General features: G+C 34.4%; 4 protein-coding genes across 6 annotated transcripts; 2 read left to right on the top strand and 2 right to left on the bottom strand.

Annotated features, from left to right (window-relative positions):
* Positions 1–20508: 20508 nt before the first annotated feature.
* CYP724A1 (cytochrome P450, family 724, subfamily A, polypeptide 1) lies at positions 20509–29139 on the top strand. Of its 2 annotated transcripts, XM_006857578.4 has the most exons (9): positions 20509–20789; positions 21836–22160; positions 22910–23062; positions 27444–27692; positions 27778–27864; positions 28081–28159; positions 28340–28446; positions 28539–28660; positions 28880–29139. In XM_006857578.4, the coding sequence occupies exons 1-9, from the start codon at positions 20575–20577 to the stop codon at positions 28983–28985; spliced, it is 1443 nt and encodes a 480-aa protein (XP_006857640.1). In that variant the 5' UTR covers positions 20509–20574; the 3' UTR covers positions 28986–29139. The 2 variants fall into 2 exon arrangements, with proteins under 2 accessions (XP_006857640.1, XP_088705368.1); XM_088849242.1 differs by lacking the exons at positions 20509–20789; positions 21836–22160 and adding an exon at positions 26279–26380 and having other exon boundaries at positions 22947–23062.
* A 163-nt stretch (positions 29140–29302) lies between these two features.
* Positions 29303–36502, bottom strand: LOC18447482 (putative galactinol--sucrose galactosyltransferase 2). Of its 2 annotated transcripts, none has more exons than XR_016042283.1 (14): positions 35775–36502; positions 34101–34360; positions 33581–33671; positions 33424–33472; positions 33196–33287; positions 32598–32705; positions 32377–32487; positions 31871–32281; positions 31560–31701; positions 31356–31423; positions 30847–31144; positions 30482–30702; positions 30027–30115; positions 29303–29848 (listed from the first exon to the last, which is right to left on the bottom strand). XR_016042283.1 is itself a non-coding variant. In XM_006857579.4 (14 exons), exons 1-14 carry the CDS (start codon positions 36077–36079, stop codon positions 29555–29557), a joined length of 2376 nt encoding a protein of 791 aa, XP_006857641.4. In that variant the 5' UTR covers positions 36080–36502; the 3' UTR covers positions 29303–29554. The 2 variants fall into 2 exon arrangements, 1 of the variants encoding a protein (XP_006857641.4); XM_006857579.4 differs by having other exon boundaries at positions 30847–30981.
* A 9882-nt stretch (positions 36503–46384) lies between these two features.
* DDI1 (ubiquitin family protein) lies at positions 46385–57277 on the top strand. The gene is made up of 16 exons (XM_088849241.1): positions 46385–46518; positions 48342–48374; positions 48570–48691; positions 49806–49920; positions 52864–52980; positions 53518–53583; positions 54161–54223; positions 54322–54366; positions 54636–54697; positions 54776–54869; positions 55409–55501; positions 55584–55653; positions 56311–56387; positions 56505–56547; positions 56703–56734; positions 57010–57277. The coding sequence occupies exons 1-16, from the start codon at positions 46453–46455 to the stop codon at positions 57136–57138; spliced, it is 1227 nt and encodes a 408-aa protein (XP_088705367.1). The 5' UTR covers positions 46385–46452; the 3' UTR covers positions 57139–57277.
* Positions 57278–59324: 2047 nt separating this feature from the next.
* Positions 59325–69362, bottom strand: LOC18447485 (subtilisin-like protease SBT5.4). Its single transcript, XM_088849239.1, has 12 exons — positions 69057–69362; positions 68713–68819; positions 68390–68487; positions 68111–68275; positions 66119–66233; positions 65485–65710; positions 63852–64178; positions 62806–62906; positions 62354–62599; positions 61829–61943; positions 60378–60591; positions 59325–60055 (listed from the first exon to the last, which is right to left on the bottom strand). Exons 1-12 carry the CDS (start codon positions 69132–69134, stop codon positions 59520–59522), a joined length of 2328 nt encoding a protein of 775 aa, XP_088705365.1. The 5' UTR covers positions 69135–69362; the 3' UTR covers positions 59325–59519.
* Between the last annotated feature and the right edge of the window lie 2727 nt (positions 69363–72089).

Below are 72089 nucleotides of genomic sequence, written 5' to 3'. Positions count from 1 at the left end.
GTGGAACTAACAAGTCCGACCACTTATTAGTACCTTATTTGGTGTGGTCCAAACAAAAATTAGATTCAACAAAAAACTAGTCAAAACTAATGTTTGATTAGTTTTAGTCAATTGAACTGATCAGTTTTGATATATTAAACAAAATTTTAACATATTGTATATTCGAACATACAACTAATTTTTTATTCTTTTTAAATCTAGTCTGGTTGACCAACTAATAAAACCAAATTTGAGTGGGATAGACCTTCACCCGCTTAATAGACAATCCCATATTGATTGATTTTGGAAAGGACAAAGATGGGCATCATGGGGCTCTGCAAGGGATTAGAGTGGATGAATGGCCTTTATATATAAAATATAGAATGGTGCCCTTTTCTTTCTAATTATTCCTGAAAGGGTGGGTTTCTATAGAGCCAGGGCTCTAAACAATCAAATTAGAGCCCACCTTCAAATGGTATTGAGAATAGTGGTTTCAATACTGAAAATCTTTGTGATAGCTTTAAAATATATTATTAACTATAATTATAAGATTTAAAGGTTCGAAAATAGTGTATATTGAGTAAATCTATAAAAATTTGAAAAACTTGAAAATTAACGGTCCAAAAATGCGTTACAAGATGTACTGTTTTCAAAACTTGAAATCCATTTGTTTTCTTATGTCCATGGATCTCGAAATCGAGATTATCAATTTGAGGATATTTGAGTATCAAAACAACCTCTTCTAATGAGATTGGGCTCTAATTTGATTGTTTAGAGCCTCGGCTCTATATAAATTTTTCCTTTGCTTTAATGCCCGTCCCATCTTAATCCGTTTCCTAAAATTTTTCCTTTCTAATATTCTTTTTCTAATTCTAATAGACTAACTCATATATCGGAAGAAAACATCCCAATTAAGTGTGGTAGGTTTGGGTAGCGAGTTTATTTTTCAAAAAAATAACGATAAAAATAATTTTGTTGAGTAACGAACACTTGTTTTGTTGGGCTGTAGAGCCTAAAAAAACAAGTGTAGTGCAACTAGATTCTAACTCCTAAAGCTAAAAGGTTGTACGTTCCTACGGGGACCAGACTGTCCATTTACTTCTTTGGATGAAATCCAAAGTAATTTTAGCCCCTCAAACTTTAGGATATAACCTTATCAACCCATATGCTAAACTCAAAAAAAAGAAAAGAAAAAAAGAGTAAGTTAGCATGTGGGTTTGAATCCAAATCCCATTTTTTATGGGCTTGAGTAAAATATTGTCTCAAAATTAAATAGAAACTATCCAATTTTTTAAGTATAATTATTAAAAAATTCAAATTTTAATTTTTTTTTCTTTTAAACATAATACTTAATAAGTGTTAGCATGTGGGTTTGAATCCAAATCCCATTCTTTATGAGCTTGAGTAAAATAATGCCTCAAGATTGAATAGAAACCGTCCAATTTTTTAATAGAAACTGTCCAATTTTGGAAGTATAATTATTTAAAAATTCAAAATTTAAGTTTTTTCTTCTTTTGAACATAATATTTAATAATTTTCAAATCTTGCTCAAAATTTTGGAAAAAAAAAAAATTTATTTCGAAACAATTCTCCTTCCCGAGGGAGTAAGTGTACACTTTGCTCTTGCATGAGCATAGTACACGTGCTCACTCCTAAATCGTGAAAGGTTAGCAAGGACATGTTTAGTTGGAAAGGACAGAGTAGACTCACACAACACTATTATAAAGTGGGTGACAAGATAGGGACCCAAACCCTCGTAAGCCATGAAGCTTCATGCGAGTGTTAGGAGGTTGGATCTTTGGATCTGATTATTTGATATTTCAATGTGCCAACCCTTGTTCTATTCTTTACCCTTGTTCTATTCTTTCTTCCAAACTCTCTTTAGGGGCTGCCTAGTCAGACCCATCGACCCAAATAGGCATCTAGAATATACTATTGAACTTAACGGGTTGGGTTTGGGTCCATCTTCAACTTTATCCGGTTTGGTCGGGGCAGACCTAACACATATATATATTACAATATTTTTTGTGTAGGTTCGCACCCATGGATAGGGTTGGGGTAAATCAACTTGGACATAGGCGGATAGGCACATAGTCTGGATGCAGGTCCAACTAGGATCTAGTCGGTTCGTGGTCAACCTGATCTGCTGAAACCCTTGTTGAGCGCATACAGTATGCTGCCATAGGAGTATATGGTACATACGCTATCTCTGGAAGAATAGTCACTTAGAAGGATAGTTTTTATTTGAAAATTTGGGACCTGCTTTAGAATTACTAGATTAGTATTTTAAAAAAGAAAAAAATTTAAATTTCTCAATATGTAGATCGGACCATCCCAAAGTTGACACAAAATCAGGGTCCTAAATATAGTCATAGCTTGGGTTTTACCAAATTGGGAAGAATAGCCACTTAGAAGGATAGTTTTTATTTAAAATTTTAGGACCTACTTCAGAATTACTAGACGAGTATCTTTTCTTAAAAAAAACAAAAAAGAAATCTTGAATTTTTCAACATATAGATCTGACCGTCCCAAAGTTTGACACAAAATTGGGGTCCCAAGAATACTGTTAATTACAAATAATACTCTTAGTTGTATAAGCTCGAGTTTTTCTAGATAATGTTTCTCTTCACATTTAAACCATGAATTTATCTAATTTTCCCCTTACTTTCCATATTACAAATTCTCAAATAACATGGTTATTTACAAGTCTATATAATCAATATCTTATAGATGGGATGCATAATAACTCCAAATGAAGGGATATGCTCTTCCAATGAAAAACCTATATAAGCATCTGCCTTAATCACACATTAAATATCATAAGCATTGTTAAGTTGTATAATTTGTTTTAGAGCTGCATAAACTTGATTAAGCTGTATGAAGTTTGTTTGATAAAAGGTGATCACTTATTCATTATGGCCATGGATCTGAAGAGTAATAAAACCCTTTTTTTTTTATTTGGTGATACGGAAATGCATCTTAATCACAAAGTTAATTTACACGGATGATCTTCTCATTTGGCTCTCTTCCTATAAAAAAACGGAAAAAAAGACAAAAAGGAGAACGGAATGAGAGAAACATAACAGTCAGGAGGTAGATCCACACCTAGGGCCTGTAGTTGAGTATTAAGGAAATGAAGTCGAAGCATGAACAGTGCTCAAATGTCCATGGCTGGTAACATATAGATTGAGGGTAATGGTGGAAGGAGATCCACACAATGTTATCTAGTGGATTGGAGTGGAGCACGAAGTCCGTAGAATCTCTTGCTGTTATAAAGAGAAAATAGCCATTGCAAAGGACTTAGCTAAGGAAGTTCTAAAGCCTATCTTGAAGATACAGGGTTCTGAATTCTTGACATCTAATACACTTGTAGATCAATTGGGGTTAGTCAGTTGTGAGCTAAAGTTTGCAAAAAAAATAAAAATAAAAAAAAGAAAGAAAGAAAAAAAAGGAGAGATTCGTATCAACTCTTGGAAGTGTTCCTCCTTTGGGTCATTTAAACACTAATAATGCATGGAGCTGTAAAATTACATTTCCACATGCAACGCATCCACTATACATTCAAAAATTGGATGATTGAGATTAACTGTAGCGTATATTTGCATATTGTTCGCCGTATTCGTAAAATGGTTCATCTTCGCATCCCCATCCAGGAACAGAACGTGGATGTGTTTATTTACATTATAGCATATCCATAGTTGATGTGGTTTCATATTTTACAAGACATGATGCAGAAATCTCCCTATAATCCAGATTTTGAGAAATCGGCTGTATACTTTCCAAGATATGGTACTGCTTTTTCTTAAGACGCATCTAATTTGTATAGCGGTGTGAATAACCCCGCGTTGTTGGGTGCTGCTCTTCCGTGAAACAAACATAAAAAAGCAGCTTGATCAACAAAAATCTCTATCTATGATACAGAAATCCCGCAAACCAAACATGTCGTTAGTGATTATAGGCATCGGTCAAGGAAAGCTGAATATATAAAACCCTTCTCTCTCTCTCTCTCTGATCTCTCATCGTGATTTTTCTCTCCTCCCAGCATGAGTGAACAGTATGAAATGTGAACGAAATCAATTCTCAAGTACAGGAAGGGGATTCTCCTCAGTACACAAGTTTTGTACAATAATATTTAAGGCTTTGACAGACTATTAGAGCCGGGTTTGGGTGGAGCACTTCACATGACTAAAAGTATTATTTTAAGCCTTTTTTGGGGACCAAATGTAAGTAATGGGCCTTCATTCCTCTGCACAATTTAGGAGTGAAGCGTTGCCTGCCTTGGTTAGCTCGGGTAATAAATTTTTAGAATTCCCCTTAAGAAAAAAAACAAAAGGAAAGACAGATACAATATTGCCACATAGAAAATGTGTTTATCTCAGTGTAATTAGGATCGGACCAATCATCATATCGTCGAGAAATCTGATCTAGTCGAAACCAACACAACTGTCGATTGAACCGGTTTGATTGGATTTAAGCAAATAAAAAACTATAAATAATAGTTTCAAAATATGTAATATATCTCAAAAGAAATTGACCAACTTTGTGTGGCTGGTCGAAAAAGTCAAACCGGCCAAAACCAATCAAATGGTGGCTTTTATTGGTTTTTGACCAAATCCGACAACCAAAACACTGTTCGGGAGTCCAAAAGCTCAAACCCTCAGTATAGTCTGGTCTTGATAACTATAGTTTATCCTTCATTAACAAGCCCTCGGTATAGTCTAGTCTTGATAACTATAGTTTATCCTTCATTAACAAGTAACTATATCCTCTTAGTGGACTTGTTGGGTTGTCCATACGGGACACTAATATTTGGAACATTTCCACGCTTGTGTTTTTCCAGTCCTCAAACCCTTTCTATTTAATAACACTGCAAAATTCAAACGAAGTTTAAAAACAGTCTTTGATATGCTTTTATGAATTAATGTAAACAAGACAACGCCTACACGGTCAACCCAAATTAAGAAAACTCTCCTATGTAAAATAATTTATTTTGTTAGTGGAAAGCACATCTTCTCTTCTTGAGGAGTTGTGAAAATTAAGCTAGCATACTGAGATTACAAAAAGGGCTTGCCTGAAGTGGACCAATGTGGGTCATTTTGCTCCTATGTCGGTGAAAAAACACTATTTTTTTATTAAATAATCCGTCACAATGATTTAGAGATCGTCGGGCAAACTCAAAATCGCTTGAATTGATTTAAGATTGGGACCCTTGTGATCTGTGAGAAAATTGCCCAAAAAAAAGGCGAGACTCCCAATTCTAGAACCCATCTTGTTATTTCCATTGAAAATCGGCCTCTTGAGCCTCAGAATCAACAGATTCTATGACCAACTCAAGCTCGAGAGTCAGCCGACCCTGAACTTGGATCCTTATCCTTAAATCCTCATTTATGGCCATTTACAGGCGTTTTGGAGTGTTTTAATGATGTAGAAACAAAACCTTGTGATGTAAACATTCAAAAAAGAAAGAAACCTCGTGATGTAGAGCGAATTAAAGAGCCTGAATATTTGATTAAAAATTAGAAGGGGTAACTTACATGTTAAGCTTTTTAACGACCTCTGATTAAATTAGGATTTACAAAGCAAATTAAACTAAAGTCCTCAGCGAACTTTTATTTGTAGACTAAGACCCAATTTGGACACCAAGAAATCCTGTTCTATTTGAAGTGTGTATACTAGGTTCCCGTGGGAGCACACTATACACTTATTTCCTTGGGAAGAAGAATAACTTGGGAAGATTTTTTTATTTTTTTTAATCCGAAATTTGGGGAACCATCTAAAAATCAGCAGATGATTATATTCAAAAGAACAAAATTTGAATTTTGTGTCTTCTAACATTTAGATTTTACCTTTCAAAAAATGGATTGTTTTTATTCAATCTTAAGGCATTATTTTTTTCGAGCCCATGGAAGATGCAATTTGAAAATTTTCTATTTGAGTACAGCTTATAGGTTGAAGATGTTACATCACCAAAATAAAGGGTCCTAAAAATACTCCTAGATTGAGTTTTGCTCGAAGGAGTAAATGGGCAGTATACTCCCTTGAAAGCACAAAATACTATAGCTGAAATTGAACTCTGGCTTAAAATCTTAATCAAACACAAAATAACACTTTACCCCTATATATATATATATATATATCTAAGATTTTACCCTTAACTCGCTCGATAAACTTCAGACTTCAGTTTCAGGCCTTTAAATGTGTTTTTCAGCCAAATTCGCAAAGCAAACTGATGCAGTGATCTTGGTGTTTAGAATCCTGGAATTCATTTTTTAAGAAGTAAACTAATAGTAGTTCTGAGACATGAACAAAATGTTAGGGCCACTGAAAGGTGCACTATTCGAATCTGTCACCATGGGGCCCGTTTTCATTTTTATAGCACACTATTTCGTATTGGTATAAAAAATCAAAGTGGTCACCAAACGGATCAGGGTTCTAGTATAGTAAAAAACTATACAACATAAAATGTTGGACCAAATTTGTTAGGAAATGAGTTATATAGAAATAAATTTTTTTTTAAAAATAAATATAATACAAGAAAAAATGTTGTTTCGCTCATCCAACTGGTAAAAAATGACCAGTCTGATCAAATAATAATTCTGAACGTTTTTCTATAAGCCCAGTTTTTTATCAAGATTAGATCGAAAATGGTTCAGTCCCATACTTTTTTGCATATCATACACCACTATCGTAAGTTATCTTTTTTATGCCATCGCATTTGTCTTCGTGGTTGTTTTTCAATACTACTCACTCTCAAAAAATCGATTTTAGGCTCTAAGAGTGACATTAACCGCACTACATCCCAAATCCCATTCAGATAAATATCAAAGAGAGTAAAAAGATAACAAATATCAAAGAGAGTAAAAAGTTACCGTCACCATGTAAGCGATCTTTTCCATGCAATCACGCGTGTCGTAGTCATCATGATCAGCATGCACATGGTACTCCACACGTGCGGAACACTTTTGGGCCTCTAGATTCTGTATGAGCCAAAAGCTAATTATGAATAGTCAAAAGGCCGCATGAGTGCGCACGTGCAAGGACCCTGCCACTTGGTTATATCATTGCATTAGCATTGCATATCCCATGAGAAAGCAAGCGTGCGCCTCTGTACCAAACCTGGTCCACTGCTATCACCACCACACGTGGGACCGTTAACGCATTTGGTGGCTTTGCAAAATTTCACCTAATAATAAAAGAAAAAGCTTCGTATGTCACCTTATCTACAGTGTAAAGCGAAGTGACCCACTTTTGAATCCGACGGTTTGGATTGTTCATGTCACATTATCACATAATATACCGCATAATTTTTAAATTTTGTACAAAATATTTTTTAAAATGGGGCACCCCTCCTAATATTAGGGCGTATCTTGAAAAGAAAAATGAAACAAATTACCAAAAAAATTCTTACAATTTTAGGGCTATTATGGTAATTTTCATCCAAAATAAATATTTTATTATTTTTATCACGTGCATTTGTTAGATGTATGCTAAGTCCCAAATTTCACTACAAAATGATTAATAAAATAAAAAAATAAAGTAGAACACTCTGAGCCGTTGAATCGAGATCTGCACTCGAGACAACCGGTGGCATTGCGATTCAAGCTATCCGAACAACGCGCTTCGAATATGCTTTATATACGAGTGCGGAGTAACATGTAAAGGTTTCCCATTAAAAAATGAGTGTGCATATAATGTTGTAGCAGGAGCATACTATACACTCTGTATGATCTATCTCATTGCTTTAAGAACCGGATTGGGTCGCTAACTTGGCCGTTGGTTGTTACGATCTCATCGGTGATTCACATCCTGGGAATCAGTGAAAAATAATAATAATAAATAATAAAATGGGATCGCGCATTTACAGGGGCCATAGGATCGATCAATCACTAATCTTGATTTGGATAGGGCAATTCCATTTCAAATCCTCACTACCACACATTTTTTTAATTTTGTCACGAGTATATGTTCCTGAGGAGCATATCATCCATTCACTCCCCTGAAGAGAAAACCTATACATGAGTATTTTACATTCCCATTTGTGTAACTTTCTCAACCTAGCTACCAACTTCCATAAGTGAAATTTTTCGAGTGCACTCGGTAAGTAGGAAACACGATTATAACTATTAAAATCATTATTATCATTATTTTGATTAAAGTTTATTTTTATAAATATTTTGAACTTTTAGGTAAATTATGAGACATTTCTTTGAATTATTTCCCATTATTATCTGATGTTTATTGCATTATGATTCACTTTATTTATATCCTTATCATCAGTTAAAATTTTCCATTTCCTGTTTAAGTGTTGCTATCTATTATTGCCTCTTTCTTTTTGCATGTTATTATGGAGAGAAAATGCGTGTAATCATGTGGGTAATAATTCACCAGATCCAATCAGAACTTTGAAATTAAGCTTGCCTAGGCAAAGAATAGTATCAAGATGGATGAAAAAAACGAAAGAAAAAAAAGCTGAAAGCTGAGAGTTTCAAGCAATAATTTCTTATTGTTTATAGTTATTCGTTAAATCTCAAATGCATTGCCCCTATTTCCTAGTGAGTATTATTGCTAGCCGCTAGAGTATGAATAGTCCTTAGTCATCATAAGCCATTGTTGTGCAATCGAGTATTGTATGGTCATGTCAAGAGAGTGGGACCCACCTTTGAAGCCATAGGGGGTGGGAACGGATCAGGTCGAGTCGGTTCCATATCAGGATCTTGATCCATTTTTTGTCTAAATCAATTTCACCCACTTATTTGGTCGAGGCGATGCATAAAATATATTTTTTTATAAATTTATATTAATACAATTAATACTAACATATTTGGGTTAGATTGATTTGGGTTGACCTCGACCTGGATCTGCCCCAACCTGATAAGATCCCAGTTGGATCCAAATCCCGGCCTGGAATAAGTTGGGTTGACCCCAACCCAATTCCCACCCCCATGCCGTACGGTGTCTCTCAATCTCTGCCTAAGAATCTCCCTTGTCGTGAGGATTAGTGTACAGATTATACTTTATAAATAGTCTTTAGTTTAGGACATAAAGGAAATAATAACGTTAAGATATATATGATATGACGTTATTGAGATCCATAATCCAGTTTTATACTCACAAATTTAAAGTACTTTTCGTTTAGATTATTTTATACATTATCCTTTCTTTATAATTGGTTTGACAAGTAAGCTTTGCAGGGGCTAAAAGAAGCGACATTTTGATACAAATGATTAATGACTTTATTCTTGATTATTGCACAGCCTGTCCTAACATACACACAGACAGAGATTAAGGGAATATCCAGTTGAGTGAGAGAGGGAGAGAGAGAGTGATTATTGAGATCCATAACCGATTTTACTCCCAGACATTACTTCCAAGCCGTTTACATGGTTATTGAGGTTTGCATAAGGTGCCTATCTTAAGGTGCACTTCCATATTTTGGCAGAAGATGTAGTTTGTAGGTAAGAAAACTTACTGTGGTTTGAAAATTCATTTTTAACTCTAATTATGAAACTTAATTTTTCAAAAAAAAATGTAAATAGTTAGAAAGGTATAAACACTTGAAAATCTTTCCAAAAATAGACAGTTAAATTTTCAAAAACAATACAGGGCTTGAAATTTTTTTTTTCTTCATATCCATACGTGTCATGATCAAGATGATCATTTGGAAGGCTTTCCAATTTTGGAATACTCTTTTTTACTTAATTTTTTAAGTCCACGTACTACTTCTACAGTACAAGGATGGAAATCTTATATAAACTTTTTTCAACTTTAAATACTTTCAACTCTCAAATGAAAACTAGACCGGACAGGTAGAACGGCTTTTTTAAAATTTGGTGTGAATTGGTGAATCACTGATCTGGATTGGATAACCATGCTAATTCTTCGAGGAGAGATACCTCCACCAAAAACATAAAAGATAAAATAAAATAAACAAACTTATATAGTTCTCTAATAGACTCGATCAGTTCTCTCGAATAATCGAATAAATCCATCTTAGTCGTACCAAGTCTCAATAGCTTAGTTGCGATCCAGATCGGCGATTTCCGGCCCGACAAATTTCTTATTACTACTTTCAAAATTCAAATTATGGAACATAAAGAGAATTTTCTAGGGAAGACCCACAAGAATGAAATACTTTTCCCCTGAATGCAACAATTTTGCAAGACTACCCTCCAAATGGAGGTGACGTAATCAATAAGTTACCTTTGACCAGGACGACAACATTTGGTATTATTCTGACAATTTAATGCCACATTTTTTTATGTACATTTTCGTCCCTCCCATATGTTTCCAAGCACAAGGCGTCCATTTTTTGACAGCCTTATAGTCCTTCTATTGTCAGCTTTTCCCTCGATTAAAATCAAGACAATGAATACCCCAAAAAGAAGATAACTTTTAAAAATGCCAAAAGATTTTATAATCCTGCTGGAGTATATTGTCCATTTACTTGGGTCAAATAGAGGAATTTGAGATATACTTTTAGAATGTAGCATCCTCAACCAACAGACTAACTTCAGTAAAAAAGAATTTCCAAATTTACATCTCTATGTACTAGAAAAAAAAATAATGTGTCAATAATGAATACATATTGTTTAACTTTTGAAGAGCAGATCTAAGGGTGAAAAAAAAACTCAAAATTTATTTATTTATTTTAAATAATTATCGAATGATTCTTTGGTAATTCACTAAATTTTACACTGAAAAATAAGGTGTCATTTATACAAGGCACCAGCCTCAAAAAATAACAGTAAGGCTATGCTTCAAATCTCCCCTAGAGATGCCATTTCCTGGCAATCTATTTTTAGGTTCTTATGATATTTGAAGTTCTAAAAATGGTGTACATTGAGTGTATGTATAGACACTTGAAAGCTTTGTAAATGTTTAGTATCGTGTGTGTGAAAGAGAATATGTATGTTGTCCCAAAAACTCTAGTGTTCCTTGGGAGTCACCAAGAGTTGGGCCTGGCTTCGGTGTTAAATAATATAGCTTAAGGCATGGGCCGGGTTTGGTTCTAGGGATGGATCACCCTTGCATGGCATGATCCGCCCTGGGCCCTACCTGTTGCTAGCCCTAGCCGGGAGTTAGATTGGATTGGGAATTTAGAGATTTTAGGTCGAAAACTCCCAAAAATGTTTGGGTATCACATCTTAGATACTCTGGCATGTCGGTTCCACATTCTTGATTTTGGCCTAGTTCCCACGCGTTCCTATTAATTAGTTTTTTTTCTTGGGTTTTCGTACAAAATAAATAACCTTTAAAAACCGGTCCAATGGCTCGGCCCGACCGATGATAGGTTCGAGTGATCAAGCCGGTTTTTATAGCACTGTTCTCACCCAACCTATTTGGATTCAATGTTCGTAGGATGGAACCTTGTCTCCTCTCTCTGTCTCTCTAACACACACTTGCACAAATATTTCCTTTTATTTTTACAGTAATTTCTGTTCAATAGACTTGATTTAAAAAATCCCATCAGACGACGCATAATATGCGTTAGAATAGTTGATATTTTAAGTATGTTCTTGATAAAAATAAATTAAATGCTAAAATAATTGATAATCTAGATACATTATGAGCAATCTTCTCGTCAATTTTTTTTATGTTAATTTTGTTGGTATTGAGTAAACTCATTTGCATGAAAAATATACCAAATAATATATTACAATATCGCCATTTTAACTCCAACTCCAAAAATAAAATTATTATAATTACTTATATTGGATACCATACCAAATTCTTGTAAAATTAAGGTATTTCAGACCATTTTTTTTAGAGAGAAAAACAAGAAGGGAATCCTCGTGGCCTGAGAGAGCAGCCTATACCTCCTGGTAACCGTGATTGCTGCATCTCTTGAACTCAGATCTCTTGGAATTCACAATAAAATGAATTCTTTTCAAAAAATGAGGAAAAAAAGAAAGAAAAAAAAAGATGAATGACTCGGTCAAAAAAATGAGAAATTCCTTGGTCCAACTGACAATCCTCGTGCCATCTCGAAGAGCGAAAAAAAAAAAGAGAAAAAAAAAAAAAAAAAAAGGCAGAAGGCCCATAAAAAGGAAAGATTTCAGAGTACGTTCGCGTGTGAAAGAAATTCAAATCATTCCATTTTTACCCTACTACGTGCCACGGCTCCTAGGGAAAATAAAATGAAGCAAAGAAAAAAAAAAAACAAAATTATTCTTCTCACTGGATGCTCTTTTGTTCTCTCTACGAACCACAATTATTCTCCCTCACTAATAATTCTCCCTCTTCTAATTCACCAGAAACTCTCTCTCTAGATTGGAAAGTTTGTACTGTGTTTTTTTAAATGTTATTTTTATCATTTTAACAAAGATTGGAAAGTGTTTTTATCATTGCATTTTTCCATCTTTTATAGAAAATTTTAAAAATATCTCAAACACAAATAGATTTACTTTTTTAGATATTTTTTGTTTTTTTATTTTTTTAACACCAGTTGAGACTTTTCCTAGTAGGTCAGTTGAACCGGCTGATTTACCGATTACTCGGATCTAGCCCTTAGCCAATTTCCGTGGCGGTTCGATTTTTCAAACACTTATGTCTCTCACGCATCATCTACTAGTCCCTCTCTCTCTTTCAAAGTTGTTTAGTCATTTCTCTCACGAAGACGTGCAAAGACGTCACTCAAGAGCTTTGAACATATTCATAACACCAATGGAAAATATTATTGTGTAGCCCCGTTTTTCTTCACATTCTAGAAATCAAACACTTTCCTAAACTAATTGACAACAAATAAACATTGTTTCCTAGATGTCTTTTGAAAAGTTTTGCCTTTATGAAGTGAACGGGACAAAGAAGGCTAAATAGTTCTTTAAAAGTAATCCTGTTTGTTCCATGTAGTTGTTGACAAATGAATAAATTGAGCAATTACTTTTACGACAAACACTTAAAATGATGCCCTATTTACTTATGACTCGCCAAGGTTGGGTTTCCGTCCGAGTTAGGCAATTCTCGAGCTGGATCATGCTATATTAAACAAAAAAGTTCACAAAAAAGGCTAGAAAATATTTGCAGAAGTAGCTGATTCTAAATCAACTATTTTTGAATCACTGGTAGAATAATTTATGGAGCGTTGAACTTTTAGTAAATAACTTAATTACTTGAGTTACATTTTTCCAAAATATTTTTTTCTAATTCGGAAAATAAAAATTTATTTTTATTTTTAAGAATTGGATACTTTAGATATCGGTTGTGAGTGAGCTTTAGTTGGGAAGGAATAACCTCAAGAATGGGGAGGGAAATCACTTAAAAATTGGGAAAGGAAAAGTTGGATTGAAATGTGAACCTAGAGGCTATAGGGTAGGATCCTAGAGGATGAGAGGGAATGGGTTATTGTCCCTTGGAACTAATAATTTTGAGGAACCCAAGAAAGAATATATTGCAATATGTGCTTTGACTATGTTGGAATGAACCCCAAGACATTCAAATTCTCTCTCTCTCTGTCTCTCTTTCTCATCTCTTCCTCCCCATTTTTTATTTCTTTTTTCTATTTTATTCCAATCTTTCTAAGTTTTTCCTAACTTTTCGTGACGCAACACCCAGCCAATGGCTATGATTGATTGATGTACCCTCGATGCATATCACATTCACACGATAGGCAGAGAGAAAGTAGAGAGAGAATGAGTGCATTCTTCTTTTTTTGGGGTTTTGAGATAGTTGAGTCTAGAGAGAGAGAGAGACAGAGAGTAGATTCAAATGAGTTTTGTTCAACGTGATTTGAATGGAATTTTTAGTGTAGGGATTCCCATGAGACTTAGTTGATACTTGAGAGTGAGTGAGTGGATTTTCTTGAACGTCATTCGTATGGAAGTTTTAGTGTGGAGATTACTAAGTAACCCCTGATATTTATAGCAAATGAGATTTAAATAGGGGTATGGTTTTTATAAGGTGTCAACCTCAACGTTATTAGGATCGGATTTGTGCTCGAACCGACCAAGTGATTGGTCCACTTAAAAGTACTTCAATTGGCCGTGTGGCTGGTCATATCTTTTTTTTATATATTTAATAAAATAAAGGAAAGTATTAGGGGAAAGTATTGAAAACTTGGTTAGAAACAGGAGATTTTTATAAAATGATTGCAAAAAATTCCAACTTATGCAAAAATAAACATTGGAGGATTGTATTAGGAAATTATATGATTCTAATGTAACCTAAGACATTATTATTTATGAAGTTGAAGTGCATCAGGGAAGAACTAGGTGTCCCTTGTCAGGATGACAACTTTTATTTAAATCTTGAGATCTTTTGTGTTAAAGATTTTGAAAAGATATTAGAAATAAAATATATTGTGAATCAAAACAGAAAAAGTACACAAAAAAAGAAGAAAGAAAAAATCATGCCAAGAAATGGGGGAGAGGTGCGGGAAAGATTGGGTGGGCTCATCCAAGAGAACAAACAAAACTAACATCAAACTAGTTAAACTAGTCAGCCATCAGTTTTGGCCGGTTCTCAATAAACACCGATTTGGTGCTCATGTCAGACTGGACAGGGGTTTGGTCGTCGGTTCTACTAGCATTCACTAGCTAGCGTAAAGGCATTCCGGTCATGTTTGAGAATGTATTATATATATTTTTTTTAGTGCGCCTAGATCAAGAATATAACTTTCCAAAAATCTCAAGTGAAAATGATTAGTTGAAACAATTAAAAAATGAAATATTGCGCATACACCATTGGGGCACCTAGATCTAAAAGATTTCGATGTAGGCCATCAAGCCTCTAGCGTTTCATAGATTTCGGCTTAGCAATAGACATTGGTTTGGATGAGAGACCAAAGGCAGACATAAGTTTGGATGTGAGAGGTTAAAGGTCCAACTTTAGGAGAGTATGTCATACGAAAACCAAACATGAGACCTAGTGCTCACCTAGTCTGTTTTTTCGAGTCCTATTGGCTTGAGCATGGTGGTCGACATAATGGTTTTAGGGAAGTCTAGAATTGAAACTCTTGAACTTGGTCCAAAAAGTCCCAGACAAAGCAAACCTAGGCTAGCCCTGTTGTTTGATTTTAGGTGCATTAAGTCAACCACCACCATGCCGACCTTCCTACTAAAATTAGGGAAAAAGCTAAATATTTGGCTGTCAACTTCTAAAGATGTCTGTCTCTTCTCTCTCTCTCTCTAGTACTTTGCTTCAAAGTCTTATGTTACAAAAGATGAAATAAATAAAGAGGGTCTATAGCATACTTCTATGGGAGCATCTTGTGCATTTACTCCCTTGGGTAAAAGAGTTATGTAGGACCATGCCTTCTACATGAAAGCACTTGAATCGCCGACAATTAGTTGGAAACCATAAATTTTGAATTGAGCTCCATATCACATAGATGTCAAATGCCAAAATTGCACATGATTTTGGAGCTTATTCTCTTATCGAGCATGTATACTATGCTCCCCCAAAGGATGCGATCAGAAGTCCTAACTTTGGGAGGATATTTTGAGTTTCAAATTTTGGGAACCAGTTAAGAACTACTGGATGATTATTTTCTAATTTGTTTTTTGAAATTTCAGTTAACACTTAGATCTCGCTATATAAAAATAAGATGGTGTCTATTCACATCTTAAAACATTATTTTTTTCAAGTGCATGAAGGGCACAATTCAGAAATTTCTTTAATTGAGTTTAATCGATGGATTGAGGAGGTCGCAACCCCAAAATATGAGATCCTAAAATTAGTTCTAGGTGCGCTTTTATCCAAAGGATTAAATCGGCATTCTACTCCGACGGGAGTATAATATTTTTTGGCTTCTCTTCAGATGCATAAGGGGTTCTTGAACCAATAAAATTTAAATTTTGAGTTCTTAATCACTTAGATGTAACCATCCAGAGCATACATGGTCTCTTTTTTATAAAAAATTAGGACCACATTATTTTCAATTGCATGACTTGTGAGATTAAATCTGCAAAACCTGGGCATCTCAAATAATATCAATAGAGGCTTTTTTCCCTTAGAGACTGACTGGGCAATATGCATTCTGAAAGGGTATAAAATCTTATAGCATACATAAAACCCTAGCCTCTTGGTATTGAAATGAACATTGTGGTCCTAGTATGACTTTAACAAAGACAAATATCCTCTTCAAAACTTTAAAGAACTCAATATTGTATATTGATATTGAAAAAATAATATTAATAAATAAATAATATATAGTCCTAGATTAGTGGAAAAAAAAAATAGCTTGGGGCAAGGCAAGATATCTGTTGAACAAGACCAACACACTGATTTCTTTTGGAATAGAATGGCCAGGCTTACATAAAGGTCTCTGCAACATTTACTTTAAAAACACAATTCTTTTTTTTCTACTTTATTTATTTCTTTTCTACCTTTTTGTGATTTGATATGAAACTCTCGTATAATGTAAACCCATTATAAAGCTCTTGTTGCTCTCTTGTGAGCTTGAGCTTGAGCTTTATTTGTATCATTAATGTTTAATTTTAATTAATGATCATGGTCCCATATCAACCCACAACTTATAAGATTTTAGTACTTAAAAAATGACATTGAGGCACCCTTAAGGAAACCAGGGGTCCACAGCTTACCTGGTGGTCAAAAGAATGTTCCTACGAATAGAGTGTGCATGCTAAAGTATGATGTAACTTGCCATGATTATTCTAGACCATTAAATTGCTTAAAAAAAAAAACCCATGAAAAGGAAAGATTTGGCTTCAGTACAATGTAACTGGGAAAAAGAAAACATTTTTTTGTGCATATTTCATAGGAAAGGCATTGATTTTGATGTCACTAATGAAATAGAGTTTCATAAATAAGGTTGGTTGTGTTAAGAATATCTATTTTTATTTACTTTTTGTCCATAAACTTTATATAATTTAACTTTTGGTTTCATGTCTCCCATTTATTTTTATTTTTATTTTTTATTTTTTTAAAATTTACCTCACATTTGTTTGCAATTTCTTTAATTTTCCTGAAACAATACTTAATGAGCTGCTCAAAAATTGATATCTGTTTCGTGACAAACTTTTATAAGTTATTCTTGTGGGATGGCAATTATGGAATATTTTAAAAAGGGAGTTATTGAACATTTTATTATTTCCATGAACTTTTCGACCACAAGATTCACCACGACCATCAAATAATATGCTTTCACAAAACTATTTAATAAATGTTTTACAATATCCATGAAGTTTTCAACCACAAGATTAAACACGACCATAAAATAATATGCTTTCACAAGACTATTTTATGCACATAATCACTAAATTGATTTGCATAGAAGAACTTCCAATTATCAAATCTACCTACAAAGAATTTGTGCTGCAAAATTTATCTTTTTTTCTAAATTTAGCCCAAATTTACTACATTTCTTTATATTTTCCCCTTGTTATATTTTGGATTTCATTTCCATACCTTAAAATCACGTTATTTAAAAGATACAATTTCTATAAGGCTTAGGCTTTGTTAAAACAAAGCAAAACCTCACCTTTAAATCATTGTCCAGGAAGCACTTGGAGTATCGAAAATCTATATGTTGGCTCTAAAATCAAATTTTAACATTGATTATGAAATTTGAAGCTAAAAAAAGGTACAGATCTTGCAGGTCTATTAGCACTTATTTTTAAGGTTAAATTGACAGTCTAGATATTGTGTTACATTTGACTTTAGGGGGCTTGACATCCTAATTTCTTTCCACAATTATAATGATCAAGGATGAGATGATCAATGTGAAGGGTTCTTTTCTGCGGTAACTGTAACTTTTGGTAAATTTTGAAGTGAGGCATTACTTATTCCGATACGGCCGATATCACTATCAAACCATTTTCCTTATTTAAAACTAGTTCCTGTTTTTTCATTAAATAGTAATATTTGAAACTGATCCTAGGTTAGCTATAGACTAAGGGCATGTTGGATTTTCTTTTAAAAAAAATTATTAGGCTTGTTGGATATTCTATTTTTAAAAAAGGATATGGTTTCTATGCGGCTAGCCTGCATGTGGTAGAAATGCAAGTTTGGCAATAAATATATAGTTTAAATATAATTTGATCCTCATTTTTAGCGAATATATAATCTTTAACATAGAGATCATGAATATGAAAAAAAGATTTTTTTTGAAAGCTAGAAATAATAATTATATTAAGAAAATATTTGGACCGTTAATTATATTTATTTTTAGATGGACCACCTATTTGCATCCATCTTTAATACATCTAGATTGCATAATTTAGAAATGCGGTCCCGCCCCGCATGAAACAATTGTTTTTTAACAAAATATCCAGTTATTAAAGAACATTGTCTTGCAATTACCTCTTCCTCCCCCATGTTTTATATATGATATACGTACGGACGCCTCCCTTTTTGCCATGCTTTTGGAGGACATGGGTGCGAGCCAGTAGTCCTCCTCTCTCTGAATTCATTTCTTCTTGGTTTACTATCTTTTGCTAAAAGAGGTAAAAAAAAGAAATGCCTTTCAACACTAGAACTTGAAAAATTCACCCTTTTGAAATTTGAATATTTTCAACAATAGAAAATAAATTTGGATATTTTAGAGGGAAAGACCAGGATACCCCCCTTCTTTACTTGGAATTGCAGGGCTAACCTTGTCTTAAAAAATGGCCAAAAAACCCATAATTTGTTTGGTAATAAGTGATTAATCCACTTTAATACAGGAGCAAATATCGCAGGCGCCCGTACTGTACAACAACTCCCTCAGATAAAATATATACCTAAGAGGATTTTCTGATCTGAAAATTTGGGATCTATCTAAATATCATTAGATTATTATTTTTAACTTTTTTTTTTTTTTTTGAGTTCTCGAACATCTAGTTTTTTTTTTTTTTGAGTTCTCGAACATCTAGCCTTTCTATAAAAATAAACAATTTAATTCTTTTTTTGAAATATTCTAACAATTATTCTTCGGTCATGAAATATTATTTTTTTAAGCACATAGTGTTTATCAATATTTTTTTATTTTTTATTATTTATTTTGAGGTTGGTCATCGGGCTCTAGACATTAGATCTCCAAATTTTTGGATCCAAAGGAGTATTTCCTGCTTGAGTTGTGGCCGAGGGATTAAATGGACAGTATGCTCCCGAAGGAGCATGAAATATTTTCACTAGATACATTTTGCTGCCTCTCCTATGTGCAGAGATGTCCTACAACTGATAAAATATTTGCCCACAGGAAATCTGGACTGTACATCGTGCCATCTCCTTTATAAGATAGTAAAAGTCTTATATCCAGGTTGGGCTATGATGTTTTGGGTCCATGATAAATTAGATTCCAAAGTATTACTAGAAAAATCAAAGTAGGATTTATATGGTAGGGTCTCATGGGATTGTTTGGTATGTTCATGAGCATCTTAAATCCACTCAATATCAATTTTCACCCACTCGCCTCAAAACTCGAATACTGCACGGAGCAGGTTGGTTCAGCGAGTCTCGGATCGGATCGGTGGGTATCAGTTCTTAAAAAATCTTACTTCTTTTGAAGACTTGGATAGATTCTGGTCCGATTGAGATCAAATTTGAACAAAACTCTAATCATTCATGCTTGTTGCTCTGGAACTGGGGGTGTGTTGAATCTGGGTAACTTGCCCGAACCCGAATAATGTTATCCAAGATTTAAAGCATAAATTTTCCATTAAAGGTTGCCAGTAAAAGAGTTGTCTATCTTGTTGCTTTAACAAACACACTCAACTAGAAAGCTTGGGATCACCCTTTTTACTCATGTGCATGATAAGTTTGTTTTAGAAAATTGCATAATTGTAAGAATCATGTTATCTCCCTAACTCCTAAATTAGACGTGCTTCAAAGTGGGAGATTACCTCACTCAAAAAAGATAAAAGTTCAGTTTCTAAAAGACGGATACAATTGTTATTTTTCCAACTTAGAAATTTCATGACAGCAAGGTGCCAAATTCCAAGAGTGGGCACGGGTCGCAATGATAGCACCCACAGCATCTTATTTTCCATTTTGTGGTTTTCATTCTGACTAACACCACCCTATTAATACTTTTAAAAAATAAATTTTAAATTATTTGAGAAAATGAATAGAGCTTATCTTCCCCTAAATTATCCAAAAATAAAATTAAAAAAAAGTGAATTGGGGCAAGCAAGTCATTTTTCAAAGGTAATGAATGGGGTGTAAGATCCTAAGACCTCAATATGTCCTAGATTTTGTCCATGGCATGCACCCCATCAAAACACCATCTTTCTCTCTCCACACTTCCTATGTTTCTCTCTCTATCCCCTCCTCTACTCCAATATTTCTCTCTCTCTCTATACTTCAAACTCTTTCTCTCTCTACTTTCCAAGTACATCTCTCTCTCTCTACACTCCAAGCCCGCCCCCATATTCTCTCTCTTCTATAGATGAGGCATTGTAGGCCCATCTTTTTCTCTGTCCCCCCTATAGCCCTAGATTGATTTTGTAGGGCTCTGATAAAGGATAATTTTACCCCACTGTAAACTGCAAAAAGCCTGCCTCCTCTCAACACAGCCACCTTATTAATGAATAGGAGACCCACACTCACCCCCACCTACATACTATATAGTAGTTGCAATTTGAGGCAAGCCTCAAGTCCTATGTAATTGCACCACCAACTGTAAAAAGAGAAGAGAAGGGAGAGAGAGTAGCAATAACCATGGAAGGATTACCTTATTGCTTCTCTTTGGTTTTGGGGTGCTTTGGGGTGCTGGTTTTTACACTGGTTTTTCTCCATTTTTTGTCATTCTTCAAGAGACATGGGGTTGTTCCTTGTGGGAGTGTTGGGTGGCCTCTGCTTGGTGAAACCTTGGAGTTTTTGAGCCCTCATCCTTCAAACTCCATTGGAGGGTTCTTACATGAGCATTGTTCTAGGTGATTTTGATTCCCTTCTTGGTCTTCTAGTGAGAGAGTCCAATTTGGTTTCAAGCCCCTCTCTCTAGAGTTTGTCTTCTGTTTTCACTTTTTCAATGAGAGAACCGAATTTGATTTTAGGTTTTCAGCTCTCTCTCTCTCTTGCATCAGTCCTGCATCTTGTGATAGGACCTTGTCCATGAACGAGTTTAATCCACATGGGTTACTTGGATTCAGTTCAATTTACTTTTAGGATTCTTGTCCGACTTTGATTTGTTCAGTTTTACTTTTAATCTTCCCTTTCTTCCCAACTTTGTGTTTCTAGATAAAAACTTTACAACTATTTGCCATAGATCGAGTCTCTCTCTCCAACTTGGTGTTTCTAGAAACAAAAAACACTTTACTAGTGGCTGTGATAGATTGAAAGTTTCTCTCTCTCTCTCTCTCTCTCTCTCTCTCTCTCTCTCCAGCTGTGATAGATTGAATTTTGGTCTCTCTCTCTCTCTAGCTGTGATAGATTGAATATTGGTCTCTCTCTCTCTAGCTTGTTCCGGGAATGAAAGTCAATGGTTGATTCCTATCGTGTGTTCTTAGAGTTAAACATTGCAGTGAAATGGACATACTTTTCTCAAAAATCATTATCGCTGTTTATGCTCAAGTTAAATAAGAAAAAGAAAGAGAAGAAAAGCAAGTAGTTCACATGAAGCCCATAATTCTTGGTCTTTTACTCCTTTTATGTATTCATTTCAATTAAAGCATGTCTTGGAAAGGACTGCTTTTTGGGGACTCAATTTCATTTGATGAATCTTTCAATGGGTTTTTTAGTTATTTTTTGTGATGAGCATGTTACTTAGAATCCATCTCTTAATAAAAGTCATTTAAGTTTCAACTGGCTAAAAAGTTATGAGCAATGAACTTTTCAAAATTATTTCTTCAAGATCACCAAATGTGTGCTTTTGAATTATGTTTTCTTTCATTTGGATTTACTAGTCCTCTATTTGTGTGTGTTAGAGAGAGAGAGAGAGAGAGAGATAGAGAGAGATCTAATGAAATGTCCTTGTTTACAGGTATGGGAAGGTATTCAAATCCCACCTTTTTGGCTCACCCACTGTGGTCTCATGTGACCAAGAGCTCAACTCTTTCATCCTTCAAAATGAAGAGAAGCTTTTTGAGTGCAGTTACCCCAAGGCTATCCATGGAATTCTTGGAAAGTCATCCATGCTTGTAGTGGTTGGTGACACTCACAAAAGACTAAGGGGCTTGGCCCTAACACTGGTCAACACTTCAAAGTCCAAGCTTGAATATCTCAATGACATAGAAAACACTGCAAAATTCATCATGGAGTCATGGAGAGAGAAGCCACAAGTCATCTTTTGTGAGGAGGCAAGGAAGGTGAGCGCAGAAGATACTTAATTCCTCTCTTATTTTTCTTGCTACTTGGTTTCTGATGTGTCTTTAAGAGCGAATTACATACAGACCTTAAATTTTTCTTTCTGCTTGGTTTCTTATATGCCTTTAGAGTTCTTTCTTAAGAGTGATTTACGTACTGACTCGAAAATTGTAAAAGAAGTTTGGTCGACTCGTTTTTTTTTTTTTCGTTAATAGGGAGTGCCTTAAAGCTTGGGGCACTACCCTACCAACGAAAGTTAAGAAAAAAAAACTAAAAAAATCAGGTTGATTGAGAGGCAATTTTTCTTTTTTTTAAAAAAAATGAGTTAGCTGATCCTCTTTATAATTTCCACCTATAAACTGAGTATTTTGTATTTGACCTAAAATTTTAGAATCCGTACATAAATCACTCGAGTTCTTATTCCCTAAGTCTTTTGTGACTGTTCTTCCAATTGGTTATGTTTGCTGGGTTGAAGGGATGGTTGGTCATTTGTTTTTGGGTGATTTGGGTTTTTGGATTTTCTCTCTCTTTTCTTTTCCTTTCCTTTCCTTTTGGTATTAGTGGATTGTTGGCATTTCTCTCTCTCTCTCCAGTTCTTCTGCTGGAACTTACTGATTTGTTCTTGTTGATGTGTGTGAACACTGTAGTTTTGAAGTGAACTCTCTCATTCTTAGTTTCCTCTCTCTCTCTCTCTCTCTCTCTCTCTCTCTCCTCGTTAAGTGAAGGTTAGTGATTTGATTATTCATTGCAGTTCACATTCAATGTGATTGTGAAGCAAGTTCTTAGTTTGAGACAAGATGAGCCACAGACTACAAAAATATTGGAAGATTTTCTCACCTTTATGAAAGGCTTAATTTCTTTCCCACTTTATATCCCAGGGACACCATATGCAAGAGCAGTTCAGGTATATACCCTCACTTTCTCTTACAAAACAATAACTCTACATAACTAAAATAATACTTCAACTTAGCATTACCAAAATCCATAAATAAGGGTGTGGTCAATGCCATCTCCACACTTCACGTTTTTTGATACTGTGGTACACAAAGGTGCAGGGTGTATCATTACATTGTTAAAGTTCAAGCCTTTTGGTTTTATTATCTTGTCTATTACCCTCAACTCTATATCTTGCCATCTTCTTATTATATGACATAAAACAATATTTTATATCTAAATGTGAATATTTTTACTTCTATTGATTCTTGTACACCATGTTTACTCGTTTAGATTTTTTAAGGACGCCGGTCAGCATGCGGCCATGCCCACATCTGTAGAAATGTGGGCCCCTTAATAAATTTATGTTTGAAATAGAATTCGTTTTTAGAGAATATATAATCTTTATCATGGAGATCATGATTTTGATTAAATAAATAAATTTTAAAAACTATAAATAATAATTTTATTAAAAAAACATTTGGATTATTAGTTTCAATTGTTTTTAGATGGACCACCTATTTGCATCCATCTTGAAGATGGATGCTTTATACATCTAGACCATATATTACACAAATGTGATCTAGCCCACATGAAACAATTGTTCATTTTTTAAATATCAATGTTATCAAGATGGGATTGGCCACCAAATTTTTTGAAATAGATAAATAAGAATAATAGTCTAAAAATATGAATACATTGTAGTAAATTTATTAACTTTGTTTAGCTAGTTGGGCCTTTTAAAATTGGACTGTCCGATTGACCAAACCCAATTTTTGCTATCATGCCATCCAAAAACACCAATTCACCGATAATTATAAAAAAAACAATAGTAAACACCAACACTTGCGTATCCATGCAACACTATTACAGAAAGGATTTAAGAGCACAAGCCAAAACACCTCGGGCACAAAATCTAAGGCTTTTATTTATTTATTTATTTATTTGGGTAAGTTACCAGTAGGATTCGAACTTGAGATGTAACACCGCTAAATGTTAACACTGCTAAGTACTCAAGCCCAAGACTAGCTGCCACCCACTCAAGCCCAACAAACTTACCACAAAAATATCGGTTATAGTTACTTGCACCCTTTTCTTTCTTTTTTTCTTTTCTTTTTTTTTAATTTTTTTTTTTTTTTTTGAGCCTTTTATAAATTACTAAAACAACCCCAAAACAGTATAACACCCAATAAAAGATTTAGTGCTGCTACAACAATAAAATATACCGTACAAACAGTGCGCTAGATTTTGTGTGTGGTAAGAAATCGACTAGTGGGTTGAACCCGTAACCACTAAATTTTTTTAAAGTAAAACAAAAGTAAACTTTAAAGTTTAAAATGCCTATATAATGTTTAGGATCATCAAACAATTCTAAAAGCAACACTTTAATGACATTGAAACATTATTTAATATGGTTTTAAAGTGATTTGGTCCATATCCTACTATAGTGAGGGGTTGAGCTGGGATAATCAAGCACTTTTGACCTAATGTTAACACAGACCACCACCACCTCTATCCCTTCATATAACTAGGGGTTAGGGTCGGCAATGGGCTGGCTGGCTAGCTTAGCCCGTACTCCTGGCGCATAATGTATTGTAGGAGTTTTAAACACATATAAGGCATATACAAAAACGATATATAAAAGGTTATTCGATAGGATAATATTTATGTGAGACAACTTTATATTATAGAAGTAAAGTGCACCTAAAAAAGACATACTGATAAAAGTTTTTTTGGATACCAAAATCATCATAATCTTGAGATGTAAGGATATTAAAAAAAAAAAAAATATGGCTTTGAAATCCGAAATATATTATATATTATAATATATTATTTGAAACGTCTATTTTCAAGATTTTTAAGTATTTATAGATATGTTTGATCTACGCTATTTTTGGAGCTTTAAATTTTATAATTAGTGAAAAATACTTTTCAGACCATCTGACAATAGAATTTGGCGGTGTGCTTTACTTTGATTGTTTACCCTGTTCGAAAATAAGTAAGATGAGATTTTAAACCTAAATAAGATTGTTTAGCATACATGCATGCCAAATAATATAGATCATCTGTACAAATCAATAACACCCCACCATATCACTTGTAGACTATTTTACTTTGTAAAATATATAATTGATACCATGTTACCTGCACACATATTGAAAATCAACTACAAAAAAACACTTCATATAAAATTCCATTCTCTCTTTCCATCTCTCTTTCTCTCACCTGGCCACAAAAATGGCTCTATCTCCTCTCTTTATTCCATGTATCTCTCTCTCCCTCCCTTCCCCCCAGCCCAAGGTCAACCCAACGAACTATTCTTTCTCTCTCTACAAGACAGTGTCTCTCTCTAGACTCACAAATTATAAGGGTATTAGGTTTGTTTATGTAGAGAGAGAAAGATAAAGAGAACTACTAGGATTGGCTTTATTTAGAGAGGAATGCTTATAGAATTGGGGAGGTAATAAGGATTGGGATAGAAAAATAATATAGGTTTGTGTTTAGAGAGAGTAGTAAGATTGGTTGCAAAAAAGTAAGATAATACTAGATGAAGAAAGAAATAGTTTGGGTCGTGAGACTACCAAGATTGGCTTTGGAGAGAGAGGGAGATTGTTGCTCAAAAAATAGTACAGATCATACGGATGAACATTTAAAATATGGACAGTCTGGACAATATGTTATAGTATACATTATTTTAGAATTTGAAATCCTTTTTTTTTTTTCACAACCGATAATGAAATATGGTCGAGATTCAATTTGACTCTCCTATATTTTATAGAGGGTAAATACACTTATTTGCTCTTTCTTGGAAAACAAAATCTTCGAGGCCTCATTTTTCTTGCCTCATCTCACATGCCACTTTCTTTTTTCATAGTTTTTTCCCTCCTCTTTTATCTGTATCTCTCTAAAATTCCCTTTCATGGCTTATTTTACTTCTATAATTTAGAATTAAAAGAATACACAACTAATATATTATGAGCCTAATGAGGCCTTTAGCCCAATCCGGCCCCTCCAATAGTCATTATTGCTATTATTCTTCTTAAGAAACCTTAAAATATATAATAGAATACCCCATGAACTTATAGGTGGTTTTTGGTATTTACTTTTCGTCTATATTTTTTTTTTTCTAGGTGTGCCCCAGTAAGAAACGGTGACATCCAAAATTTGACTCAAATATATTTTGTAGGCAAAAGATTCAAAACCAAATAGCGTTATGGCATGACATAATGACATGAACGATTTCATCTCGTCCAATCAAATCGAACAACTAAGAAGTGGGGTCGTATCGGTAAGTAGAATTCGATACAAAACCTTCCATTATGTTGGAAAAGCTTCACATGTGAACCCATCCATATATAAAGCGTGTGTGACTTAGCTCTCAGCAGTCAGATCTAAGCAAATTTGGCTATTGAGCATTAAATTTTGATTTAATGGCTCAGAGTGTTATATTTTTATTTAGCGTGAAATTTAAGGTATCCATTCATCTAACAACAACCCACGTAACAAAAAAATTTGCTAGTAATAAGAAGAATTCCATAATACCTCTGAAACCTAGGGGGGCTTTCTGGTTTTTTTTTTTTTCGTCATAAATTTTTTTTTTTTGCCATGTGCCCCAATAAGAAGAGGGGATGCGCATTTGACTCAAAAATATTTGGTAGTAAAAAGATTAAAAATCAAATAGTATTCTGACGTGACATTGTGACTTAAGCGATCCCAACCATTCTTTTAGATCGAACGATTGAGATGCTAGTCACGTATGCTTTACATGTAATACTTTATATATAGGTGGAGTCACATCACAAACATTCCCTTCCGCCAAAAAGTGCGTATAAATTTCACATTTCTTTTGGGAAAGGTGACACATTCCACGAGAGTGAAGTTTGTTATGGTATCTTCACATCATCGCGGCCATGCAAAGTCAACAAGCAACGGCTGGGGTAAAGTGAAGACACTGTAGGATACTTCTTTGGTGTCATTGCAACAAAACACACGTTCCCATTGAAATTAATTAATCAAATAAGGTGACAGTAATTGGTTCGGGCTTTAATGGTTAGTACTAACGAGCCTATGCTGCGGCTTTGATGGATAGTACTACCAAGCCTACGAAGAAGTCTCCAACCCCATTTTCATAAAAAAGTAGGGCTCAAATCCCCATTGGCTTACTTTTTTCAAGAATGGGGTTGGGTGGGGGTGTTAACCCTTTCGAGAATGGGGTTGGGTCATGGTGGAGGCACTCTCAACTAAGATCTATGTTTCCATTTTCACTTAAGGCACTCAAAATACCACTAATGATTTCAAAAAACAAATGTTATTTAAGGTAGTTAGTTTTTAAATAATGATGCATGTTTCAGGCTAGAGCGAGGATATTTTCGACTGTAAAAGCCATCATTGAAGAAAGAAGGAACACTGGCAGTTATGCTAATAATGGGAGGAATGAAGATTTTCTGGATATTTTAATGGGGAGTAATACTTTGTGTGAAGATGAGAAGGTTAGCCTGGTGCTTGATCTCCTTCTTGGTGGTTACGAAACAACCTCCTTGCTCATGGCCATGGTGGTCCATTTCCTTAGCTTCTCACCCTTGGCTCTTGAACAACTCAAGGTACTCTCTCTCTCTCTCTCTCTCTCTCTCTGGGGTCATTAAAATGGAAGAGATTGTATTACGATAAGCCTTATGTGTTATGCAGGAAGAGCATCAAAATATAAGAGGCCGAAAACGAAACGATGAGTACTTGAACTGGGAAGATTACAAGCAGATGGAGTTCACTCAGAGTGTAAGAAAAGTATTTGTATTTTCATTATATATGGCAGTTTGAGTTCACAACCAAAAGGACTTTACCCAAAAGGAAAAAGGCACTGCTGTTTCAATTTGTGGGTTTTCCTTAAGCTATATTTTCTTGTGAAAATGATCTGATATCTGAGTGATGGTAAATAAATTTTTGGATATTTTATGTTAAACAAAACTCTGACATGTTTAAGAACAAGTGTAGGTTGTTAATGAAGCCCTGAGATGTGGAAATATTGTCAAATTTGTGCATAGAAAGGCCCGCAAGGATGTCAAATTTAAAGGTATACATTGTTCTTCTTAATCTCTCTCTCTTTCTCTAAACAAATTTAAAAGATGCATTTAGGATATCAGGGAGGTTATAGGTGTTCTGGTTCATTAAAATCAGGAGAGTTTCTCCTTTTTCTCTTTTGCATTTTTTGTAATCTATCACATGATTAATGTTTTTTTTTTTGTTTTCTCAGATTATTTAATACCATCAGGCTGGAAGGTGCTGCCAGTTTTCAGTGCAGTGCACCTTGACCCAACCCTTCATGAAGATGCACTTCAATTCCATCCATGGAGATGGGAGGTGAATTATTCTGTTCTTTTTTCTGTAGATTTTGGAAATATTTTCCCTCACATAAAACTGCTTATCTAAATACTCTATTATTTTAATTTCAGGTTCAGGGCCCTCCAAGCAAGAAATTCACACCATTTGGTGGAGGACCGAGGTTTTGTCCAGGCTCCGATCTTGCTAAAGTTGAAACTGCATTCTTTGTCCACCACCTTGTACTTAAATTCAAGTAAACGTTCTTTCCAATCAAAGTTTCCCATGCAAATTTAGAGGTTGTTCCATCTCTGAGCTAAAATATGACATAGTCTAGCCTTTCAAGAATCAGAGGTGGTCCTCTAGCTCAGCTACATTTAGAGGAGTTCTGTGTTTTCTATCTCATTATGTTGGTTTGTCTTAGTCTGAAGCATGCCTGAGTTGCACCTAAATTTAGAGTACTCTTATTTTGTAGGTGGACAACTGAAGGAGCAGACCATCCAATGGCATATCCCTACGTTGAATTCCAAAGAGGGTTGCCTCTAAATGTTCAGCCAATTTTATCGCAACCTCCTTTCTGACAGTCGGAATTGTAGTTCTAGTTTTTGTATTAATGAAAGCATTAGAATAACAGTAGCAAATATGATAGTTTAAATCCTCAGTAGATCAAAATTAAATAATTTGTAGAAGAAATATCTCCCATTTTTCAGCAATAAAATATATTTGCCAATGTCATTGTATTTTTCTAGATACTACATGAAAAGTAGTTGGGTTTCTTCTTGGTTAAATATAGAATAATACAAGAAAACATGTATATCGGCGATCAATATCCCAATCATAAAAATTAATATGAGCAATAACATAAAAGAAACAAAAATTGATATTTAGGATGCACAAATTGATGCCTTAAAAGGAAGGTAACATGATATTTCATAATTCATATATTAACCCATACACCCATCCCATGGCTTTAAACATTCACTGATCAAATACAATCCAAATATTATCAAGATTATGTGAGCAGACCCTCGGTCTCTTATTTCACTGAAACTCAATAATGCATTAGACAACATTAGATACTCCTTTACAGCGGCAAAGCTATTTGACTCGCATTAGATGGAGTAATGGTTAGCTTCTTCAAACTTCAGGCCTAAAATGAAAGACTGATGCTCCAAAAACTGTCCTCATAATGAATTCCTGTCGGGATTATCAGAGTCAAGAAACCAGTTTTTGGTTCAAACTCATATGCTGTCTCCTTTGTGTTTACAGTGCAAAAATTTGGCCTTGTACTAGAGTATGCTCCAAAGAGACCACAGCCAAGTCCTTTAATTTTTACCTCACATTTCAAATTATCAGATACAAAGTCAATTGCTTCAATGGCACCACCAGAGTTGTACATATTCACTAACCCAATGGGCGAAAACTGGACCTTGCAATCATAGTCCTGTTGAATCCACAATTAAGTTTTATTTAATGCAAGTTATCCCATATTTATGACTTGCGACCGTGAATTAAGATGATAAAGGATAGTTTGATATGAACTAAGACAATTTAATGTTGGCTATGCAATCATAGTAGAGAGATCAGAATATGATTGAGAATGAGAGATGTAGTTGACAAACCCTTATTGGAGCAATGGTATAGATTTCACACTGCAAAACTTCCAAGGAGATACTTATTGATCCTGTCTTCGGCAATCTAGAAAGAGAACCTGACAAAAGAGAATCATACTGATCAACAAACGCAGGTTCTGCAGATGGATATAAAATCAGCGGATGGGTATAATACTACAATATTTTCAATAGACCATGCACACATTTTTTAATGGTCAAATGCATAAAACAGAAAAATGGAAAGTAGAAGGTCAATATATGACTTGTTCAAAGGCAAACAGGACATAGTATAATCTGGAATACTGCACAAATAGCTTATGAATATATATTGTGTAACTTGGTATTTCTCTTTTGACTGGTAAGAGTGGAGTTTTGAACCCAAAGGTTTAAAGCGCAAGAGAAAGGATGCGCTTGCAGTCTATAGCAAAATAAGTTTTGGGATATATATTTCTAGTGAACCATACCTGTGCTAAAGGCGTATACTGCACAATCTCTAGTCCAATTATGCCCAGCTGCCTCTTCAAGATGCTCAATATCAATAGGACTAACATGTCCTGTAAGGCATAGTGGCTCTTGGTCTGTATTAGTTTGAACACAATCTAGACATGGCCATACGCCTGCTCCTTGACAGTTGAAAATGCCCAAGACCCCAGAGAGCTTGTTCATGTTCCATATCTTCAGCAAGCTGGATAAGGATGTTACACAAGATGGTAATCAAAATGATTAATTTTTTTCTTTATGTTTTTGGGTAGTGATCCAACAATCAGATGATATTTTCTTACAATTTTCTAGTGAGAGGGGAACGATTCCAGGGAGTGTGCATACGTACCTCTTCCCATCCATGGCAGGGTCATTAAATAAAGAATCACGTGTAGGCCTTCCAGGAAGTTTAGCTCTTAGAACTGATCCATCAGGAAGAACAAGCTTCTTAAGGATCTCAAAATCATGGTCTCCAGGCTTATCACTGTTGAAAATAATTCGATATGAAATAAGGGTTTCTGCATGCTATGTTTATATTTTCTGTAAACAGAATTATAGACAAATATGTACTACTAATCAATTGGATACATAGTACTCAACGAACAAGCTTCTTAAGGATCTCAAAATCATGGTCTCCAGGCTTATCACTGTTGAACATAATTCGATATGAAATAAGGTTTCTGCATGCATGACATATAATTGCCTTTTGTAAACAGAATTATATACAAATATATACCACTAGTCAATTGGATACATAGTACTCAACAAGCAAATAATAACCTAACATTCCCTGGTAACATATATACAAAATATTAAACATATTCATGCGAACTTTTAACAATACCCAAATTAGCTCACCTAACATAAACACCACAACCACCCAATGCTCGAGCCACTGCATGAAATTCCGCAGTTCGATGATTGCTCTGAGATCCAGAAAACATAATAAGAGACTTACTCTATTCCCAGAAGGAAATGAGAAAACTAAAGCAGAAGCAAGACCCAATACTGGAAACAAGAAAAATCAGAAACACAAAGTAATATTAGAAAGGTGGAAATTACATAGAACATGTCCCAATCTGGGACTACAAATTCACCAAGAAGAATACTGTTGAAAGCCACTGAAGCAATGTGCAATGTCTGTGAATCTGGTCTTCTTGGCATGTAATCCTCTGAAGCTCTGGTAACAGCACTCTTCTTTAAACTGCAAAGGAAAAATAGAAATATAATAAAGTGTACATTTATATAGATATGCATCTTCGACGGAAAAAAAGCTATTTGTGAGAGAGAGTGATCACTGATGAATATTTTCATCCAACGAATTATTTTCTCTTAAAAAAACACTATGAAGATGGTCTGTCTCATTCTTTTACCTATAAATAGAATCTGTATTATGAGCCATGCAGCAGATTAAGTTATTGTGGTTGAAATTTTTTGCAACCGATTCTTCCAGAGCATGTTGGCACTGTCGAGTAAGACAAACCCGGCCTCCTAAACCCCCTCCAAGTGTTTCTATTAAATTCTGTACATCCACCTTAACCCCATCTATATTTTGAGAAGCAAGATACTTGTGCATATCATCAAAGAATTCAAATATTTTGCCAGGATCAATTGTGCCGACACCATATTTCTCCAAGCTATCCATGGCTACATCCCTGAGATTCCCAATATTTCCAGGAGATTGCACAGGGTACAGTAACTTGGGACTATATTTTTGCATCTCTGGAGAAGATGGAAGGACTCCTCCCCAGTATCCCATCAATGCATGCCATACATAGACATATCTGTGGAATGTCCAAGATGTTATATCAGTTGATAAATATTATAATGAGTAGAGATAAAAGAAACTGCAATGAATATATCCAAAATTTTGCCATACTTCAAACCATAACTCTCTTTAATGGCTGTCACAAAATCTCTAAGACTATTTTGAGCACCAGTTCCTTGAAATTTTTTGTTTTCCTTGATGCTGACTAATCTTGAAGCAAACCTGAATTCAATGAGATTTAGTTTTATTAGATAATGTCAACATGTTCCTGGTAAAAGAAAAATCAGAAACGAAAATTTGGAAGCAGGAACAAATGATGAGGAAAAACTTACTGTGTTCCTTCAATGAATGGCTCCCCCTCTTTTTGGAATTCATTGAATGTATCTTGCCATCCATCATCAATAATTAAGAACTTTGGTGGGGCTCCCCCTTCTGATAAGCTGTGAAATGATAAACCAATTTGAAAAATCAAAGGACTTCATACCACAAGTAAAATTATCTCTATAAAGTTCAGGCCCAAGGAGAAAGCCACAAGTGATATCACGCAAAACGAACATCCCTTCTACTAATAATTATCAGGATTTCTTCTATCACAGAAATGAAACTTTGGAAATATGGACAAGAGAAAATTTGATTTTAATAGAAAAGAGACTCAATTTTCGGTTATGTTTAGACTCCAAAGCATGACTAGAGAGCTCCCCTAAGATATTTTCATGACAAGGGTCATGCGATCCTTGATGCCCATATTCTCATTTGCAAGCCCACGAGCAACTACATTGTGAAATTTCAGTGTATATTCATCATGTGTTTCTGGTGTCTTCATTTCCAGATACCATTAAAGCAGAGGCACCTGCAAATTAAAATTACAAGCACACCCACAAGAAAAACGAAATGAACTAAAAATTATACATCTATAAAACAAATTGTTACCTTTTTAGGCCTTCTCTGATACCTTGAGGATTAACTTGACTGTAGAAAGCATCCCATGTGCACCAACCAAACCAATCTAGGTTTTCAGGCATCTGTTAAGTAAAATGCCAGTACTCTGTTAATCTTACTCAGTTAGAGGTATATAATCACCAGGCTGATCATTCTGTTATATAGCTTGACCATGACATTTGTACTGCAATAGCTTAAAGGAAAAAAGTTATGACTTGCCTTCTTGCTCTCACGATGCATAAAGCCTCCCTTGTGCTTCTCCAAGAACCTATAAGTTCAGGAAAGAGAGAGTGTCACAATTTTTAACAAAATCAGGCATGATATACTTACAAAACTAAAATGCTATAAATTAAGCCTTATATCTTGAGAAAACTACATAATTGATTCCTTCATAAGCTCGAATGGGTTGTCCCATGAATTGACAAAAACTGATTCCAGAGATTGAGAGATCTCCAGCTCACGATCACCTGTAATAACATTAGAAAATAATATTCTCTTCAAAAATACATAATTAAATAATAACATTGCAACAGCATTAGCAATAAAATTGGGAACTCTAGAACAGTTGACAAGTTTCCCCAAACAATTGGTACATACAAACCACAAAACCAAGCTCTGTGAGAGAGTTAATAGAGAAAGGGGATATATAATTAAATAATAACATTTCAATAGAATTAGCAATAAAATTGGCAACTCTAGAACAGTCGACAAGTTTCCCTAAACAATTGCTACATGCAAACCACAAAACCAAGCTCTGTGAGAGAGTTAACAGAGCAAGGGAAAGCCTAGTGAATTATTGAAACAGAAAGTTGTCGTAAAATGCATTTCACCCTATCATAACATTAAAAAAGAACATATAAGCAAGTATCTTACCAAAAAACAAGAAAAAGACTCACCACTTTCAATGCAAAACTCAAGCTCATTTGCTGCATTCCCCTGCAAGCTGCTTCTAAACTCCCCATCCAAGACAGGCAGGAACAGGATATAAAACTTAGACCCATTAGCAACACTCTGGTTTTCTTGTTCAATAGCTGATTTTTCCTCAACTTCAAGGAGCAACATCTGAGTTTCTACAGGAATGTCGCTTGCTGAATTTCCAAATCTGGGTATCATCCACCAAATTTTGAATCTAAACAGACAAACCAATCTGTAATCCCTGCAAATCCTCACGAGGACCCAGAAGAACACATCAAATTTCAACCCTTTCAAATGTCATCTACAGAATTTAATGTGGCGTGATTGTATGCAAAAGAAATGCAATAATGAAAGGCACCCACACATGAGCTCAAAATAAAATAAAAACTACAAAAAAAACAACTGTCTAGAAATTGCAGAGAGACCCATTATAAAGCTCAATAAGCATCTAGGAGGTGGGTAGAACCAATTGATCTCCCTTAGGGAAGTTGTTCTATACTGCTAAGCTGATGCAGTGATTAAAACATCGCCCACCTGACTCAGGAATTGACCAATTTGGATCAGAACGCGTGGCTGGCAACTCCAGGCTGAAAAAAAATATGGAATCACTTGATTCTCCCAGTTTTCTAATCTTTTTTATTTTTTATTTTTTTGGTTAAATATAGCCTGGTCCAACTAGGAATCACCTGAGTTGGACATGGGTAATTGGAATTGGACCCCTGCTAAGTCAGCCCGATTCTGATTTTTGAAACGATGAGCTGATGAACATGAATTGAACTATAATTGTCACAAAATTTAGAGTTTTAGAAATCCACATTGCATAGGACTAGAAAAATAAATATGACGAGTTAGGATTGAAATAATCCCAATCAACAAACAACAACTTGAAACTCTCTCAAGTCCAAAGTCCAAACCGTCCAAAAACAAACACAAGTAGAGGGGAAACAGCTTGTTCTCGTTGTTGTACCGATTCAAATGGTTCTGTCAAAATTTTCATATTTTATGGGGTAAGAAATCCCTCTAATAAGATGAAAAATGAAATAATAAATTAGAGAAATTGCAATAAAATTTATATTTTGATTGTTTAAACATTGTCTGCCCGACTAAGTTAATTGTTAAACCTTACCATTACATTTAATCCAAACGGCCTTGATCATCCTTAATTCCAAATTTCATGTCATTTGTGTAAAAGAAAGAGAGAGAGAAAAATTGAAGAGAAAATTTGCCTTAAATCCAACAAATAACAAGAAAACAAAATAATAAACTCAAACATTTTAAAAAACATAATGCAATTTGAAAGATCATAAAACTCCAAGCAATTATTTACTTAATGTTGGAACTAAATGAAAGGAAAGCAACTGACAGGACAGTAAGGTCATTTACACGAAAGGTTAAGGACAGTAGAATCAATTCCGAAGAACGTATTATGAAAATCAGGGTGATAACGCAGTGATGTTCTTACCTAAAAACCACAACATAAAACATTAACGTAAATAAAAGGAAACGAACAAATATAGAAACAGAAATTCGAAACTTTAATTCGTTACATTTGATTCAGAACAAAGATTTCAAATAGAGACAGAAAGAGAGAGTAAAGAACTAGCGGGTGGAGAGAGAGGGAGAGGGAGAGGGAGAGGGAGAGGGAGAGAGCTCACTGTAACACCCCGAGCTTGAAGACATGGCGACTCCTCTTCTCCTTCGACACCGCTCCCAAAAACACCGACGAATTTGAAGCCGGCGATACCAACACATTGTCCGGCACACCCGTCAAAGCGTCACAGCCGTTGATCTTCAAGCAAGCGTCCTCAATCCACGGTCTAGAACTCACCGTCATTCTGCACCTCGCAAAGTCCCTCTTCCCCCAAATTCTCTCACCCAAAAGCGCCCTCTTCTTCGAAACGAACACCAGAGAAGAAAAGCTCACAGTGCTATTAACATGCCTCAAAACTGGAGAAATCATGGCCTTTTATTGGCGCTCCCCCTGAAGGGATTTACCCTAAACTTGGTCGTATTTTGACTTTGAAATCAATATCAGAGAAACAGTATTTTATTAATTTTTTAGTGAACAGTGTGCCGGGATTTTGACAGAAATTCTATGTGTTTTCGTTTCTCAGCGCGGGAATTCCCGTTGTCTGGTTTCCCGGTCGCCGGGAAATTTGCTAAGAGAAAATGATGGGGTACGGAAGAGTCTAGAGAGAGAGACGGCATTTTAGGTCGAAAGAAGAGATTTTGAGATTTGGCACCCACTTTTTTATTCTTCTTTTTATTCTTTTATTGTAGGGTTATGCATGGAAGAAGCTTCTGCAACAAGATGAAGGGGCACATTTCTTTTACAAAAGCAACAATTTAAAATGAAAAAGCGAAGTTTGGATGTTTGATTTTTTTAAATGAGATTAATAAAACATGATAAATGGAGGGAATTTCATCTTTTGTTGGGTCTCCGTATGATGTTTCTACGGGACCGTACTGTTCATGTACTCCATCGGATAAAGACCTTCTAAAGACGATTTTTTCCGATATGAAATTTTGAGAACCACCAAATAATCAGAAAATTATTTAAAAATTTGCATATTTAATGTACAAATCTCACGGTTGGTTATATTGACACTATTTTATCTCGGAAAGATAGCAGATTTGAAAAATGTTAATGAGGTAAGTCGAGGTGTTGATGAGGATTTAACATCCTAAAAATATTCCTTCTCTCAATTTTACCCCAAGAAGCATTGTTGGTATATTTGCTTCGGAGCTATCTTCGGTTTGGTAGAAAAAATGAAGTGATTCTGTGTTTTGGCCGATTCAGATTTTGGAATTAAAAAAAAAAAATATATATATATATATATATATATAAATAAAGAAAAAAAGTTTATATAGAGCCAAGGCTCTAAACAATCAAATTAGAGCTCACCTCATAAATTTCACTAGAAGAGATTGTTTTGATGCTCAAATTTCCTCAAATTGATCATCTGAACATCAAGATGCATGGACAAAAGAAAAAAATGGATTTCAAGTTTTGGAAATAGTGCATCTTGTAACGCATTTTTGGACCGTCGATTGTTAAGAGTTTCAAGTTTTCATAGATCTGCTCAATCTACACTATTTTTTAAGCTTAAAATTCTATAATTAAATATGAAAGTATATTTTAAGATTATCACAAAGATTTCTAGTATTGAAACTACATTTTTCGATACTATTTGAAGGTTGGCTTTAATTTGATTGTTTAGAGCCTAGGCTATATACAAACCACACGTATATATTTATGTAAAATTTATTAAAATAACAAAAAATTTCAAAATAAAAAATTCAATTTTTTTTTTAAAAAAAACCAATTTTGTGCTTCAGCCAAGACTTCGCCCAAAGATTATGAATCAGATCGAAGCGGATCAAAGCACATAATTGTATTTTCAAAAGACATTTATGTGCTTCGGCCGGATCAGGTAGAAGCGGCCAAAGAAAGCCGAAGCTAATGCATTGCCACTTTGGTCTAAGCCGAAAATCCGAAAGACTTCAACCGAAGCAAAACAAAACAAAATTTGATAATATTGCCAAGAAATAAACAAACAGTGAAATTATACAGATATCATAGTGTTAAACGTATAATATCTATGGTTTTCTTTATTTAATTTTTTTTCTTTTCGTTAAACTTCGAGTTATTGGTGTTTGTTTCTCATAGTCTTATTTGTAAATTTTTCATTTTTTTCGCCTCGAATTATTTAGTAGTAATTCGTCATGCCATGTACCGACAATTAAATATATTCCAGACGGTTCCATGTTTTTCATATTCGCTGTCTGAGGTCTTATTATGTTTTGTTTATGCGGGCACTAATCCTGCGTGGCATTGGCCCCACTGCCAGACCTTACCCATCATCTTCTCGGGTCCCACAATAAGCATCCAAACGACCAGTTATGGTGCATCCACGTCAATAGAGTGGACCGCATCACTCCTTAGTTTGATCGACGTCACTCTTGACTTCGATACATAAAAGTTTACATTGCAATTTCAATTCTACAAGTAATGTGGCATTAATCTACTGTTTATTTTATTAAATTGATATAGATATAATATTATGTTAAAAGGTGTCATAATTTTTTTAACACAATGTTAAAACATGTCATATCTATACTGTTTAACTAAAATAGATGACGTAGAACATCACAATTTTATTTCTACATATCAGCTTGTCGCCTTATGTAAATCGCACCTTTTAATAATAGATCCGGTTTCAAATGCGGCAAGCCTGCATATGTAGAAATGCGGGCCTCTTAATAAATCGATTTTTGAGGTAGATTTTGAGACGTAGTTTTTAAGAACATATAATAAGAACATGAATATGAAAAATTAATAAATTTTAAAAACTATACAAAATAATTCTAGCAAAAAAACATTTAAACCGTTAGTTTCCATTATTTTTAAATGGAACACCCACTTGCATCCATCTTTAAGATGGATGCTTTATACTTTCTAGACGGCATATGTAGAAATACGGTCCAAGGTGCATGAAACAATTTTTCTTTAATATAGTATCACATGAGTATATTATATACTTACTCCCTCAGGCAAAGAGACATTCAAGAGATCTTTTTCATTGCAAAAATTTGTAATGCATTTTATAATCAGCGGACGAGAACTTTATGAACAAAGAAAGACATTTTGATTTCTTAAATGTTTAGATATGTTATCCAAAAACTAAAGGACATGGTTTCTATGAGTCCACGGACTCACATGTAGAAATACGGGTCCTTAATAATTTATTTTCGAAATAGAATTTATTCTTATTTTTTAGGGAATATATAACCTTTAGCATGTGGATTATTAATCTGTAAAAATAAATAAATTTTAAAAAATAAAAATGATTTTTTTGGATAAAATATTTGAACCGTTGATTTTACTTTTCCTTTAGAAAATTACACTTTCTTAGGTAGATGGTATAGATCTCCAAGGCCGTATAATAACAGGTGTGAGCTTGGACGCACCAAACATTTCTCCAAAACTCAATGATCTCCAAACAATATAATAAAGAGATAAAAAGGATTATAACTGCCTTTTTGCTTTGGGTAGTTTTCTTTAAAAAATCATTATCTCTCCCTCTCTCGTTTTTTTTTTTTTTTAACATTTAAACGTAACCTCTCCCTTCTCTCTCTTATAGATGCATTTAAGAGAGTTTCGCTTTATATATTTTTCTCTCTCATTGATGTATTTAAAACATATGCGATCTTTCTCTCTCACATTTAAATGCATCTAAGAGATAGTTGTCTCTCTCATAAATCCATTTAAGAGATACATCCTCTCTCTCTCTTGGGTATTTATCTAAAAAAACGCAATTCTCTCTCTATGCATTTAAAACACATACAATTTCTCTCTCTCTCTTTCTTGTATGCATCGAAGAGATACATAGTCTTTTTCTGATTGATCCATTTAAAATACATGCAATCTCCCTCTCTCTCTCTCGTAAATACATTTAAGAGAAACACAATCTCTCTCTTGATTAATTTCTCGCTAGTTAATGCATTTAAAACACATACAATCACATGCACTCTCTCTTTATTATGTGGATGCTTCATCTCTCTCTTTTCTTGTAATCTCCTTCTCTCTCTCAGTGATACATTTAAAACATATGTAATCTCTAGGTTTCTCTCTCTCCAAGGTTATTTGAAAGGAGCGGTTACGTGGAACTCATAATATTAATAAATAAATAAAAAAGTTTATTTAATATACATGAGTTCTACTTATATGAGATACTATACTCTGCTGTAAATTAAAACTAATATATTAGATACAACATAGGGTCTTTATTTTTGTCACCAAAATAAAAATAAATCATCCAAAACAATAAACAATCTTTCCACTATAGTTTTGAATGCAAAATATGTTCCTAAAAATGCACAAAAAATATGAAATATTACTGAAACATAATTAAATATATTGGAAAGACTTACCTGAAAATGCATGGAGTTATTACATGTCTTAATATACCCTACACCCGATTCCGTGACTAATGACGCACTTTTAGTTCTTAGGTGTTGCTGGAATTTCTGATATATGGAAGTTTTTCAAGCAAAATCTTTCAATTTAGGGTTTTAAAGAGTTAAAAAACTCAATCATGATTTATAAAAACCCTATAAGAGTAAACTAGAGTTAAACTTGTGAGTTGATCTCTCTTTAAGCAGAGTGCCTCCTTTCTTCCTTCAAAATAAATCAAACCTTAACTCTAGAGGTTCATATGGCATGACACTTCTTTTTTTGTTTTGGTTGAGTGACACATGATTGGAGAACGTGTGTGCGTGTGTGAGAGAGAGAGATCATATGGCGTGGAGAAAAAAGGGACTGTCTACAAAGAAACCATTTATGTTTTGTACTTGGATATCACAAATATTATTGCGAAAATCATTTCATGTGGGCTGGACCGCATGATTACATATGCGGTCCAAAAAGTGTAAAGCATCCATCTTAAAGATGGATGCAAGTAGGTGTTCCATGTAAAGACAACAGAAACTAGCTGTCCAAATATTTCTTACTACAATTATTATTTCTAGTTTTTTTAAAATTTACTTATTTTCTGATCTCCATGTTAGAGATTGTATGTCTTTAAAAATTAAATCCAAAAATCCATCTTAAAAATATATTTATTAATATGCCCGCATTTCTACATATGCGGGCTTGGCCGTATAGAAGCCGAGTCTTTATTATTGTTCATTAAATTTCAAAATGGCTGGCTGTAGGAGTATCATTCAATAGACACAAAATTCGAAAAACGAAAATTATCGAACTCAATGAGTCACTCCAAGCCATCTAATTGGACATCTAATGAGTGTGAATGATTGTGACTTCCTTGTACAAAAGATAAATAGTCTCTTTATATACATTCTCGAAGAAAAAAGAGGGAGAGAGAGTGTCACAACCCCACCCCCTGATCCTTGTCGTCCCAAACTGGATGGCGACAGAGTGCGTGATTGTGACCGGAGGTCACGTACGTCACTCAGGTGCGGTGACATCAACACGTGTTAAAACTGCGGAATCAAAGCAAAACCATGAGACGAAAATAAATATATCCCACTTTCAAATAGATACTTATACTTAAGAACACCAAATCATAGATTTTTCAGAGAGAAAATTTACTTGGCGTGATAGGGGGTGAGAGAGATTTTGGGGGCATGAGAGAGTATGGGAGGGAGAAATATGGTGCGTGAGAGAGAGAAAGAGAGGATTTTTTTTTTCTTAATTTTAGAGAATGGTTTATATAGGATTTAAATAGAATAAAATATATTTTCACTTTGAATAAAATTCTAATGTAGGCCTTAGTTAATTTTCCAGCTTGATCATTATGATATTTAGAAAATATATGGAGTGAGATAATCAAATCTCAACCATCCATCCCAAGAATCAACCATCTTGATTTGGGGTGAAAATATGAACTATATTCTCTTATAATTTCACCCAAGTCTAATTCATATTTAAATGTCATTTGAATAATAATCAAATCTATTTTAAAAATTAAAAGATTCCCTATTTAACTTCAACTAAAAATTGCACATTTAAAAATGCAAAAATGGGATGTGCCACCCTAGGGGATCAGATGGGCCCCACACATGGGTGGCACGCACATGTGGGGGGCTGGATCCTTGGTTTCCATATGCGCCTTATCAAGCTCTACAAATTTTACAAATGCTTTTTTAATTAATTGTACAGCATAAATAAATTTTTAAAATAGTGAAAAAGTTGTAAAAGTTATAAAACCATTTCTAATATATATATATATTATTTTGAAATGCATATTCTACTATAAATTAACATTTTTACTAGCTCTTTAAGCTTTTGAAAGCCATAAAACCCAATACTATCTTTAATCCCTCTCCCTCTCTCTCCAAGGCTATCTCTAATAGTCCATCATGACATTCAAGTTCTGATCCATCCAAGGTAGCCTACCCCAATAAAAGAAGAAATCTTAGATGTTGAGCTTGCGCTTCTATGCAAGAGAGAAATATATGTTCAAGCTTAATACTTTTAGTTTTCGAAAAATCCCGCAGTTCCAAAACAAAAGTGAACAACTTTACTTTTGTTTTTTGGATAGTATAATTTAGTAGAGAAGAAATGTCCCTATCCATTTTTTTAAGATTAGGAGTTAACTTTTTGAAGTTATTAATAAGGTGGTGTTAGTGGTCAGAATGGAAACCACAAAGTGGTGACTAGGGTATAGGGTGTTATCACCACGATCCAAGCCCCTTCATCTAAAAAGTGGTTAGTCAGTAAGGATTTAAGCCTATACCTTTTGGTGAGAATAGAGTAAGAGACCTCGTCATTAAGCTCAGCAATACTACCAACCCAAGCCATTCTCAAAAACAACTTGGCTTAACAAAAAGATGATGCACTTTGTTCAAAAATTGGATCCAAACTCCGAAGACATGAGTTGCTCGCGCAGTCTTCGAGGTACTAAGTGCCCACTTTGAAAAACCTATGAAAGATGCAGTCCGATCATGATGAGAATGCACCCATGAAACAATCAAGATGAGTGAAGCATTTTGAAATCTTCTTTAGAAAGTTATTAAAAAACACAATCTCTGAACCGATATGCCTCTAAAATTGATTTGGCTTGGGTTTCGTTTTGATTCGAATCAAAATAACGGTATTTGATGACTAACCTTAGGATTGGGTTCAAGGCTAGGTGGATCGGACTAGCAGAGCTCGAACTAAACTAGTCTACAGGAATCATACTGGTTTCTATAGATTTGATCAGTAAGTTCTTTGACATAACTGTTTGATTTCATAGAAATCAAACTGATTCCCAATTATGACAAGGAACTGGGTCAATCTCCATGGATTGCCGATATGGATGGGGATCCCCAAAACAAATGAATGAATTTTAAAATATTGTAAGAAAAACGTACCATAAAACATAATTATAGTGTCAAAAATCACAATGAGTTATCGAGAATTTATTCTCTCTCTTGATTACAAAATTTGACCAGATATGTATATATCCCTCTTAAAAGGAAAATATATATTGAGATCATTTACCTTTGATACAAGTAGTCACAATTAATCTTGACCATTAGATGTAAAATTGGGTGGCTGCATTTATTTCATTGACCAAGCTCAAAATTCCAAAGAAATTTTCTCAAACTTTGTGATACTTTTCACTTCATATAGTTACAAGTAAATATGACCTCCTTTGTACCAAAGACAAATGGATTCATTGTATATAATCCCTATTTTAAAAGGAAAATGTTTCTATGTGACCCCAACAACATATAAGTTATATGTGACCTTACTTTTTAGCCGTTCAATCCAAATCAAATGGCTATGATTGTTCATACCATAATGTCAAGTCAAACACTGTTTTTTTTTTCTACAAAACATTTTTGGATGAAATTTTGGGTGTCCCACTATAAAATTAAGGCGAACTTGGAAAAATCAACAAAAAAAAAGTAAATGACCCAAATGCCCCTAAAATTTCAAGGGTATTATGGTAATTTTTCGTTATCAAAATTTTTTAAAAAATATTTTTATCATGTGCGCCCCTGTTAGTTCTATGCAAGCCCCAAATTTTGCTTCAAAATTATTTGTAAAATAAAAATGAAAATAAAATACTATGAGCCGACTGATCAAGATCTAACACGTAAGTGCTAATTTGGAAGATTATGACTCAAGCCATCTCAGCCATCTAGTCAAGTCTAATGGTTGAAACTAAGGGTCACATATTGCAGATATGTTGGTGGGGTCACATAGAAAGCCCTCCCATTTTAAAATAGAAAAAGTTTATATAAGTGCAAGGTTCTAAATGATCAAACTAGGGTGCACATCAAAATCTTCACTAGAAGAGGTTGTTTTGATGCCCAAATATCTTCAAATTGATCATCTCAACCTCGAGATACATGGATATGAAAAAAAAATTGATTTCACGTTTCGAAAATAGTTGGTATTATAATGTATTTTTGGACCATCAATTTTGAAGATATTCAAAGTTTTATAGATCTGTTCGATCTACATTATTTTTGAAGCTCTAATTTCTATAATCAGAGATAAAAATATATTTTAAGGCTATTACAAATATTTACAGTATTGAAACCACATTTCTTGATACTATTTGAAGGTAGGTTGGGCTTTATACAAACTGCCCTTTTAAAATAGATTGTCCAAATCAGGGTTTAAAAAAACAGGTTTAAAAAAACGCCTAGTCGAGCCGGACTAGCTCGGTTCGACTAGGGAATCGTCACAGTTCCACATATAAAACGGGAACCGCCCGTGTCTAGAGAGAACGGAGCAGTTTTAAATGATTTTAAATCGTAAACCGCCTGATGACATCATCAACCGGCAGTTCTGACGTCACCACTCCGATTCTACACAAACACGTGCAGACGTCACCACTCCTCCGACACAGACACGCGTGACAAAATCACGTGCCACATATCACGTGGAGGTTACCCCAATGTTTCCGCGCGTTTTTCTTATTTCATATTACACAGGTATTTATATAGCAAAGTTCAATACCCATCCTTCGATGTGGAATAATTCCCAAACATCATTAAATAAAAACGGAATGTAAATATTTTATATTAATCAACAACTTATAATCACATGCGGCGAGGCGGCGTGATGGTTATGACCTCTGCTATTTCCTTTGATGTCCCAAGGTTGAATTCCCTTGGGCATTACATTTTTGTTGTATATAGTGGTATAAATATTTTTGTAAATAATATAAAAGACATAAAAAAATGAAAAATAAAAAAGTTAATTTTTTGTATAGCAGTTAATTTTTGTTGTATATAGTGGTATAATTATTTTTGTAAATAACATGAAAGGCATAAAAAAATAAAAAATAAAAATAAAATCATGTAATGTACGTATTTTATTAATTTTTACATTGATAACCAAATATTTTATTTTATTTATTAACTTTTACATTATAAATCATGTAATGTACTATTTTTCTTACAATTATCAATAATACATTTTAAATTAGATAATATTATAAAATATTTTTAATTTATTATTATTTGTCTAATAAAATAATTATAAAATGTAAACTAATAATTATAATTTCAGTATATAATATTATAATTAGTTAGGTTGTAATAATTTTGGATTATAGTTAGTTAGGCTGTAATAATTTGGGTTTTTTTAGCGGATTAGGGTTTTTCGCCAAAACAAGATTTTAATGGCCATTCTTTCATTGATTTAGTCTACTCTTTATAATAGTCCATGTATAATTATATATTTTATCCATAATAATTCTATGATTTTTCTTTTATGTGATGCAAATTTAATGGTTAACATAAGTTTATATAGGGAAAGAGCATCTCAATATTCACAAATTGATGAAAAAAATGAAAGTCAATAATGTAATATCCTCATTTCTTATTGGATTCCTAAAAGATAATATTTATAATGAATTTTCATACTTTTTTTGGAATGTTTTTAAAGCTTAATCCGACCGTTTCAGCCGATTCTCGATTCGGATCGTCGATTCGCAGATCCAGATGGATTTTTTAGATGCCCGATCCGAGTCACCGATCCGCTTTTTAAACCACTGGTCCAAATATATAACAAAATTTACTATTTTAAGAGGAAAACGTTTATATAGAGCCAATGTTCTAAACAATCAACGTAGAACCCACCTCAAAAATTTTATTAGAAGAGGTGGTTTTGATGCTCAAATATCTTCAAATTGATCATTTTGACATCAAGATGTATGAACATGAGAAAAAAAATGGATTTCAAGTTTCGGAAACAGTGCATCTTTTAAGGCATTTTTGGAGTGTCAATTTTCAAATTTTCATTGATAATTTTCAAGTTTTCATAAATTTGCTCGATCTAAACTATTTTTGAAGTTTTAAATTTTATAATTAAAGATGAAAATGTATAAAGGATATTACAAAGATTTTAATTACAAACTACATTTCTTGTACTACAAACTACATTTCTCTTACACTCTTTGAAGGTGTGTTTTACTTTGATTGTTGAGAGCCCCGGCCCTCTATAAACCGCAGGCATTTTAAAAATTAACATTAAAAATAAATTTTTTATCAAACTTACGATCGTGAAAGTCGAGATGATAAATTTGAGAGCTGCTTGCGAATGGAAAGGATTAACGGATAATTGACGAGACGAACCTGGAGTGCTTTTTTTGATTTTTGACTTATGATAAAGCCTAGGCCGTATAAATCATTTCCTAGGAGGGGGGGATATCTTGCATGTTAAGTGATAAACGCAAGCTTCCAAATTCCCAAACCCTGATTCTATTTAAAGCCACCCCTTCCCTCTCTCTAAGACGAACAGTAGTTCTGTAGACAGAGAAAGATTTCTGAGAATCACAGGTTAAATCAGAAGTAGAACAAGAGATGAAGATCACTGTATTGACATCTGAGGAGCAGCTCGTCACTCTTGATGTGGATCCAGATGAATCAGTAAGTTTTTATAATTAATTATCCAAAGATTTCGTTTTTTGATGTCAATGTATCTCTGTGTAGTTGATTGCGAACAGATAATTTTCTCTCTCTACCTTTCGGTACCCAATAACCAAAATTTAAAGAAAAAAAGATGGCCTTTAGGAAATTTGTTGATTTTCTTTCTGGGTACTTTTATTTATGATGAATATTGATCTTTTTGCTTTTTGGATAATTGATTTTGTGGAATTTATAGTCTTGTTAGTATTTTTGGTGTTCCAAAACAGTTAATGTAGTTGCAGCGTTTAGATAGAACTTGGTGAAGACATTAAATTATTTGCATAGAAGTGTTAATTTCAATGCTATGATTCATGGTAATATCATATCTTAATTTCGTAATTATAGCTATTGATTTTATACTCGTTTATTGCATAATTGATTTTGTTTACACGTGGTCTTATTCCGCAATGAATTTTGTGGTTTTTTGAGTAGTTCTGGACATCTAGGGTTTGATGTGGGTATTGGGATATACCACCACAGTTGCTTCTTTGTTTTTCTGATTTAGGCCAATTTTCTTGTCTCATACATTGTATTTTTGACAAAAAGGCGATTCCTATGTATGTTGTAGTTAATACTAGTATTTCATCAATTATCATTCGAATTCGTCGAAGATATTAGTGTCAACTAGTTTCTGAATATTTTGGAGTGAAAGTATTTTGATTGCACCTTCGGGCTTTAATGAAATTTGGCCCATAAATGAGGGCATTGTTTACTGAATTAGTATGTATGCTAATTTTATGGTTCTAACCTGTAAATCCGACTGGTGGGTTGAACTGGTCACCCCATGGTTCTATTGGCCAACTTGGGGAGCGGGCTCAGCTGAATCAGCGAATTGTTTTAAAAAGAAAAAGAGAAATGTTGATTTTGAATCTTGGTAGTGTGAAAATATTAAACAAGGTTTAGGAATCTCAAATCAATTTTAAAACAATATTGTTATGACATATTACTCGTAGAAGCACGTTTTTTGGGTGAACCTGTCCTCGCCCCGATCCCGTAGGGGAATCAATCCTATTCCGCCCCACCCCCACCCCACCTTTTTTTTCCCAAAAACACCTCCTCCTCCTTTTGAACAGGCCATATAGGTATCTGGTCACCCCGACTGCCCAGACAACCAGGACCCCTGACCGCTTAGGCAGCTGGATCCGCCTTCTTGAACATTGATTTGGGTGATATGTCTCAATAGTTTATCCCCAGTCAATGGGATTTTACATTGTTAAGAAAATAAGATGAGAATTACAGAACTTAGAGTTGGAAAGAGACTGAGGAGGGGTCCAGAATTTTCCTTCATGTAATCCACATTCCATCTTGATACAGCAAAATCTTTTGCATCACCTGCATTCATTCTTAATTAGCCTCCCCTGATCATGTTGGACCTGGTTCTCCAAGTGGGCTTCTCTAACAATTAATCTTTACTTATCAGAATTTAGAAACGTTGGTTCATAGATCAGTGTGGGTTCTTTCACAGTTTTTGACATGTTCCTATTTATTTTGGGACGAATATGCTATTTGATGCTTGGGCTTCTAAAAGATTAACCATTATCTTAGTCCTTTCTTAGTTTTTGTCCACTAGTTGTTTTTCATTGATCGGTAGGTGTTTTCACCTTTCTTGCTTATGTCATGGTGCTACCTTTCTTATTTTCTTATTTTCTTTTTCTCTTCTAGTAAGTTAATCTCTCATGGGATTTAAGACTTATAGAAACTTACTTTGTATCTTAGTCCTCATTACATTATATAAGGATTTTAGTCTTTATTTTTTTATTTAATTTCGTTTATGATTGTGACAGGTTGAAAATGTTAAAGCACTTCTTGAGGTGGAGGTGTGTTTTCCTTGGAAGTTCTTCTGTGGTTTTAAATTCATAATTTGCATTCATTGGAGTACATTTATTTATTTCTTTCTTCTTGGAGTTTGGAGGTGACAGGCATTATAGCTTAGGTGAAAAGATACTGAAGTTCAACAATAGATTCAAGTATACCTAACCCAATAGACCATTCATTCTTTTCCCGTTTTGTAGATACGTGTACCTCTCCAGCAACAGCAGTTGGTTTTTAATGGAATGGAGATAAGGAATTCTGAGCGTCTGCGATCTGTGGGAATTGGAGAAGGAGACTTGATTATGATGGCGTCAACATCCAGGTACATTCCTTTTGCTTGGCTAGTTTGACTATTTGATGGTAGTTGTGTTGGGCCCAGATTAATGATGTGGGAAAGCATATTACAATCCAAAGGACATTTAGAAAACCATAGTCTATATGTCATTCCTGTCAAATGAAATGATGATTCTTATGGTGAGAGTGGAGCCCATCATTGGGGTCATGTCTTGTTCTGGTGGATGCTGGCCTTGTTTATTGAACAAACACTGGTGACCTTCTGGACTACGGTTATTCCATGGTGACCTTCCCCTGTAGTTTACATAACAGGCTAGATTGATACACTTTTTTTTTGTGGTTTTTTGAGAATCTCATTTTGGTTGCATTGTGGAATTTCTATTTTCGACACAGTCGCAACTTTTATTTGAATACGATTTATTTGAATGCTTAGGAAGATGCAGTCGTGAATCTTCTATATCCAAGTCACTGCTAAGAGCCTTAGCTTCTTCGGTTGATATTCCTTCTGTCCTCTTGGATTTGATATATATTTTTCCTTCTCTTGGATTATCTATAGATCGTCATCATGCACTCTTTAGCACAACCTAGTTTTTTAAAGTATAGGCAGTTAGGCAACAAAGTAAGCCTTTATTTTATCCTCCAAAGGAGGTTGAAACCTCTTCCAAAGGAGGTTGAAACCTAACATGCTATGAGAATAGGATTTATGGATTCTTTACATGAAGCCCTAACACACCCTGTTTATTTTTGTTGTAACCTTTGTCTCGGAGGTTTTGCACTTCATCTTGTGCAGTTACCCCATTTTGTTAGGGAGTTCCACAATTTTAGCTCATATCTCATCGTTCTATAGTGATAGAGATTTCATAGGAGCTACGCTATGAAGTCTAGAGTATACTGGTTCTTTAAGTGAAGCCCTGACCTAGGGAAAATACTCCATCTAGGACTGCTTTTTACGACCAAGTCTTTCAGTTTGTATGGGTCTTTGTGAGTTGTGCGAGCTAATTCTGAAGTGGATAGTGCGAGTCTTTTATGAATCTCTTTGCCGTCATATATGAAGTTGTACTCAATATAGTTCCTCCTTTTAGTTTTGCATTTTTTAACTTGTATTTCTTAGTCAATATTGGTATGCTGGTTCATTTATCCAGTGGCAATGCTTCTACAAACGATCTGAGCTTCAATCCAGATGGCTCAGCTGTGAATCCAGGAGCCCTTCAGCAGCATTTGCGGCGTGACTCTAATCTGATGGCACAGATGTTGCAGGTACATGTGCTCTTCTTATTTTCAATCTTAAAAATTCATATAATAATAGAAATCTAAAAATTTCTTGCGTAGTGTCAGTAATTTTGGAGCAAAATTGCAGTGTACACATGTGAATCTCTTCAGTAGATCTAAAGAAAAAAACTTCTGTAGTATTTGCTTCTTAATGTTTTTAAGAAGCAAATAATTTGTCACCCAATGTTATTAGGACTGGACTGGTCACTGAATTCGTGAGGACACCAAGCCTGGTCCAGACCACTAAAATCAGCTGGTTCACTATTCAGGCCTGTTTGGAAAAAAATTATAAAGAACTTGCCCAAATTGGGCAGAGCAATCTGCTCTTCATTTTTTTACTATCAATTCACCTTCACATTTGACGTTGATCATCCTCTAAGTGTTCAACTCATGCATAGTGACACTGTGCAAAGAATTTAATAACAAAAAAATAGAAGTATTGATTATAATTATTATGTTCAATTACATATTATACAAAATATTTATAATGAATGAATGATGACCTAGGGTATCCTCTATGTTACGAGGACTCGGATACAATAATCAGTGATTCAGAGAATCTGGCTCACCTACCGAATTTTTCCAAGTTCAGCATGACACACCCGTGCAAGTCTGTTCAACGCATACATTTCTATTGATACTTATATGTAATTTTTTTTTGTGATGTTTTTATAAATTACATAAGAAAATAAAACATGTGGATCTTTATCAAGGGCACGGACTCCCAAATCATAAGACACATGCACTTACACGTGTCTTACAAAATGGAGACGCCTGTCTAACAATGTAAAAACAAGTGTCTTTCAAAATGCACGCACATGTTTTATTTATCCATCTATGGACTTTCATGTCAATATTGCAGGAACACCATGTCTGTAAATTCAAAGAAGGAAATTTCTGGTTGACAAGGATATTCCATGTTTTTGCCCATCTTGTGTTTCAGCATGTGTGACAAGTGCGTTGGCTGGTCAGATTCTCCTAAATGCACGTTACATGCATGTTGTTGCATAGAGTGTAGTTAAATTGGTGCACTATTGCGTGCCATTTGCTTGTCTAGTTATCTTGTAAACAACTACTTCACATTCATCTTGTAAACAACTACTTCACATTCATTTATTGCCTTCCACAGAACTTTTCATCCATTTACAATGAAGATTTAAAGAAAAAGACGTATTCCTCGCCTCTATTAAATCATAATCCCAAATAAAACCCATGGAACCCAACCAAGTTAAAATAAAATGATTAACCCCTCGGCACCTTTTCATTGTCCAAATTACAATATGGGAAAGTATATAATGAGACCATTTACCTTTGGTACAAGGTGGTCACAATTAATCTTGACTATTGGATTTTAAATTGGGTGGCTGTATTTATTTCATTGACCAAGTTCAAACTTCAAAAGAAGTTTTTGTGAATATTGTAGCATACCCAAGCTATCACATTTCACGTCAGATGGTTATAAGTAATTGTGACCTCCCTATACCAAAGGTAAATGGTCTCATTGTATACAATCCCTTACAATATTTGTCCTTTTTATTTTTATTCTAATGACCACTTTATTGAAATCCTAGAAAAGCCCCTCTCTCTCTCTCTCTTGCTCAACCATGAATCCCTTCCTCTCTCTCTCTCTTGCTCAACCATGAATCCCCTCCTCTCTCTCTCTCCCTCTCTCTCTCTCTCTCAATATCCCTTTAACCCTTATATATATCTCTCAACTCATGAACCTCACAAATAGGTTAAAAGAGGCATTTCAAGTTCTATTTATATAATGAGGTTATTAGACAAATGAAAAAGGCTAAATGTTGTTATTGGGACAATGAAAAAGGTAAGGAGGGGTTAAACGTTATTTTTTTGTTTTTAAACTTGGAGAGGGTCTATGGGCTTTTCATGGACCTAGGGGTTTAATTTGGATTATGATTTTAAAAAGGAGGGTATACATCTTTTTCCCTTAAGATTAATATACTCTCAATGATACTACTTGGTATGTATCTTGTATTTTGTATAGTATTAAAATAATTATTTCATTTTTTTTTCAATTTCCAACTATTTTATGCTATTTCTGGCCTAAACCATGTGATTTTAAACAAATTGCAGCTTTTCAAAAAGTCAACTTATATGTAAAACTATATGTAAGTTAATCTTAGATAGCTTTATGGTGGACATTGCCAAACAACAAATAATTCATTATCATGATTAATTTTCATGAATTGGTGAATTATCAGTGATAACCCTTAAGAGTGCTAGATCGTATATTCATTTTCTTTTTTGATTGGTTTTTATTGATGTTTTATTTATGGTCTTTTTTCTCTTTGAGCATGTAAAGTACGCTCCCATGGGAGACAAATTTAGTTTACTTCCTTGGGCAAACCTTCTTAAGAGGATTTTCTTGATTTGGGATTTTGGGATCCACTTTAGAAGCAAAAGATGAATATTATAAAAATAACATTAAAAAAAGGAAATGGATTTTGATACATAAATACCTAGATCTCTCTCTCCATAAATTGGGAGGCCTATTTGTAATCCTAGGGGGTGATTATTTTGGTAAAGTTCCAGGGTACACAGTGAAGTTTTATCTGTCTAGTCGCTAGGTAGTAGGTCACATCCCAAAATTTGGGGTCTTAAAAGTACTCCTAGCTGGGTTTTGCCTCGGGGAGCATCGTATAGTTTGCTTCCCATGCTGGCATATTATATTTCCATTTTATTTTATTTTTCTTTTTCCTACTTTGGACTGGTTTGTGTGGGAGTTGAATTTAATACTTAGTTGTTGGTATTCATGGTGCATCATATTGTATTTCTCTTGCACTAGTTTATGAAAAACATGTCTTGTATAATTAACGTTTAAACTTGCTTTTGATTAATCTTTTTTTTGTTTTCTTCTGTTTTCCGTTTATTAAAGTTTGTTCATTTTATTAATATGTTTTCCATTTGCAGAGTGATCCAGCCTTTGCACAAATTATTATGGGAAATGACTTGGATGGGCTACAGAGTTTCTTGCGAGAGCGCCATAGACAAAGACTAGAGTTAAGGCGCCAACAAGAGGATGAACTTGTGAGGTTCTTCCTATCATATTCTTCTTTGCTTAAATTTTCTTTTGTAGGAAGTTATACCCTAATCCAAATTATCCAGGGACTATGGCAAACATACGCAACTGAAGTTATCACAATCCACTGAAATAATCGATGACGATGGACAAAGACTAGAGCCACCATTGGGTTATTTGTATTCTGGCATGGTTCTATCTTTTGGCATCTATCATTTCATTGGACAATGCCCATTGGATTATGTTATACTTTTCCTTTGTTCAATGACACTTTTCCTTTGTTCAATGACACAGTCTTGCGCCATCTGGTGTAACTGTCCCTCCCTTCCCTGTTGATGATAACTTCTTAGCAAGCCTTGTATTTATGTACCAAAAGAAAAGTATTTTTTTTTTTAAAACTATTTAACTGCAATGGCTTATCTAAAACAGTGAACTGTTTTATATTTCCGTCATATGGCCCAAACGATTTCTTGGAAAAAGGTAAAAACTCATATATCCTGACTTTATGAATGCATTAGTGACTTTGTCATTATTATACTCTGCAGGCACTCTTGCATGCAGATCCCTTTGATGTTGAAGCACAGAAGAAAATAGAAGCTGCTATTCGGCAGGTTTGGATTTTTTAGTTAGTAAACTAATTCATTGCAGATAAGTTTTCTAGGATCAAGGTAAAGCTAAAGTGATTTGACACTATGAAAATATTTGAAAAATTGCCATGCTGTTTTTAAGGAATATAATTTTTTAGTTATTCATTGACGAACAAGGAGTATTCCATGCTTTCCTTAGGCTTAGACTGTATTTTAATGAACCACTTCTTTGGGCTCCTTAAATTCTCGTAGTGGGTGCATTAGGTTTAGAAAATATGTTCTTTCTGCTTGATACTTGTAGGAAGAGTATGAAAATTATGAATACTTCAGTGAATTTTTTAGTCATGTTTTTTATTACGGCATCCTAGTCCCCTCTTATGGCTTTTATTAAGTGATTTTTGGTTAGCCGACAATTCCGGCAGAAAATTGCTAACGATTTTTTTCTAGCTTTAAATAGATTTTGGGATTCAATTTGAAATTTTTGTGATGTCGCTCGGAGTATTGAAAGGAAATAATGAGAATTGAGAATCTTTTCAATTATTGATTAAAATTTTTTGGGTTTCGATAAATTTTGTAATTTTCACTCTTTTGGGGATTTCAGAAAGGAATTGATGAGAACTGGGCGGCTGCATTAGAGCACAACCCTGAGTCTTTTGCACGGGTGGTAAGAGATTCTTATAAAATCAATTTTTTTTTTTTTTTATCTAGTTTAGTGTTTGTCCTTCTTTTTTTACCTCCAATTGTTTGCATAAAATTGTTCAGGTTATGTTATATGTGGATATGGAAGTCAATGGGGTCCCTTTGAAGGTAGTGGCATTTATTATCATGTTAATCTCTTCCATTTCTGGCTAATTATTATAATGATTAAATCTTGGACTGAGATGAATGATTCATTCATTTTCTATCTGCTGGAAGCGAAATATCAAATGCTTGTAAAAACGAACTGGTCCAATTGGACATGTAGAGAAAGGCTACATCTTGATAAAACGGAGAATTGTTCGAAAGGTATTAAGCTAAGGTAATTAACTTGGAAGCTTTAATTGAAGACTTATGGTGGATGTTAATCTCGATGACAGGCATTTGTGGATAGTGGAGCACAATCAACAATAATTTCGAAAAGTTGTGCAGAACGCTGTGGGTAAGAACTTCTTGTCTGAGCAAACAAGCGTCCATTCTCTTCTGCTTTCACATATTGACGGTGAGATTCTATCTGTAGGCTGTTGAGACTTTTAGATCAGCGTTATAAGGGCATTGCTCATGGAGTTGGTCAGACAGAGATATTGGGTCGTATACATGTAGCACCAATCAAGGTAACTTGTCAACTAATTCTTTTAGTGCCTAAGATCACCTATTACTTTTTTCATGTTCTAGGTACCTGTATTATCTCTAAAGTGTGCTAGCTGATTGTGATAGTACATATAGATCGTTTCTATTACTATCAAATTTTTCCCTGCTACTTTTAGATAACATTCATGTTCTTGTATGTATATCATATAATAGTATTTATCATATCCTTTTCATATTTGTCTAGATTATTTTGTCTAGTAATTTGGTCTTTGCTACACAACCATTTTGTTGATCATTTAAAAAGTATGCTATTATCCAATAGGCTATGAAAAATTGTCGTGATTAGTGTCATCATTGTGAAATGAATGTGTGTGTGTGTGTGTGTGTGAGAGAGAGAGAGAGAGAGAGAGAGAGAGAGAGAGAGAGACCATGGAGTCATTAGAGAGAGAGAGAGAGACCATGGAGTCATGTCATGTTCTAGTTAATTTCACTCTCTCTGGGCCTCCAATGTTCACTATCTTTTGTCTCAATGATGTCTAAAGACACTTTTCGTATTCTACAGATCGGAAACAATTTTTATCCATGCTCCTTTATGGTATTGGAATCACCCAATATGGAATTCCTTTTCGGCCTCGACATGCTGAGAAAGCACCAGGTATTGAGCTTACGCTTGGCTTCTTTTATAATTTATGGTTGAATCTGCTGGGAATTTTCTAACGCTTTTGATCTTTGTGTAGTGCATAATTGATTTGAAGGATAATGTCTTGAGAGTTGGTGGAGGGGAGGTTTCAGTACCATTTTTACAAGGTCCAAAACTACTCTTGTTTTTACACTTAATTCATTTTATGCATTTGTATTGTTTCTTTTCAGCATCTTGGTGGGTTTTTGACCTTGTGGCTTGGGCTTGATGATTCCTAATTCCTTCCCAGCCTTGAGTTGGCGATTCCTATGTCTATAACTAAAGCTTGCTGTATGGGATATTGGTTCAGGCGTTAATTGCATTTCTGCTTTTATTAGTTTTATCGGATCATCTTTATCATCTGTTTCTGTTTTCTCGCTGACTATATAGGTTCCAGCCCTCTAGCTGACATTGGGAAATAGCTGATGGTTTTAGAAAAAATTAACAAATTTCTTAAGAAAAATAAATTGCAATTTCTTTTTGGTCAACAGAGTAGGATTAAGCTCTTCTAATTTTCCAAAACAAAATAAATTTGCTTTCCACCGAACTTCCTTTATTCCGTGACCATGTAACTGTGGGATTTGAACTTCAACTTATTGGTCCTTAGGAAAATATCCATGACACTAGATTAAGGGATTCAACTCTGCTGTTTAGTGCGATCAAATGCCATGGTCAAATTCATTTCAAGTGTGGTCGAGCCCCTTATATTTTGAAAGACATTGTTTTTTTTACAGTTAAGATTGTTATAAACATTGTCGTTACTTATGGACTGTTTCCTGTTTCAGAGAAAGACATTCCTGCTCGTTTACTTGATGATGAAAGATACCCAAAACAAGCTCCTCAGAGCTCTAGTTCGGTTCCTGTAAGTAGACTCTGAGAGAGAGAGAGAGAGAGAGAGAGAGAGAGTCTTTGGCAAAAAATTCTTCAGAAGTACATATCTGGTTTGTTGTTTAGTTATTGGTTTGTTGTGATTCCACAGGAAACATCTGGAGCAATGCAAAAGAATGATGATCCACCGGCAGGTAGGCAAATTTTATAAGGAAATTTGAGTTTCATGGTACTGAGTTTTAGCTTTGAAGTTTAGTTTTTTTCTTTGGGATTAAAATTTCTTGTGTCGTTAACTTTTGTGGTCATTGGTTGATTTTCTAACCATGCGCCGCGACTTTGTTTGTAACAGCAAGCACAAGCAACAATCCAAGCCTGGTACAGGTGCAAATGATATTTTTTTTCCACTTCCTATTTTGTATATCTTTAATTTGTAGAATTGTAAAGTCACCCTTACTCAATTTTTTTTTTTTTATAGAATTGATCCATAGTTTTACAAACAGCTAAATGAGATTCCAATCATAAATTTTCCTCCCTTCTGACCAATGCCTTTCATATGGTGATGTCAAAAGTATTGGCTGATAATTCAAAAGAGTGAATTCTTTTATTCTCTAATATTCGTGGAGTTATACTGAATTATACTGACTTAAATCTTTCAGGGACCTGATTTTGAAGCCAAAATCTCCAAGCTGATGGTGCTTGGTTTTGGGCGTGAAGCAGTGATACAAGCACTCACTCTTGCTGATGGTAATGAAGAGCAAGCAGCAGGATATTTATTTGGGGGCTGATATTTGTCATTAGTTATTATTTAACCATTTTTTCTAAATTTTATGAGATACATGATTTTGATTCAAGTGACTGATTTGATCATTAAGTGAAATTTTAAGTTATGAAAAAAACAGAAGAGGAAAAAAAGTTTGTGACTCAGTCTCCATGTTTTTTTTTCTCATGGGACTTCACTTGGTTTTTTTTTTTTTGTTTCGAAAATAAATCTTTCTATATCTTAGTGTTTTTTACTTTGATGAGTAGAGATTGTCTACAAAGTGATCATTTATCTTTTGTAAATGGAGGTCACAATCATTTTTATCGGTAGTTGTTAGCAGTGTAGGAAAAATCAAATCAGAACGGTTATTCAGACATGGGTCGGAAGTGGTTTAATCAGACTAAGCGGTAAATTGGCCGGTTCAACCGGCCTAACAAGGCAAGTCCTGGGCAGTAAAAAACGTGTTAAAAAATAAAACAAAACAAAAAATCTAATAAAATATGAATATTATATATAAAGAATGATTAAACAGAGCATATTCAAATAAAGTAGAAAATTAACCAAAAAAAAAAAAAAAAGATTGTAAAGAATCTATTTCTGTTTAAGGGTATTTTTTGAAATTTTTCAAAAAAGATGGGAAAATATGAAAACAAGTAATGACCAAAACAATTCCCAATCTTTGTCAAAATGATGAAAAACATTAAAAAATATATTACAAATAAAATCCCTTATTTTTTTTGGATGTTATATAATTTTTTTGATATTTTTGTAAAATATCATGTTGACTCATCAAAATTGGTTGAAATTGAAATCGGTCAGGCTGGTTCCGTCTAACTGGGTGGTTAGAAATTGAACCGCCCGATTTTTCTTACGCTGGTTGTGAGAGTGTTATTGAATAGACATATAGTTTTAAAAAAACAAAAAATAATTTTCGGATTTTGTGACTCTCCTCAAATCATTCAATTTGACATCTAATGAGTGGGATTGTGATCTTTATGTACAAAAGATAAATGGTCTTTTTATAGATATTCCCTTGAGATTAAATGTCCGAGGAGAAAGTTTATATAAGGGTGAGGCCTTAAACAATCAAAATAAGGTGCATTTCAAAAAGTCATTAGAAAATATTGTTTAGATGCTCAAAAATCCTCAAATTGATCAACTCGATACATGAGAAAAATAGATTTCATGTCTTGGAAAAAACGCATCTTGTAATACATTTTTTGGACCGTTAATTTTTTTGAACTGTTAATAGATCTGCTTGATCTACACTAGCTTTAAATTTTATAAATAGAGATGAAAATACATTTTAAGGCCATCATAAATATTTTCAGTACTGAAACAAGATCTTTTGATACTATCTAAAGTTGTGCCTTACATTGATTGTTTAGGTTCTTGACCTTGTACACAATGAGACCATTTATCCCATTTATGTTTAGTATTAGGTAGTTACAACTAATTTTAACGGTTGGATGTAAAATTCGGTGGCTGCACTTGTTCCATTGATTGACCTCATACTTGAAAAAGATAATTTTTCGAACTTCATGGCATATCCAAACTATTAAATTTTACATAGGATGATTATAACATTCTTGTATCAAAGATAAATGATCTTAGTATATACGATCCCATAATACATGGAGTTGACACTGTTATTGGTTTGTGATTATTTTGGAAATATATTTTAACATAATGTGTTTCGTACTTCAAAAATTATCGATATCTGCTCCTTTGAGATAGGAAAAATCAATAATATTGAGTTATACATAGTTATGTCAGACTTTATTGAGATTTGGTAAAATGTTTTGCTTATTTTAAATTTGCTTATTTTTATTTCTCTAAATTGAGTTAAAAATTTTGGACTAAATACGATGTCATGAATCTGTAGTTACGTCAACAATTTACTAAGAAATTACTCATTTTCTTTTCTTTTGGTTAGTTGTAAGAACGTGGAAAAACCAGACTGCAAATAAAGAATGAAATCTCTTTAAAGAACAGAAAGCAGCTCCATTTTCCTGAAGGGCTAGGTGAATGAACCACTCAAACGTTGCTTCGTACTGATTCTCATCAGTAATCTCCCTCTCTCTCTGTCTCAGATTATTCAGAACTTAATTATTGCTAATTTGCAAGCAAAATCTCTCTTTCTGAATAATCATGCCGCCTTCATTTACAAGCAGCATCTCGCCCTCTCAAACTCGCACAAACATAAACAAATGCACCAACAAGAATCTAATTACTACCATTAATTTTTTTTGGCCAAAAGCCAGATAAATGTAAACACTATCTAGAACCAAAGGCCACAAAATCATTACCCCTTTTAACATTTCTTTCTTTCACTGATTTATTCCTCATTATAAGTATTCATTCAAGAATCAAACCTGAAACTAAAAACCAATGAAAAAAAGAGTACTAAACCCCATTGATCACAATTGAGCTCCTCACATGGTGGGTGCCATCGGACCAAATCAACCTTCCAAACGAATAATTGCCGAAATTTTGGCTTTTCAATGTAAACTTCACAGTGTAGCTCTTCTCCTCTCCCTCCTTCTCAAAGCTCAAACTTTTCGGCGAAACATCGACCGAAACACCGGGAGGCGATTGCACACGCACAGTGTAAGTTGCTGGTGGGCCAACGAGCTTCACCACACGTGTGACGGTGACAGTACTTGTGAGATTAGTGATGGAGAGAGAGGGGTAATTAAAGTCTAGTAATTTGGGTTTAGGGGTTGGGCAAGTGTAGTTTTGGCCACTAATGGCCGCGATTGAGCTCTGGTCGTAGTCAAGGACACAGAGGAAATTGAGGTAGTCCGTGGGGGTAAGGTCATAGACAAGGCCGGGGTCGGCTGCAGCATTGGGTCGGACATGGCCCGCGCCGTAGCTGAATGGTGTGGCCCTCTCCAAAGACGCATCCTTGATCGCCAATTCCATGTTGTCGCTGCGGCGAGCTAGAGAGAGAAAATAGATGCTGGATAATGTGTTCTAGAGAGAGAAAGACTCGTAAAAAAGCGAGAGTCTTACAGAGAGAGAGTGTTGTAGAGAGCAGTATTTAAAAAATCGAACCGGCCAATTAGTCAGTATTAACCGGTAAATATTAAAAATAATTTAAAAGAATATAAAAAATATATTTAAAGCATGATTAAACAAAGCACAATCAAATAAAATTGAAAAATTAATGAAAAACTAATTTAAAAAATCGACGATCAAAATAAAATTGAAAAATTAGTGAAAAAAACGAATTTTTTTTTTTCTTTAAAAGAAATGCATTACCAGTGGTCATGATGGCAGACTTGATGGCGGCCTGGGACCAATGGGGGTTGCGGGCCTTGATGAGAGCAACGACACCAGAGAGGTGAGGGCAGGACATGGAGGTGCCTGAGACAATGTTGAATGGCACCTTCCTCTTGTCAAATTCCAAATCAGTTGGAGACCTTGCCTCAGTGTACGCTGCCAATATGTTAACGCCTGGTCCCGTTATATCGGGCTGCAATAACGTCGAGTGAGTGAAACACATGACAAAATGCCAGCACAAAAACTCTTATATAAACTAAATTTGGGGTGTGGTTTGCTAAATGTACCGCGCTTTACAATCAAAGTAGGGTGCACTTTAAAATAATATCGAAAAATGTTTTAGGATTTAAAGTATTTGTGATGGAATGAAAATTTATTTTTATCTCTAATTATAAAATTTGAAGCTTAAAATATAGTAAGGATCGAGTTTACCTATGAACACTTTAAAATATTGAAAATTGACGGTTAAAAAAATGCATTACAATATCTAATTATATTTATGACTTTAAATTCATTTTTTCTCATGTCCATACCTATCTTGAGGTCGAGATAATCCATTTAAAGATTTTTGGTCATCAAAACAATATTTTCTAGTGAATTTTTGATGTGTACCTTAAAATGATTGTTTAGAACATCACCTTTATATAAACTCTTTTTTAAGAGATTGTATGTCTTGATATTTATCTTTATTATAAAAAAATATATAATTACTTTTAGCCATTAGAAGTCAATATTTAATTGTAAAAGATGATTTAACTAGTGAAATATAAACAAAACTAAAAAAATAGCTTGAGAAAATTCAAAAACATTTAGAGAAATAATTGAAAAGTGTGTATTTTAATAAGAAAATTCACTCGTCATCGTACAAAACCTAGTATCGACGAGGCTCTCCAGCAAGCCATACCGCCTCTCCCTACGAATCCATAGAACCAATAAAAGAACCCAATCACAAATACAGGTGGGAACTGGATCGGGTAGACCCATGGAACCGACAGGTCTACTCGATAGGGTTCGGGTTTGGACCTAAACGTTGACCGATGGATTGGGTTTGGGTCCACTCGACCTTGACCTGATTGGATCAAGGGTTCGAGGACAACCCATCCCGAATATATTAACATGAATCATATAAAAATAAAATTAATTCACTAATATAAAATCGTCATGATTGTTAAAAGGCTTTTCCCAACTAATTCCCATCCCTACTCACTAACACATTTAGATCGTCATTGGAATGGTTTCGGGTGACGCTAGGACCCGATTGGAATAGGGGTTGGGGTTGAAATAGTTTTTTTTATTTTTTTCAAGATTTAAACCCGGGTGCGAGTCTAGTCAAAGTCCAAAAGACTTGGAACCAATCCTAGGTAGGGTCATCTAGTGGGGACCCGACCTAGATCCGAGCGGACCATCACATCTCTCTCTTAGTTGCAAACCTTGAGTATTTCGGGAGTGATAACGTTTGGACCCTGTGAGGAGAAAGCTGCCATTACAGGAGCCGGGGTGGAACCCAGGTACGTTTTTGGACGTGTGATATATGCCATAGGATTCCTGCAATAAATAGATCAAAACTTTTATTCCCCATTAACAGTAAAAAGTTTATTGGGAAATTGTGACTATAGAGTATAGACCTTAGCTTTTAGAAAACACCATAAACTACCACGCAAAATAGAACAATATTGTATTATTTTATTTAAAAGAACATACTACAAATCACCAATTTCACAAAAATCAAACAATGAAAAATGTACTATAACATACCGCACTAAATACCAATAATTTTGTGTTATTTTATACAAAAGAACACACTACAAAATACCCAATTTCACCAAATCAATAAGGGAAAAATACTCATGCTATTTGTCACAAAAACCACATAAACATTTTAATAATTAAAATTATCAATTTTAAAACAAATTTACCAAAATGAAGAAAGAATCGGATTTTTTCTTGATATTTACTTGGTGGAGTTTATGTAGCTGAAAACTTGTGCGCCATCAGATAGAGTGAGGTGGGCTGCAGGGAGCACATGTGCGTCGGCTATAACTTCGTTTCCAGAGTCCGGATCATTGCATAGGATCATCCCGACGCCTCCAGCTTGCTTCACTGCCTCCCCTTTCTCGACCCTGGCATTATCACCCCGAAGGCAAGCAACAATTTTACCCTTTGTCTTTGTTGGATCAAGCGAGCCAATTAAGCAGTTCCGCCTGTAAAATTCCATGTATCATGCATTAATAAGGCCCAAACACTATATTGACATGGTGAGAGATGTATATGAAAGAGATGGTGAGACATATATATATGAAAGAGACTAAAGGCCAAAGAATAAAAAATCAAGATTTTAAAAACTTAAAAATATAAAATTTATGCAAGACTTTGAGAAACGGAATACAAGTTGTTCTTCTATACTTACGCATTCAGAAGACTAAAATTTGATCGGGGATTTAAGATATCAGCACCGGAGATCAGAGGATAAAACTTCTCCTGTGGCAATGCACTTGAAAGGCTTTCGCCCTGTACAAAATTTCAAATCAGAAATTTAGGCCACCAAAAGTTGCATGTAGAGATTATATGAATTTGAATGAAATCTAAGATTCTAATTTTAGAGAAGAGGGAAATGTTTCACTATGGAAGCCATTCTCTTATGGTAGATATCAGTGGTTTTAAACAAGGACTCGGGTTGGGATTTGCTATGCTCTTAAGCCGTTTGTCTGACAAACTCAATGGATTCTGTCAAAGGTTCGGCGGAGTTTCGAAAAGAAAAAGACTAAAATATTGTTTCTGACTTCCAGATTTTTGATATATTGGGTCCCCAACTCAAAGAAAAAAAATATCTTCTAGAAGTAATATTGAGCTGATCTACACTAAGTTTCCTTGATCTTGGGTAATGGCATAATCAAGACCATTCCAATGCGGATGGATGGTGTAACTCACGTTTTTTAAGATTAAATTTTTATATGAGTATAAGAGATCATTTATCTTTTGTATGTAGAGGTTATAATCATCCCCACTTATTAGATATTAAATTGGCTGGCTTGGAGTGAGTTATGAAATATTGAATTTTTTTTTTTTTTTGAACTTTGTGTCTATTCATTGATACCTTCACAACCAATTATTTCGAAATTTAAGTGATAAGAATGATAGTGACTACCACATTTTTTATGGCTGCCGTCCATCAGCAGTAGAAAGAAACCCTTTGCAGCCTAACTATTCATACTCTGTTGTGAATCACGATTAATAACTGAGAAAGAATGATATGATCCATTTTGAACGTGACGTACGTGAAAACTTCACATATGTGGTCATAAGGATCAAAGTTGTCAATCCCTTCAATGGGATGAAGGTTGTGACCATCTATTTTGAATAAAACCTACATCTAGGATAGAGAATATCAGTTAAATGTGAGAAATTTTGTGAATTCCTGACGAAAAATTTGACATATCTAAGTGCAGCACGAACCTTTAAATGCTTGCCACCAATGGAAACATAAGTTGGGAATTCGCGATCGAGAGTGCTCGCACCAACAGTGAGAATCCACGGTGCGATGTTGGTCGCAGAGCCAGGTTTGGGACCCGAGTTCCCAGCCGAGCAAATGACAGAAATGCCTTTCGAAACAGCATGAAAGGCTGCGATGGCGATACCATCCTCAAGAAATGGATAGGGGCGGTCGCCCCCAAGAGAGACAGAGAGCACGTCGACGCCATCATGGATGGCAGCTTCAGAGGCGGCAAGGATGTCTGAGTCGAAGCACCCACCACTGATCTGTTCAGTTGTGGGCCAACAAACCTGTTGAAAACCAAAGAAGATATATCATCAAATTTGCAACAGACGCTATATTTTTTTATATGATATGATGATTTATCATCAATAGAAGCACACTGGATGCACATAAGAGGAGGGAGTGAGAAAACTATTTTTTTATCATAGTCCGAAGGACTATGGAAAACAAAGGCTCTTGGTGTCATTACCATCTATGAATGGGGTCATGCACTGTTTGATCTCAATGTCTTTCCATCATTGTCCATTTGAAAGGTAATTGTTGGGATCGATCGGTGAAAAAAACAAATGAATTTATCACATGGACAACTATTGTGTATTCAAATCAACATAAATAAGTAATGGAAATAACATGGCATCAAAAGAACATCATGAAACGAAAAATACAGTAACATATATTCAAATAGCATAAAGATTTAATGTGGTTCAGTCACAAAATGTGACCTTTAGTTTTAACTCTCTCTAAACATGACCCAAAACATAGTTCAAACACAGTAGTAAAGTATACTTTATCTCTTTAAAACAGGGCTCGCAACAGGGTCTCAAAACACCCAAGTTTATGCCCAAAAATCTCTACTTTCTCTCTCTACAAAGTAGGGAAAACCAGGGCCACTGGTATCCACCATGTGTGTGCTCTCATTTTCTTTATTTCTCACACTTTCTTTTTCTGAACAAAAAGGTTTTAATGATAGATAAAAAGTTCTTACAACATTACAATGGATTTGAAGCAATCCAATGGCTCAAAATGATAGGTAAAACGTAAAAAGAGTCACTTAGGTGATTTGGCTTCATACATATAAGAGTAATGATAATAAAAAACCTTAATTTTACTATGTTCTTGGGTATTATATTATAATTTCCTATAAGATAGAAAACTACCCTTAAAATAAAAAATAGAAAAGGGGAGTTTCTCTGGCAATCAAGTAAACCCCATAAGATACTATAGTCTAGTGTAATAGAGCACCCTCAAATTAATAAGATAAACATCGAACCAGTGGCTATATTTTCTAGGCAGCTAAGCACCGGGATTTGAACCCGGGACTTGATGCTTTAAGAGAAATGTGTGGGTCATCATCACCGCATAATGGGCGGGTTCGATGGTGATGTAAAGCCGATGGGGGCGGCTGGGTTCGATGGTGATGTAAAGCCGAAGGGGGTGGCTGAATGCGATATGATGCATTTCATCTCCATCACTATCCAACCCATTGAGCAGAAGGTGATATTTTGTACAGGTGGTCAGGTCGAAGATTATGGGGACAAAATTAATTAAATCTCCTTGTTCTAGATTTGAGAGAGAGAGGAAGAAGAAGAAAACCTTGTAAGCAGCAACACGAGCACCGGGGGCGCCGCCCTTAGCGGTGCCGGAGGCATAACCAAAAATGCTGGCATTGGGGACGAAGGACCCCGCCGCAGTTGAGAGTGTGTGTGTCCCGTGGCCCTCGAAATCGCGAGGGGAGTTGGGAGCAAGGGGAGCACTTTCATTCACCATCCCAACGAATGCATTGTACCCTTTGTTGAAGTACCGGGCCCCAATCAACTTCCTAAGCAAAATATCAATTAACCTTTTTCATTGATGAAAGTTACATATGGAATTTCAAAATTCTTAAAACTAAGAAAATTGTCAAAAATTTCCTTTATGTTTTAACGACTTTAAAATGAAAAATTTCAAATTGGTGCTATTTGTGTATTACTACATATTCCCAAATACAAAGATATACAAAATGAAAAATAATGAACGACAAATTATTTAGAAAACCCTCAAGGTAATTGAAAATAGCAAAATAGTACACCCCCAAAATAGATTTTCCGGATCCACCTTAATATTTTTAATGAAATAAAAGCGCCCTTCAAAAAATTAATTGATTTTTAATATAAAAACAAAAGAAAAAAAACGAAGGAAAAGCATTTGTCTTATTTGTAACAGAAAAAGTAGAAGCATCAAAACTGACCTGTTACATTTCACTGGGAGAATTTGGGGGTCATCATTTATGCAGATTCCCTTCCACTTTGAGGGCACTGGTCCCATCCCTTCATCTCTAAAACTCTCAGACTCAGGCCACACACCTGCAAAAATTTGTTTAAAAATCAGATGAAATTTCACGAAATCAAGGACAAATCTCAGAGACTTCCACGACTTGAGCGATTCGGGTACTTAGGCCCGGAATTGCCGGCCTCCCCTTCCGGTCCAACTTGGGACCGACCCGGGTCAGGCAGACAATGTTGTTTTTAAACACTACTACCTAGATAAGCGTCTCTATTTTTTTTAGCCCGTAAAGATGCTTTTTAGTGGCATAGATCAAATTTTAATGTCAAATTTTCGGGAAAGGCAGCCATTTTTTTAAACAAACTTCTAGACTAAAACGAATTTCTCAGCATTGCAAAATTTCTTAGCACTGCAAGTTAGAAAATTCGTATAAAACTATGACTTTCGATATAAATTATTGTTTCAAATCAAGGTTACAAAGATAGAGAAAAAGGAAATTGTTGTGAAAGATTTAAATGTATCCTTTATATTATTAACCCATAACCAATGCCACTCGACACCACCTCCCAATCTACCCAACTTATCATCTCATACCCCCTCTCTCTCTCACACACTCACACTCACACTCACACTCACATACATACACATACATTGTACCCATGTTATCATCTCTTCCACCATTCTTACACACACATACTACCACCCATGTGTCTGTATCCAAATTATTATCTCATGCCTTCTCTCTCTATAATCAATTATAGTGACACATTATTGAGGGATAGATAGGAGGAGCCCATTTCCCCTCATTCTCTCTCTCCTTCGTACTCTCGGTACAAATGATACTATATTAATTAGGATCTTTTAAAAATTATAATTACTTATATTGGATCGTAGACTTCAAGATATTTAATTTAGGGAAAATTACACATATATTCATTATATTTTAAGTTATTACGGATGTGTCGAATAATTTTCATTATTACATGTCTGTCCATTTTTTGCTTGTCATAACACAAATTTTTTAAAATACGACTTTACCCTTTATCGAGTGTTGAAAAGCCGAATTGAAGGGTTTTTCGGATATTCAACATCCAAATTCAATGTATTTTTGGTTGTTCAATATCCGAAAATGTGATATTTTCGGATGTTTAACATCCGAAAATATGACTGCCAAATTCCCGAAACCATTTTCGCAATATTTTGCAATCATATTTTCGGATGTTGGACATCCAAAATTCTAGAGACTCTGAAAGTGGGAATGTGAACGTTAAACTTTCGGGCTATTTTCGGATGTTAAACATCCGAAAAACCATTCAATTCGATTGTTCAACACCCGAAAAAGGGTAAAAACAGACAGACATGTAATAACATACATGTAATAACAGAAACTATTTGGTACGTCCATAATAACGCAAAGTATAACAGACATGTATGCAATTTTCCCTTGAATTTATAAACAAAGTATTATAATGAAAATCATATGGATATGATTAATGGAGCCACAAGGATAGGCAAGTATCATAGAATAAGAATTTTAATTAGAAAGTAATTTAATTTTAGAAACCAGTTAGTTTTTGCAAGTGTCTTGCATGAATATATATAAAAAAGGAGCAAAAATAGAAATTCGATGAAAACAGTCCAAAGTCTCAAAACTGTTGAAAGAAGGTTTCTAAATGTGCATTCCTTTTTTATATATATAAATTAATCCAATGATTTTATAAACTTTTAGATTAAAAAATTAATACAAAATGTAAGAAACAAATAAACACGTACATTTGATATAATTGTGTTTGATTAGGAATGAAAAATACATGAGATTAAAGCTTAGAATACTTAAACATGATGAAAATACATGAAATTAAAAAGGAAATCTGAGGGAAACAATATCTTAATAGTTCTTAAAAAGATTGAAAAGTTAATGTGCACAGTGTTACTTTCTGAATTCTGAGAAACATACCTGAGTCTAAGTTTGCAACTATGACATCTCTGCCAAAATTGCTTTGGTGCCATAACGATTTCATGGGAATACGGCCATCGCGTTCCAATCGCATAAAGTTCCAAGAATGAGTCGTATGTAACTCCCGGAGTTTATCCGGAAACACCGATACGACACCGGGATGTTCTAAAAAAGAACAACAAAAAAAAGAAAAATACATTCAAATGAACACAAACTATTTGATTGAAACCGAAAAGCCGATGAAAAATAATAAGAATGAAATGAAGGAATTATAATTACTTGATATTTCCAAAGCTTCTTCCTCTTCAAGATTAGCAGCAAAACCATTCACATTAAGAGTATAGGAATAGAAGATGGCATCCTTTGCCTTCTCCTTACTACAAAGAGAAACCAATGCACTTTGTTAGTTAAATTTGTATCGAAAAATTGATAGATGGAATATTAAAAACTAATGAAAATAAGCAGTGAACCAATATTGTTATATCAGTAATTCTTGTTTTAAAAAATTGATGGAACAGTGAAAAACAATGAGAATGAAAAGAGAAAACCAGAAAAATGCAAAGATAGAAAGAAAAGTTTCGATTTCTGTATAAATTCATTACCTTCCCATAAAAGTCGCCAATAACTCATGATGTGATTCAGTCACACGTGCATGATCAATCTGGTCCAAAGAAGCGTGTGAATGTTGCCCCATGTACACCACATAGGGCTACAACAAAAATAAAATATGAAAAAATCAGAATATTATCAGATTATAAAGTGAAAAAAATAAGAATTACCCACTAAAGATCCATATAAGAAACACTGAGAAATGTTAACAGAAGTGGTAGAAATGGCCACGAAAGTACTGCAACAGAGGTGAAGAAATAAAAACCCAATGCAATAACATTCAAAATGATTGAATAAAAAAACAAAGATAAAATGAAGAACCCAATGCAATGCTCACCTTTTTAAGGGCAAATCCGGAGTAAAAGAGTGAGAAACACAACCCCAAAAGGCAGAGAGATGCTTTGTTTCCTGCCATTGCTACAGCTCAAGGATCTGCACAGAAACCCAAGGGCCACTCTGTTATATATAATATATATTGTGTCTCTCTCTGAAAGAGATTTCTTTTTGTTTTGTGAGTGCACTCCATTTTATAAATGGAAAGGAGTAGAGCATTTCTTTAACACATTCATCCTTGCACAGGGATGATAGGCATAAAATAGTAAACTTGCTGTTTAAATAAATGGCAGTTTAATGTCAATGCATCAGTTACCACTTTTGGGCTTCCTCTAGGTTCAAAAACGATTATTTTAACAAAAAAATACGATGTTTTATATTATATTCTATGAAATTCGAAAAATAATTTTATTTTTCTATCAAAGTTGAAAATGTATCTCTTAGAAGTTCTATCCTCCTCTTACTATCCAGCCGTCCAATTTTGTTCAATAGAGCCACTCACCACTTAATATTAGATCCGACGTCTCAAATTATTTTACTTTTAGTTTTTTTTATACAACTTGTATGAATATGAAATTTGGTACGTGCCATCTTCTCAGGGGCACACTTATAAAAAATATTCAAAATAATTTTTCGATAAAATATAATGATCAAAATACCCCTTAGAAATTTTTAAGGGTATTTTGGATATTTTATTTTATTGAAAATATTTGTTTTTTATATTTTTCGCTAGTGCGAGTTTAATAGAGAAACAGGCGTCCAAAATTTGGAGTCAAAATAGTTTATAGAAAAAAATTAAAAATAAAATAATATAGAGACGTGACATTGTGATTGGGACAATCTTAACCCTCCATTCAAAATGGACGGTTGGATAACGAGAAAGATAGAACTCCTATGTTACAAGCGAAGCATAGAAAGCTTGCCCATTAATTATTGCAACTCCTTTCCGAATGGTGCTCTTTTGATTATAAATTGGGCTTTGGATTTTTGAGTTATTCCAACATAGCCCCTAATAGTTGGCGGTTAATTAGATCTATTTGAATCCTAGAAAAACTTCTTTCCAATTTTTTGTTGGGGGTTCTACTTAATCGTTTGAGTATTTTTTGGAAACCCAATATTTTGTTATAGAAAAAAACCTTAATTCTCTTTTTCTATTTTTTTGAAAAAAAATTTACCCTATGGCCATTAGGTAGACCGGGTCCCATTGGATGGAGATAACAAATGGTCACATTTCACTTAGGGTTTTCGAAAACATCAATCCGGATCAGAATTGCCTGATATAGATTGAGAATCAATGAGACTGGTCTAGTTCCCACCATATTTCATGAATAAAGCCGGTTTATATTAGGAACCAAGCATAGAACCAGCCGGAAGCATAGAACCAGCCGGACAGAATTGGTTGGTCTAGTTAGATCACAAATCCATACCAATTTGCCAATTTAATTCGGTTTTCCAGATGAGCGATCTTGGTCACCTATAAGTTCTTTTAAAACACTTCCACATTAACAATATTTGGTAAAGCCACACCTCAAAATCCCCTTAGAAAATGTAGCACGAACAAATTTGAAACATAGATGGTCCAAAATAATTGTTTTAATATAATTTTTGAGGCATTTGGTTCATTTTTCCTATCTATAGTTGTTGAGGTCGAAATTATTGCTTCGCAATTTTTCTATTTTCACCTTATGAGATTTAAGCATGCACGTACCCCGTATTCCATTTTCATGTTTATTCGTGTTTTAAATATTATCTTTTAAGAGTACCAGATATCCACAATGGTGTTTTAATACTAAACATTATATTTTATAAGAATTTAGTTTAATATTAATGAGATTTGTCTAATCACGATGACACATTTAGCAAATCAAAAGTTAGTTGATTCTGCAAATCAAAATAGTAATGAGATATACTATTTCGAGAACTTCTTTAACACTTTTTTCACAAAAAGTTTTTTATTTAGACAATAAAATCCCTCTTATATAGTGATATCCCACAAAAGATACATATAAAAATCACGATAAAAGAGGAAGATAAGATAACAAAATATATTTACTAATTTACTCTTGCTGAATTCAACGTTTCTATTCAACTCGGCTCACAGACATTTAGGCCGAGTCTTTCGAGCTTTGACCTTTGAAAAATCCAGAAGAAGAAGTTAATAAAGACTCAAGAGTAAGCCTTTAACCTGTCAGAATGGGCCGAGTTCTTTGAAAGGAGTTTTGCTCTATAAAAGTATAGGAAAATTACGCCCAACCAGTGATACTTTTGGGGTGTTAGTCCAATTTTTCTCATATTTTATGGGAAGGTCCTTTTCTTTTATATTTTTATTTTATTTTTCTAATTTTGTGCCTCATGGGAAGGTACCTATCTTTTATATTTTTATTTTATTTTTCCAATTTTGTGCCTCAGTCAGATGTTTGTAACATCGGTTTTTGTTTTTTTTATTTTATTTTATTTTAATCTTTTTTATTTGGCATGTAAGGCTATCCAGATATTCCAAATATCAACTAATCCTATAGTTAGCATCGTGATATTTGGAACATTGAGTCGCATGATATGTGAAAGTTTTAAGTAAGCCTAACAATTCGATATTCCAAACATCAGACAACTCACTGGACAAGTGGTTTGGTATTATATAAATTGGATCTTGGGTGTGTCATTAACATATAGAACATGACTGAAAAATTTTGAAGTATGGAAATGACCGATATTAGTGAATAGTGTTGGGTTTATGTGGCCTTTATAGGCCTTATGAGAGCTTGTATGATCATTTTATATAGTGGAACATAAACTCAGTGGGAGTGTGGTCCATTTGTGGACTACACTAGTCAAATGTTATTTGCTGATACTCGGATTAGGCTCGACGAGCTAGGCCAGCTGAGGTTTGTAAAAAGGCAAGATACTTGAGCATAGGGATCTATCGAGAAGGGTTTAGTGGGTTATCACTTGATGAGGTCGGAGTATGCCCAGATGAGAGACAAGAGACTGTTTGGCCCTTGCATGTGATGAATAGACTTTAGAGACAGGACTACAACCT

This window comes from Amborella trichopoda, chromosome 10 (assembly GCF_054954075.1).
Source record: "Amborella trichopoda isolate Santa Cruz 75 chromosome 10, AtrichopodaSantaCruz75HAP2 v2.0, whole genome shotgun sequence".
NCBI lineage: Eukaryota > Viridiplantae > Streptophyta > Magnoliopsida > Amborellales > Amborellaceae > Amborella > Amborella trichopoda.
Note: the sequence above shows the minus strand (reverse complement) of the source record. Positions and strands in the feature narration are given on the sequence as shown.

Bases quoted from the DNA above. Each gene is read 5' to 3' on its own strand.
- CYP724A1 (XM_006857578.4), top strand. From the start codon at position 20,575: ATGGAAGGATTACCTTATTGCTTCTCTTTGGTTTTGGGGTGCTTTGGG. The intron at 23,063-27,443 runs GTATATACCCTC...TGCATGTTTCAG, and splicing joins CATATGCAAGAGCAGTTCAG to GCTAGAGCGAGGATATTTTC. The intron at 28,160-28,339 runs GTATACATTGTT...TTGTTTTCTCAG, and splicing joins CAAGGATGTCAAATTTAAAG to ATTATTTAATACCATCAGGC.
- LOC18447485 (XM_088849239.1), bottom strand. From the start codon at position 69,134: ATGGCAGGAAACAAAGCATCTCTCTGCCTTTTGGGGTTGTGTTTCTCA. The intron at 68,820-69,056 runs GTGAGCATTGCA...TTTTTGTTGTAG, and splicing joins CCGGATTTGCCCTTAAAAAG to CCCTATGTGGTGTACATGGG. The intron at 68,488-68,712 runs GTAATGAATTTA...TTCTCTTTGTAG, and splicing joins TTGGCGACTTTTATGGGAAG to TAAGGAGAAGGCAAAGGATG.
- DDI1 (XM_088849241.1), top strand. From the start codon at position 46,453: ATGAAGATCACTGTATTGACATCTGAGGAGCAGCTCGTCACTCTTGAT. The intron at 46,519-48,341 runs GTAAGTTTTTAT...TGATTGTGACAG, and splicing joins ATGTGGATCCAGATGAATCA to GTTGAAAATGTTAAAGCACT. The intron at 56,388-56,504 runs GTAAGTAGACTC...GTGATTCCACAG, and splicing joins AGAGCTCTAGTTCGGTTCCT to GAAACATCTGGAGCAATGCA.
- LOC18447482 (XM_006857579.4), bottom strand. From the start codon at position 36,079: ATGATTTCTCCAGTTTTGAGGCATGTTAATAGCACTGTGAGCTTTTCT. The intron at 32,706-33,195 runs GTAACAATTTGT...ATCATTTCACAG, and splicing joins ATCAGAGAAGGCCTAAAAAG to CTTATCAGAAGGGGGAGCCC. The intron at 32,282-32,376 runs GTATGGCAAAAT...GACATTCCACAG, and splicing joins AAAGAGAGTTATGGTTTGAA to ATATGTCTATGTATGGCATG.